The 71,020-nt window shown below is 40.8% G+C and overlaps 4 protein-coding genes, 1 long non-coding RNA gene and 1 pseudogene across 13 annotated transcripts; 2 read left to right on the top strand and 4 right to left on the bottom strand.

The window, feature by feature from the left end:
- The first annotated feature begins 31,562 nt into the window (after positions 1–31,562).
- Positions 31,563–38,612, top strand: LOC122043499 (putative pentatricopeptide repeat-containing protein At1g10330). Of its 3 annotated transcripts, XM_042604133.1 has the most exons (8): positions 31,563–31,865; positions 31,967–32,090; positions 32,533–32,576; positions 34,259–35,831; positions 35,903–35,958; positions 36,254–36,385; positions 37,141–37,323; positions 37,721–38,612. In XM_042604133.1, exon 4 carries the CDS (start codon positions 34,284–34,286, stop codon positions 35,724–35,726), a length of 1,443 nt encoding a protein of 480 aa, XP_042460067.1. In that variant the 5' UTR covers positions 31,563–31,865; positions 31,967–32,090; positions 32,533–32,576; positions 34,259–34,283; the 3' UTR covers positions 35,727–35,831; positions 35,903–35,958; positions 36,254–36,385; positions 37,141–37,323; positions 37,721–38,612. The 3 variants fall into 3 exon arrangements, with proteins under 3 accessions (XP_042460067.1, XP_042460065.1, XP_042460066.1); XM_042604131.1 differs by having other exon boundaries at positions 35,903–36,385; XM_042604132.1 differs by having other exon boundaries at positions 32,533–32,589; positions 35,903–36,385.
- A 2,083-nt stretch (positions 38,613–40,695) lies between these two features.
- Positions 40,696–42,100, bottom strand: LOC122040339. Its single transcript, XR_006128586.1, has 2 exons — positions 41,973–42,100; positions 40,696–41,479 (listed from the first exon to the last, which is right to left on the bottom strand). It is a non-coding gene; the product is annotated as an uncharacterized LOC122040339 (long non-coding RNA).
- A 5,129-nt stretch (positions 42,101–47,229) lies between these two features.
- Positions 47,230–51,282, bottom strand: LOC122043498 (glutamate receptor 3.4-like). 2 transcript variants are annotated; one of them, XM_042604129.1, is made up of 6 exons: positions 50,892–51,282; positions 49,161–50,506; positions 48,753–49,030; positions 48,650–48,681; positions 48,142–48,548; positions 47,230–48,044 (listed from the first exon to the last, which is right to left on the bottom strand). In XM_042604129.1, the coding sequence occupies exons 1-6, from the start codon at positions 51,163–51,165 to the stop codon at positions 47,595–47,597; spliced, it is 2,787 nt and encodes a 928-aa protein (XP_042460063.1). In that variant the 5' UTR covers positions 51,166–51,282; the 3' UTR covers positions 47,230–47,594. The 2 variants fall into 2 exon arrangements, with proteins under 2 accessions (XP_042460063.1, XP_042460064.1); XM_042604130.1 differs by having other exon boundaries at positions 49,161–50,560; positions 50,892–51,032.
- Positions 51,283–54,959: 3,677 nt separating this feature from the next.
- On the bottom strand, positions 54,960–61,507 carry LOC122043497 (putative disease resistance protein RGA1). 6 transcript variants are annotated; one of them, XM_042604126.1, is made up of 6 exons: positions 57,870–61,507; positions 56,433–56,619; positions 56,207–56,363; positions 56,070–56,126; positions 55,923–55,951; positions 54,960–55,825 (listed from the first exon to the last, which is right to left on the bottom strand). In XM_042604126.1, exon 1 carries the CDS (start codon positions 61,325–61,327, stop codon positions 57,875–57,877), a length of 3,453 nt encoding a protein of 1,150 aa, XP_042460060.1. In that variant the 5' UTR covers positions 61,328–61,507; the 3' UTR covers positions 54,960–55,825; positions 55,923–55,951; positions 56,070–56,126; positions 56,207–56,363; positions 56,433–56,619; positions 57,870–57,874. The 6 variants fall into 6 exon arrangements, with proteins under 6 accessions (XP_042460060.1, XP_042460059.1, XP_042460061.1 ...); XM_042604125.1 differs by having other exon boundaries at positions 56,207–56,340; XM_042604127.1 differs by having other exon boundaries at positions 56,207–56,247.
- On the bottom strand, positions 55,217–55,723 carry LOC122044330. The gene has a single exon (XM_042604834.1). The coding sequence runs from the start codon at positions 55,721–55,723 to the stop codon at positions 55,217–55,219; it is 507 nt and encodes a 168-aa protein (XP_042460768.1).
- A 1,707-nt stretch (positions 61,508–63,214) lies between the features above and the next one.
- On the top strand, positions 63,215–65,031 carry LOC122040338 (annotated as a pseudogene).
- Positions 65,032–71,020: the final 5,989 nt, after the last annotated feature.

The raw sequence follows: 71,020 nt of genomic DNA, 5'->3' as shown, positions 1-71,020 counted from the left end.
ACTTCCTTTAGAAGTGACTTAACTTTCAGGTTTGACTTAGCTAATTTGCGCAATAAATAACTAACTAAAATGTTTAACCGGGAGATACTTACAGCGGGGTCTGGTCCTTCGGAAACGGATACGGACCCATGGCTTTGCTCGGACTCCGCCTCGGACTCGCTCTCGCTTCCGGATTCGACGATTTGGTCCCGGGCCATTAACGCGAGTAGACTCGTCTGTTCGAGCTCGTCGTCGTCGTCCTCCGATGAAGATTCGTCCCATGTTGCCTTAAGGACCTTTTTCCTTCTTTGCTTTTTGACCTCCTTCAGGTTAGGGCAGTTGGATTTGATGTGCCTTTTTTGATTGCAGCCATAGCATGTAACTTCAAACTTCATCTTTGAGTTCTGTGAACCTTCCTTCGTTTTTACTGCCTTTTTTAGATCTCTTTTGTTGAAGCCCTTCGTTTTGTAGAGCTTCTTTACGAGGTTTACCAGCTCGGTTGTAATTTCAATGTCTTCATCGTCTGAGTCTGGTTCAACCTCCGACTCCGGTTCCGTTCTTCGTCATGATCTCGGTTCCCGTGTTCGACTTGTACCTGCAACCAACGCAATACCTTTCTCGGTTGGCTGTGCATTAGTCTGCTCATGAAGTTCAAATTCACAAAATAATTCATCTAATTTTATTGAAGACAGGTCCTTGGAAACTTTGTAGGCATCTACCATTGATGCCCACAATGTGTTCCTTGGAAATGAGTTTAAAACATACCTTATGACGTCCCAATTCTCTATCTTCTGTCCGATTCCGTGAAGAGAATTGAGGATGTCTTGGATTCTCGCATGTAGAGAACTTGCCGTCTCGCCTTCCTGCATCTTTAGATTATATAATTTATTAAGTAAAAGATCTCTTTTACTTACCTTGGTGTCGTTAGTGCCTTCGTGGAGTTCGACTAGCTTTTCCCAGAGCTCCTTTGCGGAAGAGAACGGGCCGACTCTGTTGAGTTCTTCTTTGGTAAGGCCGCACTGGAGGGTGCAGGTAGCTTTGGCATCGGCTTCCACCTTTTTGATTAGAGAGGCGTCCCACTTCTCGCAGGGGGTTGGTTTGCCGTCGTCATCGGAAGGTAGCTGAAGTCCCGTCTTAATGATCATCCATGTTTCGAACTGAATCTTCAGATACGTCTCCATTCTTCCCTTCCAATAACCGAAATCATCTCCGAAGAATAGTGGGGGACGAACAGTACTGAACCCCTCTTGTTGAGCCATTTGTAATATGCAACAAAAAATATATGTTCCAAGACTACGTCTTGGATTAGTAGTGCGGGAATAAAGAATAGTAATAATAACGAGCTCGAGTGGTGTTGCACCAACTTCGGGCAAAAGCCGATTCGATAAAAGAATTAGAATAAAGCTTTAAGGCTAAATTCTAATTGACTCCGAAAAGTATAAAATCGAAAGAAAAATTTGTTATGAAAGGTGGTTGCACCAATTCAAAACTACCCCGCTTTGATACCAATTGTTGGATCGAGACCACGCTAGAGGGGGGGTGAATAGCGTTCGTGGCTATTTCTTTCGATTCGTAAAACAAACGAGTAAAAGCGCAGCAGGATAAAGAGATAACAAACACAGAGAGACAGGAAGATTTACTTCGTTCGGAACCTAAGGCGACTCCTACTCGAAGGCCCGCGATCCTTGATCGCTTTCCGTGGGCAACAACTATAAGCACGATAAAACTATTACAGATTAACTACAATTTAAAACAGTAAACAGATTATACCGACAACAAAAGACTAAATCGAAGCTCCGGGTTGTTGGGGTGTCGTTGCAGCACTTTCTGGATCGAGTCGTTAGCAGCTTGTCGCAGGGAGATTACTTAGATTCTTGTCTTCTTTGAAGCTGCACCTTGACCCTTCTTTTATATGATGTTCCGGGCGCCTGGATCCCTTCCGGGCGCCTGGAGTGTGACGTGGCCAGCCAACCAGGATGCTGCACGTGTTAACTTCGCGCAGGGGATAAACTTTGGTCCCGGGCGCCCGGACCTGTTCCGGGCGCCTGGACCTCCGAGCGCCCGGATCCCTCCCGGGCGCCCGGACAGCCTTTTCCAGCAGGTTCCTCACCTACAAACAAAGGTTAGTCCGAGCAAAATCCCCTGCAAGACAATGTTAGAATAAGACAAAACATCGTAAAGAAGAATTGACAGTCTTCGGACTGTCCGAGTCTGACTTCGGAAATCCTAGGTCGACCCGACGCCTACTGTTCCCTCTACGGGGAACGCGTCCTCACCTACTCCACTCAGGAGATTTACCTGTTGCCAGTCGATCCTCCAGATCGACTGGACTTTTGCTCAGCACTCGATGCTTCCGAACTTTCTGCTGGACATCCGCTTCCCGGCTAGTCCAGACTTTCACCTGGTTCGCGACACCAGGACTTTCCACCTAGGGTTACCACCCCCTAGGACTTTTGTCTGAAGCCATCGACCTGCCAAGACTTTTCTCATAGGGTTGCCACCCCCTATGACCTAGGGTTACCACCCCCTAGGGTTTTTCCCTTTGCCTAACCGCAGCTAGGTCTTTCCTGTAATACTCATTCAACCATGTTAGATTACAACAACCCTTAACTTTGAATCCTTTGCCATTATCAAAACTCAGGTTCGATCGTCGGATGCTTCCCGCACCAACATATAGTTTATGACTAATATTAATTTTCTCACATTGGGTGGCTAAAACTTGTTGCTACATGGTTACCTTAATTTGTGTACGAATTTGTACTGCCTTCGTGTATAAAACCTAGAGGGGCGCACGCATAGCACGTATACATGAATATTATCTATAATTGATTATTTTAGTGGATACTAAAATTAATCAATTGATTATTTCAAAATATGAATTAATTGAATTATTAATTAATTCTGAAATATTGAAAGCTAATTCGGGTCTAAATCAAATATGGTTTTATTTGATTCAGAGGAAGTAGAGAATTTGGATAGACACAATATGGAGTAGAGAATTTGGATAGACACAATATGGTGATCCTTAGAAATTTGAAGAGTCATAATTCTTCATCTTCCTAATTAATGGAAGTCATAAATGAAGAATTTATGGAGATCATAACTCTTCATCTTCCTAATTAATGGAGATCATAAATGAAGAATTAATAGAGGTCATAACTCTTCATTTTCCTAATTAATGGAGGTCATAAACGAAGACTTAATGAAGACCTTAACTCTTTATCCTCCTTGGAGGCTATATACCCTTGGAAAGGTTGTAAAAAAAAGAAGAGCTCCTTTCACTTCTCTTCTTCTTCCATTTAAAGAGATCTATAGTGCTTCCAAAATTTTGTTTGTCGATTCAAGAGGCTAGTGTTGGATCAAGATGCACGTGAGAAGGGGGGGAGGTGAATCATGTGGTTTTCTAAAACTCATCTTTTTTTCGTTTTAAAACAAAAGTACATGGCGGAAAAAAGAAATAGGCAGAAATGAAAAAGACAAGAATACAAAGATTTACTTGGTTCTGAACCTTTGGTGACTCATACTTCAAGACCCAGGTTTCGTAAACCTATCGATGAGTAATCCACTAAATCCTCTTCCGGAACTGTCAGAAGAGTAATGGTATACAAAGAAAGTTAGAGAAATGTAACACGCTACACTTTTCATTTGCAGAAAGTAAGTACAATAATTCACTTTTTACCAAACACTTGTTTGTAGTCGGTCGGCTCGAGCTCAGTGTTTGGATGGCTTCTCGATGGCAGTCGGATGTATTAGAGTCGCAGTAGGATAGCAACAGCAAGTCGGAGCAATCGAAAAGCCGATCGGACGTTTAGAAGCTCGTGTCATAGTTATCTCTAATGCTTTGGGTGAGACATCCTTTTATTGCGCATGGAAGGTGATAGTTGATTTATTGGGCATATAATGTTGGTGATTTTTGGGAGCTATTATATTGATGAATACATTTGTGATGTGGTTTTAGAAAGCAAGGATTGATTTGAGCTAAACCACATTTTTATTTTAATTCATGAATTGTTGTCTCATAAATGTAATTTGGTTTTCGTAGGTAACTCATGGGGTTATTAAGCAAGGAATTAAAGATCAATTGAGGAGAAGTTGGGTTCATGCAACCAAGTAGGGAAACAAGTCATCTTAACCATTTTGACCCATTCCATGTGACTCAACCAATTGGACCAAACCAAGCTACTGTTTAGCCAGTTGAGCCAAGTCATTGTGAACCATATTGAACCAGGGGTATTTAAGCTACTGCCTGGCATGGTGAACAGTGACTTGCACTATTGTTCACCATGTCATCTTCGTTTCCAGGCGTGGTCGCAAGCTACGTTCCATTTCTTAGATCTGAGATCTAGTTTCTTTCGTCGACGGCAAGACCTGAGCAACCGGCGATCAACGTTCGAGGATCAGAGTGCGACAGAGGTGTTTTCCTTGTCCGCGATCTTGACTTCCGCGTTCCCTAGCAGGCCATAGATCAGAGGGTGTTTCCCAGATCTAAGCTTCCATCATCCAACGGAGGTGCCGACAGCGTTTTCTCGATATTCCGATTCCATTTCATCTTCAAATTCATCCGCGATTTCTGAATCGATCAGATCAATCGATCAGAACAAGCGATTTCGGATTTCACCCCTCTGTTCTTCGAGCGTCGAGAGTTTTAATTGATTGTGAGCTTGAAGGGTGGTTCCCAGGAGCTGTGAGCATTATCTGTACTAGCTAGGAGTTCAGATTTTCTTTGTCGATTGCTTAAAGGGCGTTTTCCAAGAGCATCTTTGTGTGAAGGCAAAGAGAAGGGATTAATTCACTGATCTGAGTTTGAGGAATGTTACTTTACTTAGATATGGAACTTATTTGCTAGATCAAATGTTTAGTTTTACTTTCTTCTCCTTGCTATCCTGATCTCATTTGCATTCTGCAATTTCGAGTAGTTGTAATTAGGAAGTCTGTTTGGATCTTCATTTCAGATTTTTGGCAATTTAATTGTTAAACATTTCAATTCTACAATTAAGCTCTTGATCCTGTTTTAGTTAGTTTAACTTTTACAATTTAGTTCTTCAATTTGTTAAATCAAATTCTATTCCTGAAATCTTAATTCTTAAGTCGTGTTTAGAATTACATTTCAACAATTTTGCATGTTGGTTCCTTAAAAGTCAATTAGCTTAATTTGGATAACAGTAGCTTAAGTTAGTGTTAATTGTTAAGTAGTCCATTGATATTCGTAGGTTAATTTCTGCATTTACTTTATTAATGGAAGAACTGGATTTCTCATTGTAGTTATTACAATCCACTGTTTTCAATTTGATTTAAGGAGTTGAATTTTTTCTTAGTGTAGTCATTGAGTGTAGTTAAGTTATTTTTCAAGTCTAGTTGTTCTTTTATTTACTAAGATTAATTTCCTTCAAGATAAGTAATTTAGTTTACAGCTGAGATTTAATTTCTATTTTAGGTCAGATTCGTTCAATGGATGTGATTGCATGTCATTATTCATTTAGCAAGAAAATTAAAAATCAAACCCACATTTCTAAATAGAAAACCTAAAAAAAAAATTGAATCTAAATCAAACACATAATGTTATCCTTGGAAAAATACAACTTGAGACTCATTATATATCTCTTCTCTTGAATTAATATGAGTTTTCAACAATTAATAATTTGAAGTGTCACGTGACATGCAACATGGACCACATCAGAAAACGTCTTTCATAACTTTGAAGACGCCTCTAATATGAGAAATTTGATCCCAAACCAATCGCTCCTTATCTGCGACAAAGTTTAAATTTCATCCTATAGAAGACGTTTTCTATGACACTGAAGGCGTCTTCTATGAACAGTACGAAGGCGCCTTCTGTTGAAACCCCAATGTGTTTTGATGTGATCAAACAAGTTAAGTTAGATCCTGTTTTATTTAACCCTTGTGTCTAAGTGTGCAGGAGTTTAGGAACACAAGAAGTCAAGCGGAAGATGCGGCTAGCGAGAAAGACGACACGGGGAGAGAGCCGACGGGCTCGGTGTGTCCGAGGGACGAGGTGACCATTGAAGAGTACGCCGGTGGACGAGAAAAATGTACGCGACGTTTGAGAGACAAGAAACCGGGGAAGAAGGCTGCTCGAGGAGAAGGCCGGAAGTTGGGTTCGGGTGAGCCCTATTCCGGATGGCCAAGATCACCCAAGCTAACGGAGCCGGAGAGGAAGACCCGGACCGAGGCGAGCAGCACCAGAGTAGAAGACCCGGACCAGAAAGTCAACTGGGTTGACTTAGTGGTCCTGGCGCCCGGATCCATTTCGGGCACCCTGAGTCGGCTTTTTGACCAGATTGCGTCAAGCACGATCCGTTGCGTTAGAGATAAAGTTTTATCCCCTCAGGGCGCTCGAAACCCCTTCAGGGCGCCCCGACCAAGGCTATAAATATAGCCTTGGTCTAGAAGCTTTTCATCAATCCAAGTAATTCATTCATTCAACACTTGTGCGCTTTATTTGTAGTTTAGCGTCTCTATTTTGCGCTTAATTACTGTAAGAGGTTTCTCCACCTGAAGGAGATATTTAATGCTACATCTTCCTTGGATTAACAAACTCTCCGGTTGTAACCAAGTAAATCTCTGTGTACTATTTCTTTAGTTTCTTTCTGTTTAATTATTATACAAGTGTTAGTTTGAAAAGTCGAGAAGGGATTGTTTTATTTTTCAGGGCAACTCACCCCTCCCCTCTTGCCGGCCTCCAAAGGGACTAACAAGTGGTATCAGAGCAAGGATGCTTCAGAAGGACTAACCGCCGACCGAAGCAAGCAACCAATGGTCGGACCAAGCATTGTTCCACCAAAATTTGAGGGAGACTTCGCACACTAGAAGAGTCGTATGGAGGTATTTCTGAAATCTAATTTCAAAATTCGTTTAATAATAAAGTACGGTTTTGTAGCTCCGACGAATCAAAATGGAGAGGAAAAAGAAGAGTCTTTGGATGAAGAAGGAGCAAAATGATTCCGTTGCGAATAACCGAGCGGAGTATCACTTGCTGAGCGTGATGCCGCCTCAAGAAGTCAACCGCATCGGAATCTACTCGTCGGCCAAAGAACTCTGGGAAAAATTCTTGAAGCTTCACGAAGGCACATCCGAAGCCAAGCTCGCTAGAAGAGATATACTTCGGAACAAGCTGACAAATATTCGTCTGGAAAGAGGTGAGAAAGTAGCCGATCTAGATGCAAAGGTAAAAGAATTAATTACTAGACTCGAGAACCTCGGTGAAATGGTAACCAACCGGGACACCATACGCTACGCACTCAACGTCTTTCCCAGAACTCCAGAATGGACGTCAATCATCGATGCCTACTACATTTCAAAGGACCTAGAGGTAAGTACCCTAAAAGAGTTATTTTCTACTCTTGAATTACATGAAACCAGATGTGCAGGGACAACAAAGGAATCAAGTCAGATAAAGGCGCTAAACGCAACCAAGAAGGATGAACCCGAGTCAGACTTAGAAGAAGATCAAGAAGCGTATATGGTAAGGAATTTTAAAAAATTCTTTCGGTTTAATAAATTTAAAGAAATACAGAATAAGAAGAATCTAAGAAATAGAAGAAGGGTTCGTTGCTACTAGTGTCAAAAAGAAGGACACTTAAAAGAGGACTGCCCAGAACTCAAGAAGGACAAAGTGAAGATACCCAAGAAGCACAAGAATCTAAAAGCTACTTGGGACGACATTTCATCATCTGAATCTGAAGTACAAGAATATGTCGGACTAGCACTAATGGCAAGGTATGAAGGACAAAGTACATCAGAACCCAGCATCAATGAAGGGAGAGTGATTTCAGATGAATGCAGCGAAGTAGGGGGAGAGTCGGGCTTCAAGTCTGATATGGTAAGTGAGATATATCTCTTACCTCCTGATCAACTTTATTTCGGTATTAAGGCTATGACAAAGTCTATGTATAAATTAAAAAGTGAAAATACTAAATTAAAAAATAAAAATTTAGAAATAAAAAGAACTTTAGCAAAATCATGTCTGATAGAGGATTTTGATAAAATTAAACTTGAAAATGAAAAATTAAAAGAAGAAATAAAAAATTGAAAAACTCTACCTGTTCAAATTTTTCTGCGGTTAGAAATTATAAGGGATTAAACTGGTACTATAGGTTTCATAAAAGTTAGATTAGAAAAATATCAAAAGTTTATGTACCTAGAAAATACCTGATTAACCCTATATGATGGAATCTATATTAGGTTCCAAAGTCGTGTTTAACTTCAGCTGTTAATTAAATTTAGCACTTTTCAGCGAGAAAATTAAACAGTGAATTTCTTTATAAGGCTTTGTCTAAGGAAGTGGTTGTTGCTCCAATAACCAATAAGGCCTAGTACCTCACCATGACCTGAAAGCCAAAATATTGAAATAAAATATTTAATTAACTTTCTGACAAAACATTAAGATTGAAATCTATTAATGCTTTAAAAAAGTCTTTTAAACATTTTTTTTGAAAATATTTTCAAAAATATTCATGTTCAAGAAAACTTAGAAAGTTTTTAAATTTTTGCTTCAACACTTATGAAAATTTTTATTTTCTATTGAAAATTTTTGAAATATGTCTCAAACCTTGAAAAATAATTTTTTTCTTATTCCATTGCACTAAATTCTTAACTTAGATTTTTTTTGGAAAGTTTTTTTTAATATGTTTTTTTACTCAGAATTTTTTTTTAAAAAAATTACCTTAGACTTGTTAACAACACCCCATTTTTTTATGTGATCAAAGGGGGAGAAGAATTAGGGGGACGTGTATTTAAATTTTCTTTTAAAAAATCTTACTTGCACTTATTTTTCAACATTATTTGTTGTTACATTATGTTTGTTTTACCCTACCTTAACTTGGAATGTTCATATCAAAAAGAAGGAGATTGTTGGAACCCCCAAGGTGTTTTGATGTGATCAAACAAGTTAAGTTTGATCCTGCTTTGTTTAACCCTTATGTTTAAGTGTGCAGGAGCTTAGAAACACAAAAAGTCGAATGGAAGACGCGGCTAAAGAGAATGACAGCACGAGGAGAGATTCGGCGGGCTCAGTGCATCCGAGGGACGAGGTGACCGCGAAAGAGTACACCGGCGGATGAGAAGAACGTACGCGACATTCGAGGGATGAGAAACTGGGGAGGAAGGCTGCTCGAGGAGAAAGCCAAAAGTTAGGTTCGGGTGAGCCCTATTCCGAATGGTCGAGATCACCCAAGCTAGCGGAGCCCGAGCGGAAGACCCAGACCGAGGCGAGCAGCACCGGAGCAGAAGGCCTGGACCAGAAAGTCAACTGGGTTGACTTAGTGGTCCGGGCGCCCTGAGTCGGCTTTTTGACCAAATCGTGTCAAGCGCGATCCGTTGTGTTGGGGATAAAGTTTTATCCCCCCAGGGTGCCCGGAACCCCTTCGGGGCACCCTGACCAAAGCTGTAAATATAGCCTTGGTCCAAAAACTTTTTATCAATCCAAGCAATTCGTTCATTCAACACTTATGCGCTTTATTTGTAGTTTAGCTTCTCTGTTTTGCGCTTCATTGTTATAAGAGGCTTCTCCGCCTGAAGGAGATATTTAGTGCTACATCTTTCTTGGATTAACAACCTCCCCGGTTGTAACCAAGTAAATCTCTATGTACTATTTCTTTGGTTTCTTTCTGTTTAATTATTATACAAGTGTTAGTTTGAAAAGTCGAGAAGAGATTGTTTTATTTTTCAGGGCAATTAACCCCTCTCCTCTTGCCGACCTCCAAAGGGACCAACACCTTCCATACCATGGAATGTGCCTCGGGCACTATTCACCAAAGCTTTTGTGATTCTTTTGTCCTACAAAAAAGTATTAGTTCAATAACTTGCAAGACAATGTTAGCATAACAATAATAAGAAGTAATAATTAGATCTCGTCTCTCCGAGATCAGAATTTAGTCAGAGTCTCAATTTAAGTTTCCGAAATAGACCTAAATTTGACCGACTCATACTGTCCCTTCGAATGAGGACACGCCCTCACTTAGTTACTCTCCTCTAGTGACTTACCTCTACTTACCAAGTGTAGAGTCACCTTCCAGAATCACACATCCAGACCTCGGGAATCAAACTTCCTGACCTATCAGAATCGCACATTCGATTTTCTCTAATCAAGAATCGCACATCTCGACCTTTATCAGAATCTCACATCTAGACTTCAACCTGTCGGGAATCGAACATCCCGACTTGCCAGAATCACACATCCAGTCTTCAACCAATCAGGAATCGAACATCCTAATTGGGGTTAGTCAACCCTGCACACTTGATAACAAGGGTAGACTACGACAACACCTAACTTAACCCACTTATTATTTATGAAAACCCCAGTTAGACCGTTAGTGCAAATTGCACCAATAGTTAGCACATAACGGATCGTATCAAGTTCATGATTTGGTGCGCGTGGATGTCGCTAGGGGAGCCACACGTGTGACTCTTTTTTGTTTGTGATATCATTCATACCTATCGAGGATTCGAGGTATGTTTTTATGTTATTTTGTTTTAAAACTATATGTACCACAAAGATATCCATGATTTAAAGTACAAATCTAATTTTAATACATATTGATCCTGTCCGAATGCTGAATCAACGAACGCTGGGCACGTGGCGCTCTCCTAGTCGATGACGCAGGTCTCCGTCTGGTAGCACGAACCTCCGGCGAACCTGCACAGAAGTCGGGTCGGGAAGGGGATCCCGGCGGCGACCCTCCGACGCTCAAGTCAAGCAAGCGAACAGTAAAGAAGTGGCTCTAAAAATCTTAATCCGCCTACCTCCGGCGAAGCATAAGGCTCCTTATATAGAGCGGTGCAAGAGCTCACGCACACCTACCGAGGCAAACACGCGTCCTTAGCCCATACCTAGGTGTGTGTTTGTCAGAAAGCTTACCTGACACCATACTGCTACAGTCCATGCACGTCTTCGATGGGACAGCAGAACACCTCGTAGACAGACTGGGAGTATGGCCTAGTCATAGGACTTGACAGCTGTCAAAAAATGTTCCTTGTCTTTCTCTCCCTACCCCATACCGGGGCGTCCGTCCGGCCGGCCCTCATCTTACGCCAGGTCGGACGACACTCACATTATGTCCGGCCTTCCGTCTGCATCGGTATTTTGGGGAGATCTTCGGTAAAGTGGTATGTAGGGACTGCTAGCAATATGTTACCTTATGTCTTCGGCCGAGCATGACTTCCGCTCGGCCCTTCGTTACTGTTCAATCGAGCGCTGGAGCCCCGACCCCTGTCAGGGCGCCTTTCGCTATAGGCTATTCATCGATCAGCCGACCGGCAGGTAAGCCCATCCTTCTCCGGTTGGCCGACCGGTCTGCCCTTCTCCGGTCGACCACCTAGCCTTTTGACTCGCACGTGACGTTGACCCCTCAAAATGGGGGTGCCCTATTTTAACTGTCGGATCACTTGCCTCCCCCTCAAGTCTAGTCGAAGGAGGCGAAGTCCAACTGACTGGACTGCCGATCTGACTGAGTAAGGCCCGCTACATTAATCCGCTCGGCCAGGCTTAGGGATTCTCATCCGTTCGGCGGTGTCTTGCCCGTGCCTTGTATTCCCTTGGAATCCATGCCGAATCCTCTTCCCTACTGCCCATCACGTGCACTGCGCACGGTAAGGGGCGCTCCTTAAATGCGACCTGTATCCTGCTGACACGTGGCAATCATGCTTTTGTCAGCGTATGGCGGTGACGTTACTTCCGATGGGACAACCGCCGTTTGAAATGAACGGCTGGATGATGGCCTCGTTCTCCACGACCTGAATCGGACGGTGGAGGCTGCTCGCGGGCGGCGATATAAAGCTCGTGACTCCTTTTTCGCCGCATTGTTGCTTCATCCTCCTCCAGCGCCCCTCTGCTCCTTTTCTTCTCCGGCGACCCTGCCCCTCAACTCTTCGGCAACCCCCAGGCCCCAGTCGATCATCCCTTTTGCTCGTAAGACCCTTTTCCTCGCTCCCTACGTTTTCTTCTTTCTGTTAATCGTTTCATTCAGTCGGTTTCCCTTCATTCCTTGTTCGAACCTTCCCTTTTGGTCCCGCCTTCTTGTCCTTCGACCATGACTAGCACCTCGCAGTCGACCGGCGGCGCTCCTGGTCTATGGTACACGACCATGGAGAGCCAGTTTGACGAGGAGGACGCGCTGCGTCTCGCTCGGACTTACGACATCCCTTCCGACCACCAAATAGTATTAGCCACACCGGCCGACCGGCCTCATGAACCGCCGCCCGGCACCGTTCTTTTCTTCCGAGACCAATTTTTGACCGGGCTACGCTTTCCACCCCATAAGTTTTTCTTGCAAGTCTGCAACTACTTTCGCATCCCGCTCGGCCAGCTAGTTCCGAATTCCATAAGGCTGCTGAGCTGGGTGATAATTCTCTTCAAACTGAACGGCATTCCTCTAGACCCCAAAGTTTTCCACTACTTTTACTACCCTAAGCAAGCCGAGTGGGGTACTTTTGTTTTCCAATCTAGGATAGGTTTCGTCCTTTTTGATAACATGCCGAGCTCCAACAAACATTGGAAGGAGCACTTTTTCTACGTGTGTTTCCCCGAGCTACAGGCCTTCCGTGTCAAATGGCAGACGGCGATGCCAGCGCAACCAGAGCTCGGCAAGTTTAGAGGCGATGCGGCCTATCTTCATGCAGCCGACCGGCTGGTCGGGCAACGCTATCACATCAACAAGCTGCTCCTTTCGGGAGTAATGTATCTATTCGGCTTGTCTTCCATCCCAGCCGATCTGCCTTGCAGCATGAGTAAGTTCTCTTATCTTCCCGTTTCTTTTGTTCTAACTGATTTATTCTTCGCTTCTGCAGCTGAAGTCATGTGGCGCGCCAAGGCTACCGAGCAGCTGAAGCTGAGAGCCGCTGAGATAGAGGCGGCCAAGAATAAGGAGGTCGCCGAACGGAACTTGGCCTCAGCTGATCCGGTCGGCGGAGAAGATGAGGGGACTCAGGGTGCCTCCGAAGCCTTAGACGCTTCTGCCTCTCTCGATGAGGCTGCAGGCGATGTAGAGCCTTCTACTCAAGTCGGGGTAGAGGGTCGTTCGGCCGACGACGTTCCCCTGGCCACTCGAAAGCGCAGACGGCCAAAGCCAGCATCTCAACCAACTCCATCTGATGAACCACAGCCCGAGCGGGGCGAAGAAGCTCCAGTGCTATCCGGGACGGTCTCTATAGAGAGTACCCCTACACCGCATGGCTCTCCGAGGGCTACTTCTGAAATGCCGCCCTCTAGTCCTCCCCGAACCATGTGGCGTCTCAAGCGATTGGGCGACCGTCCTTCTTCCTCCACCGGTGAGCAGTCTGGTAAGGCCGTTGCGTCGCAGGGTGATCCGAGCGGCTCGAGATTGATAAAGACTATCCTGCGTCTTCCGTCGGAGGAATACATGGCGGCTGCTGATCGGCCAGTGGTCCCCAAGCAGCAGATTACCCTTACGGGTCCTCTTGCCAAAGCCTGGGAGGATGCTCGGCTCCGAATTGCCATGATGACTCCTAGTCAGCTCGGCGACAGCAATTTACAACAGGCGACCAGGGTATGTTCTTTTGTTTTGTTAGTTATTTTGGATCGAGTTTCTAACTTGTTCATATTCGTTCGCAGAACTGGGTGGAGCAGATTGCCATCAGCAATCGACTTGCCGAGCTGGAGGACGAGCTGAAAAAACTCAAAGCCGCGGGAGAAAGCAGACAATCGACGACCGCTCTGGAGAAGGCCAAAAAGTTATTGGAAGTCGAACGGGGTAAGTCTTCCGGCTTGACGAGCGAAGTGGCCCGCCTCGAAGCCTTGGTCAAACAGCGGGACAAGGAAATAAAAACCACAACCACCCGGAAACTTAAAGCCATCGAAGACATGGATATGATGAAGGTAGAGAACCGGGGGCTAGAGCAGAGAGTGAAGGACCTGGACGCCCTGCTGAAGACCGAACGGGAGGGCCGCTCGGCCGACCAGGCTAAAGCGGAAGGGGCTCTGAAAGATCTTCAAGCTACCCTCGATGCTTCTAAAGCCACTTTTAAAGAATATCAGGACGGAGAGTCCGGTCGGTTGACGGAAGCGCGCAAAGCATTCGTCCGCTCGGATGAATTTGGTGAAAAGTTCAGCGACAAGCTGTCCTTAACTTTTGAAGAGGCGATCAAAGTGGTGGTGGACTATATGAAAACCAAGGGTCACATACCCGCCGAGCTGTCCGTCCCCTCCGAAGATCTAGCGACCATGATGGGCTCCATCCCCGACTCTCTCTTTAACTTTGATGATAATGAATGAGGGGTTTATGTAACTTCTCTAAGTATGCAATCTTTTGTATGCTTGCCGTTCGGGGCGAATATTATAAATTTTGTCGGTTCTCTGTTCTGCACAAACGAATCCTCTTCTTTTGTTATTTATTTGTTAGATCAAATCTTCAACTTTTGCCTTGGTCCTAATTTTCTTGCACCAAGTATATTTTATAAGGGAGCCGCTCGGCCCCGCGTTTTCCTTATTCTTGTCTCATCGGCAAACCCGAACAAAGGTCGGCCTTTACAACCGAGTAGGACCTTGCAGAAAGTTATTCGTTCGGAAGATTTATAGGCTCCGGCTGCTTGCCTTTTAACGTCGAATTTTAGCGTCCGCGCCTGATGACCTTCCGCTCGGCGGGTTTATAGTGTTGGAGTGTATACTGAAAGCCTAAGCTTTGTAAACATTCATTATGAATAAAGAATCACATTTGGTCTAATAATCTACATTTGTTTGTAGTTGTTCATTTAATTTATATTGTAGATAACATAGTATGTGGTGTCACATACAGAAGATGATGTTATCAGTACCTTATAAATTATAAACAGTAGCTCACGACGAGAATGGAAAGGAACAAACCATTAGAAGGTCGTAGTGTAATTAGGTATTAGTTTATCTTGACTATATAATTACACTAGTACACTCAGAGTGTATTGAGTAGGACCATTTGAGGTCGTTTCTTTTATACTGACTTTGTAAAGAAACAAAGACCTCAGTTATTATGGAAGTGTGTGCTCTTAATCCTAATATAATAACAAGCACATATGTTTGATATTTATTTCTTTAATTTATCAATGGGTGAGATTTAGTTCGATGAATCAATAAACCCGATAAGTTGGGAAATGATATCACTCATAGTGTGTGTTGTTGATTATAGAAGGAAACTGTGTCCTAGTGATGCTAGGTTGATAATGTCCTCAAGAGGAGCTCATAAAGATTGTCATGTTAAACCCTGCAGGTGGACTTAGTCCGACATGATAATAAGGTTGAGTGGTACTACTCTTGGATTTAGATATTAATTAAATGAGTTGTCAGTAACTCACTTAATTAGTGGACATTCGACATCTTAAACACAGGGAGACTAACACACTCATAATAAGAAGGAGCCCAAAAATGTAATTTGGGATTGGTGCGGTAGTTCAATGATAGTTCTCTAGTGGAATGAATTATCGTTGATAAAATTAAGTTGTGTGTTCGGGGCGAACACGGGATGCTTAATTTTATCGGGAGACCAAAACCAATTCCTCCTCTCGGTCCCTATCGTAGCCTCTTATTTATAGAGTTCTATACCCACCTATACCCACCTTCTATACCCATCAATAAGGGGCCGGCCAAGCTAGCTTGGGAACCAAGCTAGGGCCGGCCTAGGTATGATTTTGGGTGGCCGGCCCTAGCTTGAACCCAAGCTAGTGGGGGCCGGCCAAATTAAAAGAAAAAGAAATTTAATTTTAATTTTTATTATTATGTGGAAGATATAATTTAAAGAGAATTAAAATTAAAATATCTCTCTTGTAAAAGATCTACAAAAGATTAAAGAAAGATATTAAATCTCTTTCCTTATTTGTAGATTGGAGAGATGTTTTATTTTCTCTTTAAAATTATTCACATGTTAATAAAATTAAAATTATAGAAATTTCCTTTTATCAACCATGAAGAGATTTTAAAGAGAAATTTTATTTTTTAAAATTTCCGGAAACAAATTAGGAAGTTTTAATTGTTGATTAAAACTTGTCCTCTTTGTTATCCAATGGCGGCCACTTGAAATTAATTGGGGAAATTTTATTTTATTTCTCTCAATTAAATCATGTCAAGGAAATTAAGGAAAATTTATTGTAATTAAATTTCCTAATTTGCCTAGGCTAAGGAATATAAAAGAAGGGGTGAGGGTGCCTTCACAAGACATAACATCTATTATTCCTCTCCCTCTTTTGTTCCTTGGTGTGGCCGGCCAACCTCTCCATCTCTTTCTCTTGTGGTGGCCGAACCCTACCCTTCTATTGGAGCTCTTGTGGTGGCCGGATACTACTCGGAGAAGAAGAAGAAGAAGGAGAGAAAGCTAGCATCTCTTGGAGCTTGGTTAGTATTTTGATTTTCCTCCTTGGTGAAGCTTCCTCTTTGTTGGCCGAACCTAGCTAGGAGGAGAAGAAGGTGGTTGGTGGTTTCTCATCTTGGAAGATCGTTGCCCACACAACGTCCGAGGTTAGAAGAGGAATACGGTAGAAGATCAAGAGGTTTTTTCTACAAGGTATAACTAGTAATTTCTATTTCCGCATCATGCTAGTTATTTATGGAAATAATACCAAATACAAGAGGCTTACGTTCTAGTATTTCGAATATGTTTTTTCGAAGTTGTGTTCTTTTGTTTCTTTCTTTTCCTTGTGATTTGATTGTTCTCTTTGGTTAACCTAAAGTTATTTTAGGAAATTAAATATTAGCTTTCTATTAAAGGTTTTGTCTAGTCGGTGGTGGTTGCTCCCATATCCAAGAAGGCCATGTGCCTCGCCACGCCGACTGGGAACCTTTATGGAAATTAATATTTAATGGAATTAATAACTTAAGGAGACTTGGGTCGAACGTGTTAAGTTCCGCAGGAGATCCAAGTCAAAACCTAAAAGAACAAATAGATTAAGTTTTGGATCAAAAGTGTTAAGTTCCGCAGGCGATCCAAAATTTAATTTAAAAGAACACATGGTAGCTAGGAAAAGGTTCAGACCTTTGTACAAAATTTTTGTACAGTGGAACCTATAGGTTTTCCGAGTAGCAACCAACAATTGGTATCAGAGCTAGGGTTTTGCCTCTGTGTATTTGGTATTTAGTTTAATTGTGCACATGTCATACATAATTTAGGCAGGATAATAGTAGGATGTGCTAACTTTGTGGATGCAGGATCCAACTATTATGGCTTTAGATAATTATGTGTGTGATTGGACCCTTGGACATGTCAAGGGCATTTTATGTGTGTGCATGATTGTATTAAAATACAGCAGGAGCTGTATTTAGTTTTTATTAGGATTTTATTTTTGATCTAGATACATGTACATTCCTTTTATGGAATATAGGATCAAAATGTAAAATTCTATTTATGTCGCGGATCGAATCTTGCAAAGCGTGGAACCTTCTAAGGACCAGAGGCGCAGCGGAACTAGGAGCAAGATGGATGCGACAGCTAGACCCGGTGGCAGTGGCCAAATATGGCAGCAGCTTGGGATGACAACACACGGAGGACAATTAGAGATAAAAGCCATAATAGTTGAAAATTAAATTTTCTATTTATTGCTTTTATATTGTGCTGTGTGTGCATGTTAGTTTAGTAGACTAGCATAGTTAAAATTCCTCATTTATAAATAACTAAGTGGGAGAGGGATTTTTAAGTAAATCCCATGGTCTCCATTACTGGTTTGTAAGTGATGCAAACAAGCTTGCGCGTTGGCTCTGAGTGCCTTCCTCCATAACGGATGAGCTTGTTTGTGGATCACTAGAACAGACTTCCATTTTTGGATGACTATAGGAAATTAATTAAGAGCGTGTGATCTTCCCCAACGGAAGGGGCATAATCTTATTAATGGACTTAGTGTCAAGTAATGGTATACACTTAGACACATCTAATAGTATACTCCCCAACGGAGTCACTATTATTATTTGTGTGACCAAATAATACCAACTATTAATTTTATTTGTCAAAAAGTTAGGTTGACAAGATAATAAAATTAATGGGATAAAACTCTCCTTTTACAAATGTTGAATTTGTATACGTCCACACTAACGTGGCATACAAAATTCACGGTGTTTTAAGGTGTTGGTTAATTTAAAATAGTATTGTTTGAGGAATCAATATTATTCTAAATTTAGAGTTCTGACCAAAAGTTATTTGTGATTCTTAGGATGTCTTTCAACCCACTGTCCATCATACTTCAACAAAATAGACTTACTGGACCTAACTACATAGATTGGAAAAGAAACCTGGACATTGTTCTTACTACTGAAAGCTATAAATTTGTACTGACTGAGCATTGCCCTGATGCACCTACTGGTGAATCTACCCAAGAGGAGATTGAATATCATAGGAAATGGGTAAAAGCAGATGAGATGGCGCGGTGTTACATTTTGGCTTCAATGTCAAATGTATTGCAACATCGACATCAAGATTTACCAACGACTTATGACATAATCTCAAGGAACTCTTTGGTCATCAGATAGGGCTTCAAGGCAAGAAGCTATCGAGATGATGACAACCACCATGCAAGAGGGTACTCCCGTATGGATCATATAACTGAACGAAACAGAATCCTTGGAGGAGAAATTGATGGGAAACCCAGATCGATATGATCCTCCAAACGCTACCTAGAAGTTTTGAGCGGACTGAACTATAATATGAATAAAAGGATTTATTCATTAGGTGACAGAACTTCAAGCAGCAGAAGGGTTATTTCGTCACAATGCTCAAATTCACTATCTTGAAAATGGTTCTACTTCTAAACCGAAAGGAAAGAAGAAGAAGAAACAAGTTGGTTCAGCAAAGAAAGTGAATAAATCTCAGAGTACGGGATTTAAAGCTGGAATGAAGAAGCCAAAGGGCAAGTGCTTCATCTGTAAGCAGGCAGGACATTGGAAGGCAGACTGTCCTCGTAGGAACCAAAACAAAGGTATATCTCATACTCTAGTTGTTGAAACATGTTTAGCGGTGTTATCTACCAGCACCTGGTGTGTAGATACAGGAGCCACTGATCATGTCTGCAATTCCTTGCAGGGGTTCCAGGAAACCCGACGACTATCTGAAGGAGAAATTACCGTCTACATGGGCAATGCTACTAAGGTGGCAGCTGTTGCAGTGGGAGACGTCTACTTATCTTTTAGTAGAAATAGAAATTTGGTTTTAAGAAATTGTCTTTATGTACCTAGTTTTAGAAAGAATTTAATTTCAGTTTCTAAACTGTTTTTAGATGGATATTCAGTTTCTTTCAGTAACGATGTAGTTATTAAAAGAAATAAAGTGATTATCTGTTCTGGTACATTGGTTGGCAATTTGTATACTTTAAATCCAAATTCTTCCACAAAGCAAAACATGGAAATTTATAACTCATCTTCTAATTCTAATAAGAGAAAAGAACCTTCAGAAATGAATCAAGCATATCTTTGGCATCTAAGGCTTGGTCATATTAACTTAAGTAGGATTCAGAGGCTTATAGCCGATGGACTTTTGAGTTCATTAGAGTTGGAAAATTTTCCAACTTGTGAATCTTGCTTAGAAGGTAAAATGACCAAGAGGCCGTTCAAGGCCAAGGGGTATAGAGCCAAAGAAGTGTTAGAGTTGGTTCACTCTGATTTATGTGGTCCTATGTCTGTCCAGGCAAGAGGAGGTTTTGAATATTTTGTCTCTTTCATAGATGATTATTCAAGATATGGATACATTTACCTAATGCGCCGCAAGTCCGAGTGCTTTGACAAGTTCAGAGAATACAAGGCTGATGTGGAGAAACGATTAGGTAAAAGTATCAAGACACTACGATCAGATCGTGGTGGCGAATACCTCTTAGGAGAGTTTAGGAATTACTTATCAGAGGCTGGAACAGAATGGTGTAGCAGAACGAAGGAATAGGACTCTTATGGAGATGGTTAGATCGATGATGAGTTATTCAGAATTACCAAATTCGTTTTGGGGATATGCTCTGGAAACAGCAGTATACGTTCTGAACTTAGTACCTTCTAAATCAGTTTCTTCTACTCCCATAGAATTGTGGAATGGGCGAAAACCCAGTCTAAGACATATTCGGATTTGGGGTAGTCCAGCACATGTGCTGAAACCAGATGCTGATAAGAATCTCGTACAGAAGTTCGCGTGTTTGTAGGATATCCTAAAGGAACGAAAGGTGGTTTATTTTATAGTCCTAAAGACCAGAAGGTCATTGTTAGCACCAATGCCCAGTTTTTAGAAGAAGACTATATAATGGATCACAAGCCCAGTAGCAAAGTTGTTTTAGAAGAACTCCGAGAGGACACGTCTACTTCAGTACCAACAGTACAAGATGAAGTATCACAAGAGACTGCAACACGTGTCACACATGATACACAACCACAGACAGTGCCCCGTCGTAGTGGGAGAGTTGTAATACAACCTGAAAGATTCATGTTTTTGGGAGAGTCTTCGGACTTGATCCCGGGTAAACATGAACCTGATCCACGAACATATGACGAAGCACTCCAAGATATAGATGCAGCTTCTTGGCAAAAAGCAATGAATTCTGAAATAGAGTCTATGTACTCTAATAAAGTCTGGGAGCTTGTAGAACCACCTGATGGTGTAAAAGCCGTTGGATGCAAGTGGATCTACAAAAGGAAAAGAGGGACAGACGGGAAGGTAGAAACCTTCAAAGCTAGGCTTGTTGCGAAAGGGTACACTCAAAAAGAGGGAATCGATTATGAGGAGACCTTTTCACCGGTAGCCATGCTTAAGTCCATCCGGATACTCTTATCCATTGCTGCTCATATGGATTATGAGATTTGGCAAATGGATGTCAAGACAGCTTTCCTTAATGGAAGTCTTGAAGAGAACATCCATATGAAGCAACCAGAGGGATTTATTGAAAAAGGCAAAGAGCATCTAGTGTGCAAGCTTAATCGGTCCATTTATGGACTGAAGCAAGCTTCAAGGTCTTGGAATATCCGGTTTAATGAAGCAATCCAGTCGTATGGATTTATTCAAAGTCCGGATGAGTCTTGTGTATATAAGAAGTGTAACGGAAACGTGGTGGTATTTCTTGTACTATACGTAGATGATATTTTGTTAATTGGCAACAATGTCAAGGTATTATCAGACGTAAGGGTATGGTTGTCCAAACAATTTGATATGAAGGACTTAGGAGATTGTGCACACATTCTTGGGATCAAAGTTATAAGGGATCGTAAGAAAAGAATGTTGTGTCTATCCCAAGCTTCATATATAGATACAATCCTTGCTCGTTTTAGCATGCAGGATTCCAAGAAAGGTTTCTTACCTTTTAGACATGGAGTAGCTCTATCTAAAGAGATGTCTCCAAAGACATCAAAAGAGATAGAGGACATGAAAGCAGTTCCTTATGCTTCGGCTGTAGGAAGCCTAATGTATGCAATGCTATGTACGAGACCTGATATCTGTTTTGCCGTGGGCATGGTCAGCAGATATCAGAGTAACCCTGGACAAGGACATTGGACTGCGGTAAAGCATATATTAAAGTACCTGAGAAGGACTAGAGATTATATGCTAGTTTACCAAGCAGACGATTTGCTCCCTGTGGGTTACACGGATTCAGATTTCCAATCAGATAGGGATAACAGTAAGTCTACATCAGGCTATGTGTTTACTTTAGGAGGTGGAGCCATTTCATGGAGGAGTGTTAAGCAGAAATGCGTTTCGGACTCAACCATGGAAGCTGAGTATGTAGCAGCCTCTGAGGCAGCTAAAGAAGCAGTATGGCTCAGGAACTTTCTAATGGACTTAGATGTGATTCCTGGTTTGCCCAAAATCATCACAATTTATTGTGATAATAGTGGTGCAGTTGCAAACTCGAAGGAACCACGAGCCCATAAGGCAAGTAAACATATAGAGCGCAAGTACCACCTGATACGAGATATTGTGAAGCGAGGAGAAGTTGTCATCGCCAAGATTGCATCAGCGGATAACCTGGCAGATCCTTTCACTAAGGCCCTTCCGGCGAGAGCTTTCGATCGGCATGTGGAGGGAATGGGAATCAGATGTATGGTAGAAGATATGGCAGCTTAGTCATTAGTATAAGTGGGAGATTGTTGGAGTGTATACTGAAAGCCTAAGCTTTGTAAACATTCATTATGAATAAAGAATCACATTTGGTCTAATAATCTACATTTGTTTGTAGTTGTTCATTTAATTTATATTGTAGATAACATAGTATGTGGTGTCACATACAGAAGATGATGTTATCAGTACCTTATAAATTATAAACAGTAGCTCACGACCAGAATGGAAAGGAACAAACCATTAGAAGGTCGTAGTGTAATTAGGTATTAGTTTATCTTGACTATATAATTACACTAGTACACTCAGAGTGTATTGAGTAGGACCATTTGAGGTCGTTTCTTTTATACTGACTTTGTAAAGAAACAAAGACCTCAGTTATTATGGAAGTGTGTGCTCTTAATCCTAATATAATAACAAGCACATATGTTTGATATTTATTTCTTTAATTTATCAATGGGTGAGATTTAGTTCGATGAATCAATAAACCCGATAAGTTGGGAAATGATATCACTCATAGTGTGTGTTGTTGATTATAGAAGGAAACTGTGTCCTAGTGATGCTAGGTTGATAATGTCCTCAAGAGGAGCTCATAAAGATTGTCATGTTAAACCCTGCAGGTGGACTTAGTCCGACATGATAATAAGGTTGAGTGGTACTACTCTTGGATTTAGATATTAATTAAATGAGTTGTCAGTAACTCACTTAATTAGTGGACATTTGACATCTTAAACACAGGGAGACTAACACACTCATAATAAGAAGGAGCCCAAAAATGTAATTTGGGATTGGTGCGGTAGTTCAATGATAGTTCTCTAGTGGAATGAATTATCATTGATAAAATTAAGTTGTGTGTTCGGGGCGAACACGGGATGCTTAATTTTATCGGGAGACCAAAACCAATTCCTCCTCTCGGTCCCTATCGTAGCCTCTTATTTATAGAGTTCTATACCCACCTATACCCACCTTCTATACCCATCAATAAGGGGTCGGCCAAGCTAGCTTGGGAACCAAGCTAGGGCCGGCCTAGGTATGATTTTGGGTGGCCGGCCCTAGCTTGAACCCAAGCTAGTGGGGGCCGGCCAAATTAAATTAAAAAAGAAATTTAATTTTAATTTTTATTATTATGTGGAAGATATAATTTAAAGAGAATTAAAATTAAAATATCTCTCTTGTAAAAGATCTACAAAAGATTAAAGAAAGAGATTAGATCTCTTTCCTTATTTGTAGATTGGAGAGATGTTTATTTTCTCTTTAAAATTATTCACATGTTAATAAAATTAAAATTATAGAAATTTCCTTTATCAACCATGAAGAGATTTTAAAGAGAAATTTTATTTTTTAAAATTTCCGGAAACAAATTAGGAAGTTTTAATTGTTGATTAAAACTTGTCCTCTTTTGTTATCCAATGATGGCCGGCCACTTGAAATTAATTGGGGAAATTTTATTTTATTTCTCTCAATTAAATCATGTCAAGGAAATTAAGGAAAATTTATTGTAATTAAATTTCCTAATTTGCCTAGGCTAAGGAATATAAAAGAAGGGGTGAGGGTGCCTTCACAAGACATAACATCTATTATTCCTCTCCCTCTTTTGTTCCTTGGTGTGGCCGGCCAACCTCTCCATCTCTTTCTCTTGTGGTGGCCGAACCCTACCCTTCTATTGGAGCTCTTGTGGTGGCCGGATACTACTCGGAGAAGAAGAAGAAGAAGGAGAGAAAGCTAGCATCTCTTGGAGCTTGGTTAGTATTTTGATTTTCCTCCTTGGTGAAGCTTCCTCTTTGTTGGCCGAACCTAGCTAGGAGGAGAAGAAGGTGGTTGGTGGTTTCTCATCTTGGAAGATCGTTGCCCACACAACGTCCGAGGTTAGAAGAGGAATACGGTAGAAGATCAAGAGGTTTTTTCTACAAGGTATAACTAGTAATTTCTATTTCCGCATCATGCTAGTTATTTATGGAAATAATACCAAATACAAGAGGCTTACGTTCTAGTATTTCGAATATGTTTTTTTGAAGTTGTGTTCTTTTGTTTCTTTCTTTTCCTTGTGATTTGATTGTTCTCTTTGGTTAACCTAAAGTTATTTTAGGAAATTAAATATTAGCTTTCTATTAAAGGTTTTGTCTAGTCGGTGGTGGTTGCTCCCATATCCAAGAAGGCCATGTGCCTCGCCACGTCAGTACTGGGAACCTTTTATGGAAATTAATATTTAATGGAATTAATAACTTAAGGAGACTTGGGTCGAACGTGTTAAGTTCCGCAGGAGATCCAAGTCAAAACCTAAAAGAACAAATAGATTAAGTTTTGGATCAAAAGTGTTAAGTTCCGCAGGCGATCCAAAATTTAATTTAAAAGAACACATGGTAGCTAGGAAAAGGTTCAGACCTTTGTACAAAATTTTTGTACAGTGGAACCTATAGGTTTTCCGAGTAGCAACCAACATATAGATGCCGGCTCGTCTCTCGATATTTAACGTCGGAGCTCGACGGTCTTCCGCTCGGACGTTTATAGATGCCGGCTCGTCTCTCGATATTTAACGTCGGAGCTCGACGGTCTTCCGCTCGGACGTTTATAGACGCCGGCTCGTCTCTCGATATTTAACGTCGGAGCTCGACGGTCTTCCGCTCGGACGTTTATAGACGCCGGCTCGTCTCTCGATATTTAACATCGGAGCTCAACGGTCTTCCGCTCGGACGTTTATAGACGCTGGCTCGTCTCTCGATATTTAACGTCGGAGCTCGACAGTCTTCCGTGGTCTTCCGCTCGGACGTTTATAGACGCCGGCTCGTCTCTCGATATTTAACGTCGGAGCTCGACGGCCTTAAAGGCTAACTTTGACACAGCCGCCCGGCAGACACATTAACCATCCTTTAAAATCTTTTTTGCTTCCTGCATTACAAGGATGTGGGCAACTAAAATATACACAAAAATGAATTACATCAGTGCACCTTTTACCCAGCTCGATAAGGTTGGAGATGATTCGCGCTCCAAGGTCGGTCCAGCTGCCGTTCGTGTTCATCCTCCAAATAATAAGCGCCCGAGCGGAGCTTTTCGATGATTTTGAAGGGGCCCGCCCAAGGAGCTTCTAGCTTGCCGACATCGCCGACCGGCTTCACTTTCTTCCAGACGAGGTCGCCGACCTGGAATGATCTGGGGATGACACGCCGGTTGTAGTTTTGCTTCATCCGCTGTCGGTATGCCATCAGCCGAACGGACGCCTTGGCTCGCTCGTCATCAACCAAATCTAGCTCCACGTTCCTTCGCTCGGCGTTGCCATCATCATACATCTATATCGGGGCAGACTCGATGCCGACTTCAACAGGAATCACCGCTTCGCCGCCGTACACAAGATGGAAATGCGTGACGCCCGTTCCTTCCTTTGGGGTCATCCGGATGGCCCACAGAACGCCCGGCACTTCATCCACCCAACTTCCCCCCAGATGGTCGAGCCGAGCGCGCAAAATACGAAGAATTTCCCGATTGGCTACTTCAGCTTGACCATTGCTTTGGGGGTACGCCACGGAGGTGAAGTGTTGTTCAATGCCGAAGCTTTTGCACCAATCTTCGAGCAATTTTCCTGTGAACTGCCGCCCGTTGTCGGAAATGAGTCGACGAGGGATGCCGAACCGACAGATGATGTTCTGCCAAATGAACTTCTTGACCATCTTCTCGGTAATCTTGGCTATCGGCTCGGCCTCCACCCATTTGGAAAAATAATCGACTGACACTAGTAAAAATTTCTGTTGCCCGGTCGCCATAGGGTATGGACCCACAATATCCATTCCCCATTGGTCGAAGGGACAAGACACAGTGGCTGCTTTCATTTCTTTTGCCGGTCGGTGTGAGAAATTATGATACTTCTGACAAGAGAGGCACGTCGAGACGGTTCGAGCGGCGTCTGTTTGCAGGGTTGGCCAGAAGTATCCGGCCAGCAGTATCTTTTTAGCCAGGGATCGCCCGCCCGGATGTCCTCCGCATGATCCTTGGTGCACTTCTTGGAGGATGTACGCCGCGTCTTCCGAGCTCACGCATTTCAACAACGGCACGGGAAAAAGCCTTCTTGTAGAGTTGATCTCCAATAAGTGTGAACCGACCGGCCCTTCTCCTGAGAAGTTGGGCTTCATGGTGCTGGGATGGCGTAGCTCCCGAGCGAAGAAACTCCATGATGGGAGTCCTCCAATCACTTGGGAATGTGAGAGCTTCCATCCGGTCGACGTGCGCCACCAAAGATACTTGTTTGATTGGCGACTGGGTGCCGAACGACGTTATTGCACTTGCAAGTTTGGCTAATTCATCGGCCGCTTGATTTTCTGCTCGGGGTATCTTTTGGATGATGACCTCTCTGAAATTGGCTTTGAGCTTCTCAAAGGCTTCAGCATAAAGTTTGAGTCGCGCGTTGTTAATCTCAAAAGTACCAGAGAGCTGCTGAGCGGCCAACTGAGAATCTGAATGTATTGTCACCCGTCCGACTCCCACATGCCGAGCTGCCTGCAAGCCCGATATGAGGGCTTCATACTCAGCTTCATTGTTTGTAGCTCTATAATCCAGCCAGACGGATAAGTGCATATTTTCTTCTTGGGGAGAGAGCAGCAGTACTCCAATCCCGCTTCCGATCCGAGTGGACGATCCGTCCACATATATTCTCCACATAGCTTCCGGCTCTGGATTCTGCACCTCAGTCACAAAATCTGCCAAGGCTTGCGCTTTAATTGCCGAGCGGGGTTGATATTGAATATCGAATTCACTCAATTCTGTCGTCCACTTAATAAGCCGTCTGGAGGCTTCTGGATTCAGCAATACTCGTCCGAGCGGGCTATTAGTTTTGACAATAATGGTGTGCGCCAGGAAGTATGGACGAAGACGCCGAGCGACGAGGACCAGAGCAAAGGCCAACTTCTCGAGTCCGGTGTAGCGAGATTCAACATCTTTTAAAATGTGGCTCAGAAAATATACAGGCTTTTCTCCACTCGCTCTTACTAGCGCCGAGCCGATTGCTTACTCATTTGAAGATAAATAGATACACAGAGGCTCACCTACGGCTGGCTTGGCTAGTACCGGGAGGGAGTTCAAATATGTCTTCAAATCTTCGAACGCCCGATCGCATTCTTCGTCCCAGTGAAACTTGGTGGCTTTGCGCAAGATTTTGAAAAATGGGAGACTCCGATCGGCGGTCTTCGAGATAAATCTGGACAATGCTATTATCTGACCGGTCGAGCGCTGCACTTCCCTCAGATTTCTTGGAGGCGGCATATCTTGTAAGGCTTTCACCTTGCTGGGATTTGCTTCGATTCCCCGCTCGGTCACTATGTAACCCAGAAAATGCCCTCCTTTTGCTCCGAACAGACACTTCTGTGGATTTAGTTTAACGCTGTACCTCCTCAGTGTTCGGAAAGTCTCCTCCATGTCTTCGAATAGATCAGCCGCTCGGACGGACTTGATGAGAATGTCGTCCACGTATACTTCCAGATTTCGCCCGATCTGCTCCTTGAACACTCTGTTCATCAGACGCTGATATGTGGCTCCCGCGTTCTTCAGTCCGAACGGCATCACATTATAGCAATATGTGCCGTCGGCGGTGACGAAGCTAACCTTTTCTTGGTCTTCGCGGGCGAGCGGTACTTGATGATAGCCTTGGTAAGCGTCTAGCATACATATCAGCTCGCAGCCGGTTGTGGAGTCCACCAATTGATCGATTCGAGGCAGAGGATAAAAGTCTTTCGGGCAAGCTTTGTTGAGATCCCGAAAATCTATGCATACTCTCCACTTGTTACCCGGCTTGGATACTAATACTACGTTCGCCAGCCAGCTCGGGAACTGTACCTCGTGTATATGGCCGGACTCCAGCAGCTTCTCCACCTCCGCTCGGATGATGGCATTCTGCTCGGCGCTGAAATCCCTTTTTCTCTGCTTCACCGGCCGAGCGTCCGGTCGGACATGTAGCTCATGCTGCACTATGCTCGGCGAAATTCCCGGCAGTTCGTCCGTCGACCAGACGAACATATCACAGTTTCTCTGGAGGCATTTGATCACTTCCTGTTTACGGCTTTCCTCCAGATCGGCCGCAACAAACGTTGTGGCCTCCGATCGGGTCGGGTGAATCTGCACTTCCTCTTTTTCTTCATAAACTAAAGAGGGAGGCTTTTCTGTTATAGCGTTCACTTCGATCCGTGGCACCTTCCGAGCGGAATTGGCTTCTGCTCGGACCATCTTGATATAACATCGCCGAGCTGCCAGTTGATCCCCTCGTACTTCTCCCACTTTGTCCTCGACGGGGAACTTGATCTTCTGGTGGAAGGTGGAAACGGCCGCTCGGAATTCGCTGAGAGTTGGTCGCCCCAATATGACGTTGTATGCCGACGGAGAGTCCACCACGACGAAGTTTGCAGTACGCGTCCTTCTGAGCAGCTCCTCTCCCAGCGATATGGCCAGACGGATCTGTCCGACCGGCTGAACTTCATTGCCCGTAAACCCGTAAAGGAGGGTTGTCATGGGCAACAGCTCGGCTCGATCAATTTGTAGTTGATCAAATGCTTTCTTGAACATGATATTGACTGAGCTCCCTGTGTCAATAAAAACGCGGTGAATAGTGTAGTTGGCTATTACCGCTTTGATGAGAAGGGCGTCGTCGTGAGGAACTTCAACCCCTTCCAAGTCTCTGGGCCCGAAACTAACTTCGGGTCCGCTCGCCCGTTCCTGGCTACAGCCGACCGCATGGATCTGGAGCTGCCGGACGCTCGCTTTCCTTGCTTGGTTGGAATCTCCTCCGGTCGGACCACCAGCTATGATGTTGATCTCTCCTCGGGAAGTATTACTTCTATTTTCTTCTTCCCGAGCGGACGGTCGAGACCGTTCTCTAGACATTCGGTGATTCTCCCGCCTCGGAGAGCGATGCCGGTCGGGAGTCTGTTGTTTTCGCCTATCAGCTTGCGTCCGATCGGCTTCATGAGCTCTCTGTCGCCTATCGGATGAGGGAGATCGTCGACCACCATTCCGGGGAACGGTATGAGCAATCAAGGGAAGACTTCGACAATCCCTTGTGTTGTGCGTATCCGTTCGGTGGAAGGAGCAGAACATCGGGGTCCATTTCTTCTTTGGCTTGGGCCGGGCGGCAGCTACCTCTTGCACGTGGGACCTGGCATGGGGGGAGCGGATTGCTTCGGCCCTCGGTCCTCTGGGTGGATGAGCAATGTGCGGCTTCCGCTCGGTAGGAAGAGCCCGCTCGGTTGGAGTTTCTTTTTTCCGGGCTGCTTGGGCTTCCTCCACGTTGATGTATTCGTTGGCCCGGTGTAGCATGTGGTCGTAGTCTCGGGGCGGCTTTCGAATGAGCGATCGGAAGAAATCCCCATCCACTGGGCCTTGTGTGAAGGCATTCATCATGGTCTCCAAGGTGGCCGTTGGAATATCCATGGCCACTCGGTTGAACCGCTGGATATAAGCTCTGAGTGGCTCTCTTGGCTCTTGCTTGATGGTGAACAAGCTGACACTCGTCTTCTGATAACGTCGACTACTTGCAAAATGATGGAGGAAGGCCGTTCGGAAGTCCTTGAAATTTGTGATGGACCCATCCGGCAACCTCCGAAACCATCGTTGAGCCGATCCAGAGTGGGTGGTTAGAAAAACTCGACACTTCACCCCATCCGTATATTGGTGAAGGGTAGCAGTGTTGTCGAATTTACCCAGATGATCATCCGGATCGGTGGTCCCATTGTATTCGCCGATCGTCGGGGGCACGTAGTGCTTTGGCAGAGGATCCTTCAAGATGGCTTCTGAGAATTGGCGATTAATCCGCTCGGGCGATGTATCCGCTCGGGGGGCTTTCCCTTTTCTGTCGTCTCGTCTTGGCCTTTCATCCAAAGAAGATCCCCGATCTCGATTAGTTGTTGCGGCTTCAGGAGTGCGGAATAGGGCCCGATGGAATGCAACGGTGGCCTGAGGTGCTTCCGCTCGGCCCCCTGATGCTGATGTTGCTTGCTGCTCTGCTCGCTCGGCTGGTGCCTTCTGTTTATGTTCGACGAGCTTAGCGGCCCTTAACTCGACCAGAGCGTCGAGTTCTTCCGTGGAAAGCGTCACCGTGTGCTGTCGTCCAGCCTCGTCCATTGTTTCCGTTCGGATGCAGGAGCGTTTCCCACAGACGGTGCCAAATTGATCATTTCCGAATGTTGAATCAACGAACGCTGGGCACGTGGCGCTCTCCTAGTCGATAACGCAGGTCTCCGTCTGGTAGCACGAACCTCCGGCGAACCTGCACAGAAGTCGGGCCGGGAAGGGGTTCCCGGCGGCGACCCTCCGACGCTCAAGTCAGGCAAGCGAATAATAAAGAAGTGGCTCCAAAAATCTTAATCCGTCTACCTCCGGCGAAGCATAAGGCTCCTTATATAGAGCGGTGCAAGAGCTCACGCACACCTACCGAGGCAAACATGCGTCCTTAGCCCATACCTAGGTGTGTGTTTATCAGAAAGCTTACCTGACACCATACTGCTACAGTCCAGGCACGTCTTCGATGGGACAGCAGAACACCTCGTAGACAGACTGGGAGTATGGCCTAGTCATAGGACTTGACAGCTGTCAAAAGATGTTCCTTGTCTTTCTCTCCCTACCCCATACCGGGGCGTCCGTCCGGCCAGCTGGATGGGGCGTCCGTCCGGCCGGCTGGATGGGGCGTCCGTCCGGCCGGCCAGGCTGGACGGGGCGTCCGGCCTGCCAGGCTGGACGGGGCGTCCGGCCTGCCAGGCTGGATGGGGCGTCCGGCCGGCCAGGCTGGACGGGGCGTCCGTCCGGCCGACCCTCATCTTACGCCAGGCCGGACGGCACTCATATTACGTCCGGCCTTCCGTCTGCATCGGTATTTTGGGGAGATCTTCGGTAAAGTGTTATGTAGGGACTGCTAGCAATATGTTACCTTATGTCTTCTGCCGAGCATGACTTCCGCTCGGCCCTTCGTTACTGTTCAATCGAGCGCCGGAGCCCCGACCCCTGTCAGGGCGCCTTTCGCTATAGGCTATTCATCGATCGGCCGACCGGCAGGTAAGCCCATCCTTCTCCGGTTGGCCGACTGGTCCGCCCTTCTCCAGTCGACCACCTAGCCTTTTGACTCCCACGTGACATTGACACCTCAAAATGAAGGTCCCCTATTTTAACCGCCGGATCACTTATATATGATTTAAAGGACAAATCTAATTTTAATATATATATATACGCAATTTGCGAACCAAAAAATTCATCCTCCTTCCATTGGGTTTCTAATGAAACTCTAGTAAACTTTGTTTGTTTTTGTTAGAGCACAGTCATGTATAGGCATGACTGTGCTCTAACAAAAACAAACAAAGTTTACTAGAGTTTCATTAGAAACCCAATGGAAGGAGGATGAGTTCTTTGGTTCGCAAATTGCAGATCAAGGGATGATCTATTTTTTTAGACCCTTGATTTGAATGGACTCCACTTATTTAAAGATGAGATATATCCAAATCAAGGGTCCTCATGCAATGGATCATTCCTTGATCCACAATTTACGGACTAGAAGATTTCTAATGCAATGGAAGACCAAAGCTAACAATCTCCATGAGGATTAGCTAAGGAAACTCGTCCTAAATGGGAAACATGAAAAGAAATCAATTGGGATGGAATGTCAGGGTACTTCTGGTAACTCCGAGGATGAATCTTCTACATCTCAAAGACTCAAATTGATGTCGAGCAGCTCAAAATGCAGATGCAGAAACTCAAAAAGAAATGAGGCATGGGAATGCTGATAAAGGAAGAGAACTGATGCAGATGCTAGGAAGACTCACTGAACAGCTTGATGATATAAAATCCCATGTTACCAAAGCAGACACAAATTTTGAGTGTCATGGAGAAGATGATTATTGTGCAGAAACCTATCTTCAAGAGGTATGTTCAAAAACTATTGCTACCATTAATGCAACTCCCTTCGTTGCTAAATGTATCCGTTGCCACAATTCTGTGACTAACGCGAATAATCGTATATTTAGGGTTGCCTTGTGCGAAGGCAGACCGGGTGCTTGGGTATTGTTGCCGTGTGCGAAGGGTATTTCTCTCTCTCTCCGGTGGTTGTAGATCCGGCGGCTCGGGTGCGAAGGAAGGCTGGGTGCGAAGGTATTTCTCTTTCTCTCTCTCCGGTGGTTGTAGATCCGCCGGATCTATGACCTAGAGGCCAGATCTTTCACTCCGGTGTGTGCTAGAGGGCAGATCCGGCGCCCAGCCTGGTCCAGCCGGGAAGATCCGGCGGCCCAGCCAGGCAGATCCGACGGCCCAGCCGCCCGATCTGTGGCCTGCACAGCTCCAGCGTGCTCAGATCCGGCGGGCCACTGGATCTGCCATCCGCAGCTTGGTCCAGCCAGAGAGATCTGGTGGCCTGGTCTGCGTAGCCCTATGGGGTGCGGCCTCTGCACGTCCCGGTGTGCGATGGGCCGCTGCCCCTGCGCGGCCAGGCTGCGCGATAGGTCGTTGCCCCTGCGCGGCCCAGCCGCTCTATTTTGTTGCGAGTATGCTGATTTTTATTTTTTTTATTTTTTAACAGTTCGTTTTTTTTTTACAGGTTCCTCATGTAGAGGATCCAAATACTCTGGAAGAAACATTTTTGTAAGTTTTTTAGGTATTCTTCTATGTATTTATAAATGTCTTTCCTTCTTTTCAATGCAACGACTGGACTCCTTATACTGATTTGGTGCAGTAGATTTTTATAAAAGTAGGTCTGCAATCATTAATTAGTGATTAACTTATATAATTATTATAATTAACTAATTAATTAATTAGTTAAGAAAATTGTGTGTACTTACATTGGGGAAAGATAAATCAAGAAAGAGATTGCCCCTAATAATAGGGAGCATTTAAAAAAAAATCCATGATAAAAGAAATAAAGAAAAGATTGAAAACCAAGATTAAGTGGATGATTAGCATTTAATTAATTACCTAGTATTCCAAATAGAATGAGTATAATACGTCCCATTTCAGGGTCCATCTTGATGCTTGAGAGCTATTGAATTAGAAGAACAATTAAGGGGGGAAAATGATGCAAAAAGATCTTCTAAAAGGAAGAAGACAAGAAAAACTTATAAATTTGTGTTTTCTTGTGTTTCCATCAATGGTCTTTTCTATTGAGTGTAGAGGCATTTTGTTATGAGTTATTTGCTAAATTTAAGAATTTTGTTAACTCTTTAACAAACTAAAGTAAAAGAGTGATTTACTTAGGATGCGTTTGGTTTGCTAGATTAATTAATTTATTAGACTGTTAATTACAACATATTATAAGTCTCAAAGGATTATGTGTATATATATGGCAGTTGGAAAAAAGAAGTTGACTGTGAATTTAAAAAGTGAATGGATATAATGGATTAAGAAAGTAATTAGAAATATGAAAAAGAAAGTCTCTTAAATTGTTTTGTGAAAATTCTTTATGAATTTACTTTGGCTCAAAATTTTGATGGCATAATATAAAGGGTTGGCTTCCCAGAAACATGGGAATTTGTTACTGAATTAATGACCGAATCAAATTTTAATTAACAATTGAACCAAGTTATTTGATAATGATGGGTTGTTATTAGATAACGATCGAACATGGAAATTTTGTTTTATTTTTAATTTTCTACTATATTATTAGTGACTGAGTTTTAAAATTGGTCCCTAATATGATGATGTTATTCACACTAAACTGTACTAATAAATTATTATCAAGCAATCATAATGCTTTCAATGAATCAAAATATCATGATTTTCATAAACATATAACCCCAACATTTGGTTAAGCTCCCAGACAAACTATCAAGGAACAGATATCATCTACATGCTAAACAACTCATGATCTTTAAAAAGTTTTAATACGTTTGGAAATGGCAAATCCTAAATTGGTTCATCATCATCTTTAGTAAACTGTATGTGTCCCAACTATTCAGGATTGGTTACATAATTTGTATGCCTCCATTAAGCTTTATGCGCCAAGAATGCATAAATAATACCTTAAGAATGAAAATAATAACAATCTGATACTTTGTCGCATTAAAGCATCACAAACCATTAGTATTTTTATCAAAATTGTGCAACAGCCAAAACAACAAATATTTTTTCTTGCACTATGTAAGCAGTGTCTCTTGGATTCTTTAATTAATAATTATATTTTACTCTAAATTATTTTAAAATATTATTTTTGCTAGACAATTGACAATTATTTGGTTTTGGCAATTATTTGTTTTGTTTATTCATTATGATAATAATTATTTGGTTTATAAAGAAGAGTACCATTGATTGAAATCGCCTTTTCAAAACAGCGAGTAGAGGAAGAAGTGTTGACGCATGATGTCTGTTCGGCGCCACCAACGCATACCAGATCTCAAGTTACTACTTGGATACTTGCGCAACCGCTGCCAGCCTCCGTCGCTGCTATTGCAAATCCACGCCGCTCTCATCACCACAGGCTACCTCCTCCCTTCCCCATCCTCCCACCCCGACGACATTCCCATTCCCGGGCGCACCCCCACCACCTTCGTCTACAACATCCTGATACGGGCTTACCGAGGCCTCCCCCATGCATGTCTCATTCTCTTCTCCCAAATGCTCTCCCACGGCGTCCTCCCTAATCACCACACGTTTCCTTCACTTATAAAAGTCGTCGCCGCCACCTACTGCTGTACCTACTCCGTCCCAACCCTCCACTCTCAGGCCTTCCGCCGCGGTCTCACCCTCGACGGATTCATTAACTGCTCCATAGTCGACTTTTACGCACGTGCTCATGATCTCGATTCTGCACGAAAGACGTTCGATGAATTATCCTATCCGGACTTGGCCTCCTGCAACTCGATCCTCCATGCGCTATGTCTCCACGGCAACCTTGCTTCTGCTCTTAGGGTGTTCGATAGAATGGTCGATAGAGACATTATTACGTGGGCAAGCCTCATCAATGGTTACGCCAAGAATTATGAGTTTCATTCAGCAATTTCCCTCTTCAGACGATGGATTATGCAGAAGGATGTTCCTTTGACACCGAATGAAGCTATGTTGGTCGGCGCCCTCTCTGTGTTCGCCAATTTGGATGGTCTCGATGCTCAATTGAATGGCCGGGAGATTCATGGTTACATCATCCGGAATGAAGCCCCTTTGACAGCATTCCTAGGGACTGCATTGATCGACATGTACAACAAGCATGGCCTTTTGTCTTATTGCACGAGCATATTTAAAGCGACATTGGAGAAGGAAGTCTGCACTTGGAATGCAATGATCTCGGCTCTTGCTTGCAATGGTAAGGCGATTGAAGCCCTGATCTTGTTTGAAGAATTCAGAGCTGCAGACATGCATCCCAATCACATCACATTTGTTGCAGTTTTATCTGCTTGCTCTAGACAAAAGTTAGTAGAAATTGGTTTAGAGTGGTTCAAGGCGATGTATTCCAGATTTGGAGTGGTTCCATTGATGGAGCACTATGGGTGTGTAGTTGATATTTTGGCCAGGGCTGGTTTCTTGAAGGAGGCAGTTGAGTTCATCAGGAGGATGCCTTTTGAGGCTGATGCATCAGTATGGGGTGCACTTTTGGGGTCTTGCAAGGTCCATGAAGATGCACAAATTGTGGATAATGTGAGGAAAGAATTGGCTAGACTACACTTTGGGAGTTCCAGTCGTAATATGATTCTCAGGAACTTATATGCTGCAGCTGAGAGATGGAACGATGCTGCAGAGCTAAAGATTGCATGGGAGAAATCAGGGATGAGAAAGCCCACTGGGCATAGCTGGATTGTTTCTTGAAAATATGTTGGAAGAATGTAACTTTGGATACTTGGGCAAACCAAGGAGAAACAGACTTGGTGAAATGTACCTTCTGGCAGTTAGTATCGCAATAACTTTGGTTAGGTAAGTTTAGCAGTAAGTCTGATATTTCATTTTGGGCTTTGAACAATCTGACTTGACCTTTTGAAATGCAGATGGGAAATGCCTTGCACTCTTCCTCTGAGAAATTTGGTCATGCTCCTGCATCTAGGTATGCATTCCCCGAAGCAGATTTTATTAAATAAAATTGTAACAAGTTAGAACGTTTGAACCTTCACATTTTCAGTTATGCATGCACATATTTAGAAAAAGAGAAAAAAGGAAGATGGAATAGTATAATGGAAATTCAAATCTGGGAAGATGCCTTGCCCCTCCCCTCTCTGGCTCGATCTGGGTGCGGCGAGGTGTGGCAGGGCTCCTCAGCCATGGCCACGAGGCCGGGCACATCATCACACATCTGCACTTTTCTTCTCTTCTATCTGCCTTTGTTGATTTTGTTTGGCTAGGTGGTGGATTAGATAGTGGCGATTGAGTTTTTCGGCACAGTGCTGCGTTTCTTTGGGTTTGGAGTGGGGTTCGCCTTCGGCTTGGTTATAGGTTACTTCCTGTTCATCTTCTCCCAGCCCACCGATGTCAAGGTGCGATGATTTTGGTTCCTCTCTGGACAGTTTCTTTTGCTTCTTCTATATCTTGGTTTTCTTTGCAAGAGTTGCGGTTGTTGTGGAATTATGCTCGCTCTTTATGAAAAAGAAATAATAGTGGCAATAAGAAAAATGATTCCTTTCTGGATTCTTTAAGATCAATACAAGTTTGAACGAACCTGTAATTTGACTTCTTTATAGAATTCCAAGCTGTGACTTTTTGTTTTCTTCTTCCTGATGAGTGATGATCAAATCTTTTGTATAAACATTTTGAAAATGTGTAGACCAAGGAATGTTATGATGATACAATAAACTTGTACCACTATGGATGCCCTATGGATGCCCACAATTTGTTTCTGTAGAGATGTAGCCTTATTGTGATGTGATCAATTTTATGTTAAGGAAAAGATTATTGGTTGATTTATGATAATTATAGTCTACCAGTCATCCTCTATAACATCTTTTTCAGGATGTTTGCTAATTAATTGCAATTCATAAACAGAATCATCGTTTTATCTGTTTTTTTTTTAATTCTAAACTAGACATTACTTTTTTGTGTAGTGGAAGCTTCCCAAATTTTATACTAGTTTTTCTAATCTTAATCACACCAATTTTGTCTTCTTTCACCTCTGTTTGATATGCGAATATAAATTAATGTATATTGAAAAAATATTTGTTTTTCTTGTTTGGCCTACTTAACATGCGCATCCTACTTAATCGCGATCTTAGGCTGAGTCATGTAACATGTGCAGCTCGACTTAACCCATCTGCAGCAGTCCCTCTTATTTGACCTTCTTCAGTTTAAGTTCATTAGTGAACTTGACCTAGAGACCAAAGCTCTCCTAGAGGCAGCTCTGATGGAAGGTAACAGAGAAAGGGAACTAAAGATCCTGAAAGCAACAAAACAATCCTTGACGTATAATGATATTTCCGAGGTAAGATATGTTACCCATGATATTGTTTTGATCTCAATTAATCATCCAGCAATATCACTCCCATTATAAGATTCCCTCTACATTGTACTACTAGGATTGCGAGCAATGTGCTAGACCAACACACCATGATACCACGCTTCATTGTAGTGTGATTCTAGCTTTGTGTCTGTAATAGTTCTCGTGTCCATGATCTTTGAACCTCAGTTTCAAAGTGATGCAAAAGATGACTGCTGAAACACCTCCAACACATGTAGATTATGCATTTGAGATTTTTGTTTAAACCTTTAGTGGTTGAACTTTATTCTTATTCTTTAATTGGCTTGATAAGTTGGGGGACAAAACTGGATTGAACATTTGATGCAATATATTTCAGTCTCATGATAAGAAGTTTTTTCAGGACCATGATGCTGAGCTATATTTGATCTGCTTCTACCGAGATTGCAACATGGAGGTCCAGGACTGCAAGCATCAGATGTGTGCCCATTGCATACTTGCCTTGTGCTGCTATGGCAAGTCCAACCTCACAACCTTGTGTTTGCCATCACCTGTCTGTCCCTTTTGCCCAGCAACATTTCAAAGCTGGTGAAGACCATGACAACACCTCAAAGACCTCAAAGTACAGGAGGCCAAAGAGGAGGACCCAAAATTGCATCGAGGGAAGTAGTAGCTTCAGATATCTCTCTTCAGCTATGGGATCACTTGGAAAAATAGGAATAACTGATACCAGTGACATTGTGGATAAGCTTTAGGTCTATTGTAGTTCAAAATGGTGCAAACAAGTTGTTCTAAAATCTGAATCAAAAGTAGAAGAAAGTCCAACAGTTTTTGTTCGGTAAATGCTACATGCTATGTTGAGCTACAAGTGATGCCAACTATTCTGAAGAACACTATTGATGCATTCTTATCGTATAGTAAAATCCAGTACAAGCCATGAGTGTGCTTCAAGAGGAAAGAACTGGTACAATTGGTGATTCAGTGTCCGAGTGCACATTGATTGAGGAATCTTCTGGGCGTTGGCGATCATCATGTTTTTTCTTCCATGCAACTGAGCATGGTAGATGGGCCTATTGTCTCCCTACTGTGTTTTCACTTAAGCTTATTGACACTTGTCACATGTTCTTTCACCTCTGTTTTTTCTTCTAGTGTAATAAAAAGATTGGATACATTGTATTTGATTGTGAAAATTAATTAGATTTTGTTGTTATTGGGAAAATATTTTTGTTGTGTTTGAATGTATTGTATTTTTAATACATTTTTATAATATTTTTGGAGATAATTTGTATGTGAAATTTGTTTGTGTTTTTGATGTTTGTTTGATGTATTGTTTGTTTTACATAGTTTGTTTGTGTTGACATGTATTGGAATTTGTTTGATGAATCGGAATTTGGCTGATTGAAAATTTCAGTAGTTTGTGATAAATTTTGCAATGAAAATAAACTCGTTGCAAAATTTGGCAATTTGTGATGAAATTATTTTTGTGGTTGATCTGTAATGTTCATCCTCCTGGTAAACTTTTTCATTATTATGTGCGTCTCTTTTGTATTAAGTTTCTTGGATTGTCAATATATTCTTTGGTTTCCAAATTTATAGTGTTGAAGATATTGATGTTTTTCATTACTATCTGTCTCTTTTGTATTAAGTTTCTTGAATTGTTAATATATTTTCTGGTTTTCAAATTTGTCGTGTTGAAGATATTGATGTTGCTGGCTTCAAGGAACCATTGTTCATTTCCATAGAACAAGAAGCATTGTTGTGTACCCCCCACAGGAAAAAGATAAGTGTGACTGGTTTGGGTATGAGCTGTTTAACTCTATTGAAATTTTGTTTTTCTTTTCTATATTCCCATAAGTTATTTGTGTTTCATTCACCTATTTTGTTGTTTAGTTGTCCTTGGTTGATAATAAGAACTGTTTTCTTAGGAAAGGAATGATGTGGTGTTGTCTTCCATAGCTACACTTGGTTTTTGCTACATTTTTACTACTGTGTATTTAGTTACCTAACATTTGAAACTTTAAAGCTTGGGTTTTTATAAAGTCTCAGACCCGCTTCATTTCCAATATAAATTTTTGTTTGTTCAGCTGCAGTTGTGAAGTTGAAAACTTTGACAAGTTCTCTTCTAGTAGATGAACACTTCCCCTAGATTCTTGCCAACAAGAATCTGGTACGAATTTTATTATTTTATGGATTTGTTTTTGGGTTGTTTTAGGCAAAGCTTATTTTATGGATTTGTTTTTGGGTTGTTTTAGGCAATATGATAAAGTAAAATCAATGGAGCAAATTCGTCTACTCCCATAATAGGTATCTAAGAAACATTGATATTTTTTTATAGAGTGTATTTAGAGATTTGTGAATACTTTTTTGGATGAAGTTGGTCAAATATGTCTTTTACAAATATACTTTTAGATGATATTCGATAGATATTTATTGTATTTATCCCTGATGTAGATACAAGTTCTTTAGCTGTGAGGTTTGTTGTAGCATCATCCTCTGTCGGTAGTCATATGTATATAGGTGGCCAAGTGATCGAATCTGCCATACTTAAGTGGCAGTCCAATGCATCCACTGAGATATCGTCTGTCATTTGACAGACCCTCAGCTGATCTATCAAACTGTCAGCATGTAGTTGTCTATCATCCATCTATCCATGCTCTCCCATAGTGCTGATCTCTAAACTGTCCTCTGTAAAAATAGATACTACACATATATAAGTCATCCCAAAATGTATACCCTCACATCTCCCAAAAAACTAAAATATATACACCCCTCTAAAAAACAAAATGTATAAATGTAAATCCTCACATTTTCATAACAAAATGTATACCTTCTTATCTTTCAGTCTCATATGTATAACCTCGCCTTTCACATCTCTCAAACCAAAATATCTATCCTCTCATCTGACGACTAAAAAAAGTATACCCTCCCCAATCATAACTCCAAAACTCTTACCACTCAAAACTAGACATATCTGGTGTAATAGCCAGCCCTCAACGCAAAAACCTAAGTGTTGGCTCAAAAGGAATGTCATGCATCACTAGGATGGTGTGCCATGCATCAAAAGGTTTTTGTTTTTTGCATTGATGGATGACCTAGTCGTTTATGCCATAGATCATGTCGTGAAGATGCATTATTCACTTTAGGAATGGATGGATTTGATGGTGTAGAAGAAGATGTAATGAATGCCATTATGTTGTCTCCCCAAATCAATCATCTTCTTCGTTGACAAGTCCTTAAAAAATAAAAATAAGGAAAAAAGGTGAACGAGAAATTTAAAGATTTGGTCATCTTACTAACCGATAATAAGTTGAGATAAATGGATGACACGCAAAGGACATCTGTGATAGTAAGATCTAAACTAAATTTTGCATATCCAACTGAAGTAATTTGTGCTTTATTTCCATTAGGTAATCCAACGGATGAATATGAGGATATTTTTGTGTCTAGTAATAACTTGGATGATGAAACCATATGATCTGTGGTAGCACTATCAATAATCCAATTCCCAGGAGTTTTTGAATTAATATAGCATGAGGATGAAAAGGGATAATTGAACTTGCAACATTTACCTTTGGTTGAGTTTCACCCTTTTTAAGAGAGCCAAGAGTTTTGGATATTGTTCATGTGTGAAGCTTGGAGTTGACTGAGAATTCTTTGCAAAAGATTCTTTCTTTCCTTTATTCTTCTTATGTCCAGGGGGAAGCCATACCCTCCTAGTTCTGAAGATCGCTCCATCTCAGATCTAGGTAATGACGAATGCCAGCGACGGATGAAGAAGATGGGCGGAGCTTGATGACGGCGTAGCCTTTAATTCTATCCAGATTCAAATAAAATCTTTGACTCATCTCCAATCTCCTCTTAGCTCCAACCAATTAAACATGGATTTGCTTGTGCATATATATATCAGCTTTGCAAAGGAATTAGCTGAACTGATCATCTTATCCAAGCCTGCTAACAACTTTACAACTTCTTTTTCTTTTGTATCAACCTGAATAACTATAAACTGTGAATTGCATAGAGACCTCCATTAGAGCATTTGATGGGTTTCTCTGGTGCTTCTGTTAAGGATTATATTATAGTATCTGAACCCATACAAATTTGATCTTTTTTGGGAGAGAAAGAGTCCCAACAACGCTGGCTTCCATTATAGGTTGGGTTGCTCCTGTTATCAAATTCCATTGGAATTCCATCTCAATTTCACTTCGTCTGATCACTTTATAATTAAGAATAAGACATTATTGCTACTCCAATTATCTAAATTTATGTATCCTTCAAAACTAAGTTCCAGATAATAAAATCTTAATACTACAACAGTAGTGGATTCATATCTGTAGCCACACTCAATCTGTAATTATAATATTTAAATACATTAAAGTCATCTAGATTGAAAATTGCACAATTAAAAAATACATAACAAAATGAAATTATACTGACATAGGCTATAGCAACAATATCGATCTTAATATTTACTATAGCTTCGGAATTCATACGTAGAAAAAAACTAAACGAAGCTATCACTTTCGAAAATTGCTAAGTAGATGCATGTTCTAAATGATTTTTAATTTATACGCAAACTAAATTTTTTATGTTGCAATTTATATTTTTCAGGGAAATTATATTTGCAACAACGGAGATTATAAGGTTTTTCCGTGTACCTCCCATACAGTATCAAAGCGTGCTGGCGTTGATTGCCATCCAAGCTCCAATCTTGGACTATGTATCCAAGAAGAAGCAATTAGGTCAGTGTTGTTAAATGTCAACTCCAACCCAAATAAAGGATAAAACTTATCCAATAAAAGATAAGAGTTATAGATAAGATTTGCTATTTAATTATTTGTTTTTCTAATAGATAAAGATGACGACTTGGTAAAAGATAAAATTAAATGTGTGGTCAAGAGTGTTTTTCTCATTTCATGGATAAGAATTAGAATTTCAATGGCCAGAATTTAATTTAATTGAACGATCCAGATTGTATGAAGAGTACTATAAATACTCTACCTTGTATTTAGTTTCATTGATCAAATCAAGTATCAATTTGTGAGTCAAAGTTTTTTATTTTTCTTCTTTGTCTTAGAATTGTGAGTGATCCACAAAAAGGTGTTGTAGTGTTGTTATTGTTAGTGTAAGGCAAGTAATTTATTTACTTGTTTGTTGGTCCAATTTTCAACAATTGGTATCAGAGCCAAGTTAATCAGGGATTATTCTTGGTGGAGCTATCTTAGATTGTGAGGAGTTTTATGCTTTACAAGTTTTTTAATCAAACTTGTTTGGTATAATCAAAGCTTTTCGCCGTGATGGGGGGGCCTTCAAGTAGTAGGAGGTATCAAGAAGCTCAACAACAAAAACTACAACACGTGGGCAACATGCATGGAGTCTTACCTACAAGGTCAAGATCTTTGGGAGGTTGTTGGTGGTAGTGAAGCTACGCAGCCGGCAGAAGACGCCAATGGCATTTTGCGAAAATGGAAGATTAAGGCAGGTAAAGCAATGTTTGCCTTAAAGATCACAATTGAAGAAGAAATGTTGGAGCACATCCGAGATGCCAAAACACCAAAGGAAGTGTGGGATATCTTTGCTACACTTTTTTCAAAGAAGAATAATACAAGATTGCAACTTCTGGAGAACGAGCTATTGTCAATAGCGCAATGTGACAAGACGATTGCCCAATACTTCCACAAGGTGAAGTTGATATGTCGCGAAATTTCAGAGCTAGATCCATCAGCTCCTATTGGGGAAGCAAGGATAAAAAGAATAATTATTCATGGTTTGAGACCAGAATATCGAGGATTTATTACTGCTATACAAGGATGGCCAACACAGTCATCGCTTCTTGAATTTGAAAATTTACTTGCAGGTCAAGAAGCTATGGCTAAGCAAATGGGAGGACTCTCACTAAAAGATGAAGAAGAAGCGCTCTACCCCAACAAAAATAAAGGCAACTTCAAACGGCACACTAGTGGATTTAAAAAGGATGGCGATAAAGGTAAAAAGCTATCATGGGAATGGAGGCTCTCGTCCAGGGGGAGTCTCGAAAAATTATGGTGATCGTAAAAAATTTTCTGGCGAGTGCTACAATTGTGGGAAGGTGGGCCACATGGCAAAAGATTGTTGGTCCAAGAAAAGGTTCGTTCAAAGCAACACTGCTACTTTCAATTCTAAAGAGAATAGCGAAGATGGTTGGGATGCTGAAGCTTTGATGGCTACGGAGGAAAAAGACTTGGCTCTCACAACAACGCCAGAACAGATTGACTACAAAAATGATTGGATCGTGGATTCAGGCTACTCAAATCATATGACGGGTGATAAAGAAAAATTGCAAAACTTATTTCAATACAAAGGAGCTCGTATAGTGGTTACAGCCGACAACTCAAGGTTACCAATAGCACATGTTGGTAAGACGGTAATTACGCCTCGATATAATTCTAACCAAGTGCCTCTTCAAGATGTCTATCATGTCCCAGGAATGAAGAAGAATTTACTGTCTGTGGCCCAATTAACATCTTCAGGTCATTATGTTCTATTTGGTCCTGAAAATGTAAAGGTATATCGAAACCTCAAAATTTCAGAAACACCAACAATGGAGGGTCAACGATTAGAGTCGCTCTACGTGATGTCAGCAGAGTCTGCATATATATACAAGACAAGAAAAAGTGAGACAACAGTTATATGACACATGCGGCTAGGTCATGTTAGCTATTCCAAATTAAACATGATGATGCAGAAGTCGATGCTCAAGGGACTTCCTCAACTAGACATACGAATAGACACAATATGTGCAGGATGTCAGTATGGTAAAGCACACCAATTATTATATCAGGAGTCAAACTTCAAAGCAAAGGAACCATTGGAGTTAGTTCACTCTGATGTATTCGGGCCTGTTAAGCAGTCATCAATTGGTGGTATGCGGTATATGGTGACATTCATTGATGATTTCTCAAGGTATGTGTGAATTTTATTTATGAAAGAAAAATCTGATACCTTCTCAATGTTCAAAGAGTTTAAGCAGTTAGTCGAAGGAGAATTGAGAAAAAAGATATGTTGCTTGCGCACAGACAATGGAGGAGAATATAGCTCAAGAGAGTTCTCTCAATACTTGAGAGAAAGTCGAGTATATCATCAATACACTTGTGCCAACACACCACAGCAGAATGGTGTAGCAGAAAGAAAGAACCGACATCTTGCAGAAATTTGTCGAAGTATGTTGCATGAGAAGAATGTACCTGGACGTTTTGGGGCTGAAGCAATGAGGATTGCAGCTTTTATCATCAATAAACTTCCTCAACCAAGGTTAGAATTTATTTCACCCTTTGAGAAGTTATGGAACAAAAAACCTACAGTTGGCTACTTTCGAGTATTTGGATGTGTATGTTATGTATTTGTTCCTGATCACTTACGAAGCAAGTTTGACAAGAAAGCTATTAGATGCATCTTTGTGGGATACGATAGCCAGAGAAAGGGGTGGAAATGCTGCGATCCAACAAGCGAAAGATGTTACACTTCACGAAATGTAGTGTTCGATGAAGCATCTTCTTGGTGGACCACAGAGAAGGAGGTCTTGCCAGAATCTAAAGACCTTGAAGATAAAGTACAACAAAAGATGAGGGAGCATATAGTTCAACTTCAATCAGGTTCAGATGAATCAGGAGGTCCAAATGATAATGATGCAGAGCAAAGAGTGACTCAGATTCCTTGGCAAACCGGCATATATCAACATCCAAATGAAGAAGAAAGGCCTAATGAAGTGGAAGAATTAACTCCACAATCTCAACTCCGAAGGTCAACAAGAACACGAAGGCCAAATCCAAAATATGCAAATGCAGCCATAGTTGAAGAAGCAGTAGAGCCTAAGACGTTTGAAAAAGCATCACAAAGTTCTGAGTGGATGACAGCGATGAAACAAGAGATTGATGCACTGCAACAAAATCAGACTTGGGATCTCATACCAAAACCAAGAGATGTGAAACTCATTTCGTGCAAATGGGTTTACAAAATAAAGCGTCGTCCAGATGGGTCAATTGAAAGGTATAAGGCACGATTGGTAGCTCGTGGCTTCTCTCAACAGTACGGACTAGACTATGATGAAACGTTTAGTCCGATGGCGAAACTTACAACTGTACGAGTTCTACTTGCACTTGCAACCAACAAAGATTGGAATCTGTGGCAAATGGATGTGAAAAATGCTTTTCTTCATGGAGAATTGGATCGAGAAATTCATATGATCCAACCAATAGGTTTTCAGAACCAACATCATCCTGAATATGTATGTAAACTGCGGAAAGCGCTCTATGGATTGAAACAAACACCTAGGGCATGGTATGGTAAGATTGCTGAATTTCTAACTCAGAGTGATTATTTAGTAACATCTGCAGATTCTAGCCTATTTGTCAAATCAAATGAAGGAAAACTAGCTATCGTGCTTGTATATGTTGATGACTTAGTCATCACCGGTGATGATGGATCAGAAATTCTTCAGACAAAAGAGAATTTATCAGTCCGATTTCAAATGAAAGAACTTGGACAACTCAAGCATTTTCTTGGTTTAGAGATTAACCGCACACAAAAAGGAATATTCCTTTGTCAACAAAAGTACTCCAAAAGACTTGTTGAAAAGGTTCGGAATGCTCGACTGCAAACCAATCTCAACACCTATGAAATCAAATTTCAGAATGTGTGCACATGAAGGAAAAAGCCTAGAAGATACAACTATGTATCAAAAATTGGTAGGCAGTCTCATCTACTTAACCTTAACTCGACCTGATATTTCTTATGCAGTTAGTGTAATAAGTCGGTACATGCAAAATCCAATGAAGCCTCATTTGGAAGCAGTTCGACGAATACTAAGATATGTGAAGAGCACAATTGATTATGGTCTTGTGTATAAAAGAATTGGAGACTGTAAGTTAGTTGGTTACTGTGATGCTGACTATGCAGGAGATCATGACACCAGAAGGTCAATAATTGGTTACTTATTTAAGCTTGGTTCTGGAGCAATTTCTTGGTGCAGCAAGAGACAACCAACTGTATCATTATCAAGCACTGAAGTTGAGTATCGAGCAGCAGCAATGACAGCTCAAGAAAGCACATGGTTGATTCAACTATTAAATAACCTACATCAACCAGTTGATTATGCAGTTCCAATATATTGTGACAATCAATCGGCAATTCGTTTGGCGGAAAATCCGATATTTCATGCAAGAACTAAACATATTGAAGTGCACTATCATTTTATCAGAGAAAAAGTTCTCCAAGAAGAAATTGAGATGAGACAAATCAGTACAGATGATCAAGTTGCAAATTTGTTCACAAAAGGCTTGAGCGCCAGCAAATTCAAAAGGTTTCGTGATCAACTCGGCATAGTACAAACGATTGGTGTTGAGGGGGAGTGTTAAATGTCAACTCCAACCCAAATAAAGGATAAAACTTATCCAATAAAAGATAAGAGTTATAGATAAGATTTGCTATTTAATTATTTGTTTTTCTAATAGATAAAGATGACGACTTGATAAAAGATAAAATTAAATGTGTGGTCAAGAGTGTTTTTCTCATTTCATGGATAAGAATTAGAATTTCAATGGCTATGATTTAATTTAATTGAACGGTCCAGATTGTATGAAGAGTACTATAAATACTCTACCGTGTATTTAGTTTCATTGATCAAATCAAGTATCAATTTGTGAGTCAAATTTTTTTGTTTTTCTTCTTTGTCTTAGAATTGTGAGTGATCCACAAAAAGGTGTTGTAGTGTTGTTATTGTTAGTGTAAGATAAGTAATTTATTTACTTGTTTGTTGGTCCAATTTTCAACAAGGTAAATACTATTTTTTAATATTTTTTAGAAGCACCGGCTAGCTACTACATAGACAAGAAGGAACTTTGAGAAATTCAACAACTTAACCGTATTTGAGAAATTCAGTGGCACTCCCAATAGTTTCAAAGACATTTTGTTACAAAATCAAGAATGTTTCTTCAATCTCAGAATTCTGTATATCAAAATTCTGTAACATTTTCTTAAGGAAGAAATATTATGTAATCAAGAAAGCTTCCCCAACAATCACATTCATTTGGTTCTCCAAACGACTAAACACTTGTCTTCTATATTTTTCACTACCATGGCACAAAAATCACTTGGGGGCCTAACCCTTCTATATTATATATCTTTACTATTCAAGCCTTTGTCTAAGGATATTCGTCGGCACCCCTCTTACGGTGTGCACTTGTTTGGGTGACCATCCGCGGAGCACAAACTTGATCACCCAAAAATTTCTGGTAGCATTCTCCCTATGCTGGTGACGTGGATTGTCCATTGAAAATGTGATCACTCTGTCGCTGCATATGGCTCAATTTTTGCTTGATAGAATTCTTTACTTCTTCTTCCTTCTTATCTACAAAGGAAATCAAATCCTTGATGCTAGTTAATCGTGTTGGACGCTTCAAGCTGCGTTCGGGTTCGAGCTTTGCATCTTCGTCTTGGCTACTATACCTGCTATATTGGCAACATATTCTCATGAAGAACACAATGAGAGCCACCAAACATGCAATGCCACAAATGAGAAAAAGGCCCCAGAAGCTCCGGAGGCTGAGCCGGTTGGCATCGATCTCACTTTCTTGTGAGCTACACCCTGTGTGTTGTAACCATTTGTCATGGATCCTCTGGAGATCACCATTTTCTGAGAGTGCCAAGATCGCTGTGGATAAATCAATTGCAAGTGGTGAATCTCTTGGAAAGGCCTGTTGAGCAGAAATGATGATTGTCATTAACACAATAGACTTCATGCTGTTAGGGAATCATGATAGATGTGTAGAAATGGAACATCTCAACACTTACAAAACCCCATCCATTTTTTGTGAACTCCTGGCCTACTGGCCTATATTTGCAATTGGTGGACATGAAGAGCTCAACGTAGGCAAACTCATCAACTATCGCAGCAACACCTCCATTTTTCGGGCCAAGCTCAAGCGCCCTTTCATAGGCTTCTGGGTTATTCAAGGACACTAGCCGGGATTCAGCAATATTAAGCTCTTCCATCATATAATTTTTCGCAAATGACCCTACCTGGTATCCGATAGGATCTGAACTAGAGATCAAACTATCAAGTCCATGGATACCCGAAGAGAGTTGCTGAACTGTGAGGATGGATGTTAAGCTTGCAGTGTAGCTAGAATTTATTATCAACACCACGAAAAGCCAAATGATCAGCACAAACCTCCCCAGGGTGCTCACAGTGTTCTCTCCTGGAAGTACACAGGCGATATTAGAAATGCATGTTCAAAATGTCACAAGAGTGTATCTGCAAATTTTCATTAAGTGAATCAGACATAATATTTTTACTTACTGTGAGAAAAGAACATTGTGGAGAAACTAAACCTGCAAAACATAGTTTTACTTGAGCATCATATTAAACAAGTCATACTAATAATATTATGGCATTCACTGACCAAAATATTGTCACAAGTTGTTGTCTTGGTGATCCACGGAATTCGGTATTTGAACGATGCTCGAGAATCCATACTACGGCTCCCACAAAAAGAAAGAAAGCCCCTGTCACACACCACATCTGTACTGAAAAAGGTTTTAGGAAAGCCCAAGGACTTGAAGATCTCTCTTTGACTGGTGCAACAATGACGAGGCCAGATTCTATATATGGCTGTGTAAAGTCTACAATTCTTGTCCTATTCGTCACGATTGATATATCCCCAACAGCTGCATCAAAGTACTAAAGAGCATATTGATAAGTTACATGATTAGAGAAAGTGCAACAAAAGCTGCAAATTAAATGAAATCATCTTCAAACTAAACTTGTAATTCACAGAAAGAAAACATAAACAATATGTAAAGATACTTACATTTTCATAAACCTTTTCCACTAGATCATTGTAGCCAGGATTTTTAATGCCATCTCCAAACAGAATAAATGAATATGGAACAGGATAGGGCAACAAGTTGATCGCAGCTTTAAACACATCAATGCAGTATCCTTGTACACCATCAGGGCTACTGTCTTTTGATATGAATTCCTTATAACTTGTACGATAAGGAACTCCAATCCGTATCGGCTTTCCGTTGTTTGGGAACACCCAACCTCGAGGCTTTGTTGTTGTTTCACCCGGCCAAATGGCATTGTAGAGCAGTTGGTTACTGGTGGGCGCATTCAGCGATTTGCCATAGAGAACTTCAGGAACAACAACTGAAAAACCAGAGTAATTAGACCAGAACCCAAGTGTTCGTAGGCCTGTCCCACCAATATTGAGTATTTCATAAGCCGGATGGATTAGATTGCCCTCAGAATCAAATTGAACTTGACCAGTGACACCTGTGAAGTTGGTTAGCAGCAATTTCTTGAGAAGTTGTTCACCACCATCAAAGTACTTGAGTGAAGTTAAATGTAGCGAGCTTCCATTTGCATCATGTAATCTCGGATCATCAGAGAAAGAAAATGTCTCTCCTTCTCGGAGGAACTGGTCAATAGCATGAGCAAGTAACCAAACAGAATCATAAGCATACAACGCATAAGTATTCAAGCTTGAACTTGCATTCCCACTCCTAACCATCTGACTCCATCTGGTCACAAATGCTCTCTTCAGATCAGAATCTGCTGTATGCTGACGAAAAACAATGACCCCTTGTATAAGGTTCATGGTGTCAAAATTTTGCGGATAAGTTGAATCTAAAACCGAAGCAAGCCAATCTGAAGCAATCCACACATAACCACTACCCATCATTCCTAAAGATTTGGCTAGCGAAAAGACTGTGAGACCGGAATCTGGGTTTACATGTACAACATAAACCCTGGATTCCATGAGATTTACTTGCACCAAAACGTCCTTGATCATGGTTGCATCAGCATGTGGAGGAAAGGCTGCTTTGTAGGAGATCTTAGAGCGTTTAGTTGCTAGAGCATCATCTAATGCGGTTATTCCACCTCTACCATAATCATCATCCACAAAAATGGCAATGGCTTCTCTCCAACCATAGTTGCTAATTAGATCAGCTATTCCATTCATCTGGAAATAGTCGCTCTGTGTTGTACGAATCAAGTAAGGATACTGCAGAGAAGAAAGAGTTGGGTCTGTGGCGGCAAACGTGAGCAAAGGTACATGGAGTTCATTGACAGCGTGAGATATAACATGAGCAATCCCAGAGGATTGTGGTCCTATTATAGAAACCACCTTCTTCTCCATTAGCTGCAATGCTGAAATAGCAGGAGCTTTGCTTGTCAAAAACATTCGTTATGATCATCCTGCAGCTGAAATATTTCTTAACTAAAATATATATATTTTCCAATTTTGAATTTTTAAAAGCAAAAAAAAAAAATATCTGCAAATTTTTTTTTGGCATGGTTGTATATTAAAATTTATTTTGATACCACAGATGCGTAATCTTTCTCAAAAGAAAAAAAAATGAAAATTTATTCGTTATTATCATTAAAAAAACAAAACTGTTTCACAAACTGAGACAACCAAAAAACAGTCAAACTCCACAGAAATAATGCTCTCTAAAATCCCTAGAACCCTAGATCATCAATTGAAACAAACAAAAGATAGTTGTTTCATAAAAAGAAAAGCAGTTTCACTCACCCTCAATAGTTCCCAGAAACCCACTGCAATTTGTGTCTTGCGCCAGCAACTTGAGCTTCGTCCATGCGAGAACGCTCGAGTTCCTGTTTACATCGTCCACAGCGAGCTCAATCGCCAACCTCGCTGCCCTCCCGATGTAAGAATTAAAGGTGAAGAGGGCGCCTATGCTGATCTCGCTCGGCCTGGTGGTGGAATTTGTACTGTTGTCGCCTGCAGCCATGGCGCTCGTCACAGCAACGCAAAACCACAAAGCAAGGAGAGAGCTCGAATCCATATTCAACAAAAAAAAGAGAATAAAAACGAGTTTATTTTTCGAGCGGTTGTAGCTCTAAAATATGGTAGAAGCTAATAAACAAACGTTCATGAGAAAAGGAGATGACTGAGAATGATGGAGACTCAAGTAGCCTAGCCATGAAACATGTCGCCTGAGTCATTTGAGCAGGTGACGAATTGGGAAATTTTGTCTTATCATCCAAATTTTTAGTTTCTTTTCGAAATTCCCCTAAACTTTCCGATTCATCTTTTTACCCCGAAGATTTCCATTTCTACTATTGAAATACAAAATAATGAAGGGGGTGACTAGACTGTTCCATGATCTAGTTTCTTGTGTCAATGGCGATGAGAAAGGTCGAAACTCCAAATACAAGTTGGCATAAAATCTAGTCAACACGAGTAACTTAGATACGTATTAGAGTCAGTATCTTCTATTCGTCGTTGATACCGTTGACGTCGGTCCCACTTATCATGGTGGGTGAACTTATGGTTTGCTTTGTCTACTATTTACTAAAATAATTTAATTCTTTTGAATTAATAAACGAAAGAATATTTTCAATATTATAGGGTCATTTTGAATAATGAGCCAATTGAAAAATCAGGAGGCGTTTGGTTCTTTCCTAGGAATAGGAATCGGAATGGGAATCATTGTATTGTGGAATGGGAATGGGTATGAGCATGGATATCACTCTTAAAAGTAATGTTTGGTTAGTTGTATATCTTCTATCGGAATAAATCAAAGTTTCCTTTTTTACCCTTAAAGAAAAATAAGAGAAAAAATTAGATGTGTGAAAAAGATAAATGTGAGAGAAAAATATGATGAAAGAGAATGATGAGAGAGAAAGTATTATGAGAGAGAAAGTGTGATAAGAAAGAATGAAGAGAGAGAAACTGTGATGAGAGAAAATGAAAAAAGAGAGTGTGATTGGAGAGAGCATGATGAGAGAAAGTATGATGTGAGAGAAAGTATGATAGGAGAGGATGAAGAGAGAGAAAATATAGTGAGAAAAAATGAGAGAGAGTGAGGAGAGAGAAAGTATGGTGAGAGAAAAAGAGAACAGTGAATATGATGGGAGAGATTGAGGAGAGAGAAAGTATGATGAGAGAGAAAGTGTGTTGAGGAAAAAAGGAGTAAGTGTGATAAGAGAGATTGAGGAGAGATAAAGTATGATGAGAGAGAAAGTGTGTTGAGGAAAAAAGGAGTAAGTGTGATAAGAGAGATTGAGGAGAGATAAAGTATGATGAGAGAGAAAGTGTGTTGAGGAAAAAAGGAGTAAGTGTGATAAGAGAGATTGAGGAGAGATAAAGTATGATGAGAGAGAAAGTGTGATGAGAGAGAAAGTGTGATGAGAGAAAAAGGAGTAAGTGTGGCAAAAGGCGAAAAAGGAGTAAGTGTGATAAGAGAGATTGAGGAGAGAGAAAGTATGATGAGAGAGAAAGTGTGATGAGAAAAAAGAGAAAAGAGAGTGTGATGGGAGAGATTGAGGAGAGAGAAAGTGTGATGAGGAACAAAAGAAGGAAGAGAGTGCGATGGAAGAGATTGAGGAGAGAGAAAGTGTAATGAGAAAAAAAGAGAAAAAAGAATGTGATAGGAGAGATTAAGGAGAGAGAAAGTGTATGATAAAATGATGAGAGAGAAACTATGATGAGAGAGAAAATATAATGAGAGAGAATAAGGAGAGATAAGTGATATGAAAGAAAAAATAAATAAATATATTTTGTATTTGATATTAATGGAAAAAATTTTAGTTTTAAGTCAAGGGTATTTTTGGAATAAGGGAATATTTTGATTGATGAAAATAGGGTAATGACTCATTGAAGGGGAGGTACATGGGAATGAGTCATTACCCAATTTCAAGGATTCATTCCCTTATTTGTATTCCTATTCCTATAATCCAAACATTAACAATGGGAATCAATGATTCTCATTCCCATTCCCCACTCCTATTACCCTAAATCAAACGTCCCCTCAATATTTTGGAGCACAATGTAGATAGTACTGAGTGATGACGCTGAGCTGGTTTGGCTGCAGCACAGCCAATGAGAATGTAGTCGTCGGTGGAAAAAGGATTAAATAAAGAGCAAATGGATGAATATAAAAAGAATAATTTTACAAATTGGTGGAAAGATTTGGAATCTACTTTCTCTGATTTGATAGATTCACAAGCATTAATCAAAGCAGAGTATTCTTTTCTCCTTTTTTTTTTTAAAAAAAAAGTGAATTATTTAATATGATTTCTTCAGAAAATATTTTTAGAAAGTAAATTATTTATATGATTTTTTCAGAAAATATTTTAGAATACCAACATGAAAATTTGAAAAATATACTGAAATAATGTAGGAATCACCCATGTGGCTCTAATTAAATGCACTTAAAGAAGTCGAATAAATATACAAAAAAATATATAATTCATTTATGACTTGATTTGTGCAACTGTAAGAGTATTTTCAATACAAGTTTTGAGAGGTTTGTAAAATTAAAAAATTTTAATAAAAAAATATGAATCATTATAGTTTTTTTAAAAAATGGAGTTTGTAATTAATGATAAATTAGTATTGTATTGTGATTTATAATGGAAAGAGTTATATAATTTGTACTCATGGTGTCAAATAAAAAAAATAGATTTTGAAAATCATGGAGTTAATTTTATATTTTGTTATTTTTGTTCCAACTGCATTTCCTCCCAATGAAAACTTTGAAATAGATCTGCCAACTACTACCACCATTAACCGTACGAACATCAATTTAATACTCCATCAAACAACGTGGGCTCCGACACACTGTTGAAAGAGACAAAGAGTAGTGGCCGGTTGGTTTTTCAAGTGGCAAGATCTCATATCACGTTTTCCTCCACACGTTTGAAAGAGTAGTGATCATATCTATCTATCTATCTATCTATCTATCTATCGGTTAGTTATAGTGGAAGTGTTCATATATATTACGTGGCCAAATATGTTCCACGTTGTCAACACCACTGTAACTAAGTGTCAACGTTAATATACATTGTCAACCAAACTTGTTCTTTCACGACGGCCGACCTTTTTTAAAAAAAAAAAATAAATCCGAATCACGATGATTGATTTCAAATTGAGACTATCCTCTTAATTCCCCATCAATTCCACTATACAATCCAGAATTTGGACCTCAGCTTGCAGATGGATTTCTCCAATGTGTTAAATGAGCCTGTCTTCACTTAGCTTGTTCGAGGAAGAAACAGAAACGAAGCTTACGCCTTGGCTAAGCCTTCATCTGTAGCTGATCCATTAACAAAATGGCGATCCTTTTGCGCAGTTATATGGGCTGTCAAACGCATGCAAGTATGGATTTTCTCGTCTTGTGAATTTTGTATCTGCTTTCTCTTTAGCCTAATTTGCAAAGTTAATTTACTCTCTCTTATAACTAAGATATAAGTGCATTTATGTTTCGATGTGTAGTTCCTGCTGTTTACTTAGACATCTGAAGATGGTGATTATGTGCAGAGTGGCTATGATACTTTAAGTATTTGAAGAAAAAAAAATCAATTACTTTGATGATGATCATCTAGACTGAATACTGCTTGCATTTTTAATTAGGATAATTAATTTGTAAATTTAGCATGAATTCTTACTATTCTAATGAATCTAATACAAATTTGAAGTGTTAATAAATACATGTACATACTTTCAATTTTATGACAAATTTAGCACATTAAATCTAAGGTCCATACTGGGGAGGGTATCATTTGGTTGTCGTTTGAGAAGTCAAACAATGCTTCACTCTTAATCTAGGCATTTCTAGTCATTCTTAGATTCAGGTGCCAAAGCTGTTGTCTCAGATGCACTAGTAAATCTAAGCTACTGAACAAAATTAGCAACACAGAACACCATTTTGCATCACAGCAAATTCAGATTGGAGATCAACCGAAAATAAGGTAGTTGACCATGGAAAAAATCACTTGGATCTGGATTCTGATGTGAAACATAAAATCTAATTTGAAGCCAGGCTCAAGTAGGTGGATGATTGTTCTAGTGATGTCACAAGGATTGCTGCAATAGGATATTGATTCCGAGAGCTAGGATATTGATTCAGAGAGCTTGGAGAAGCCAAGTTTCTTCAACCGGGTGCTCATTGGATTGCTGCACTTTAGGTCTACAACCTCCACGATGTAAGAGTGTGCTTTCTTTTCTGCCTTAAAATTGTTCAGAGTTTGGTCCATCGGACTACCATCAGATACTAGCATTGGAATCTTGTGTCCATTTTTTCGTGGCGCATGCCGAAGCTTGTGACCTTTGATGTTGCTTGCACAATTAGCGTGCCCTGTATTTCTACCGCCGCCATTGTAGTTGCTGCTGCTTCCTTGTTCATTAATTTGGTTTCTTTTCTGCAATGCTTTCCTCGGATTAGCAACACAGGGTATGGACACAGGCGCTGTTTGTTGTTTTCGCTGTGTGGGAGGGCATGTTTGGTCTGGGCGTTTGATGGATTCTAACTCTCGAGTCATCAAGGAACTGATTGTGCCAGTTGTGCCGACCTTGACAGTGCCTCCATTGTGATTGAGGGCATTTGTTCTCTGTGCCATGATGTAGAGATTGGGAAGTCGCTATATTCTTCAAATGTTACTTTAATGAATGTGCAAGGCTTCGTGCCAAATGCTAGTCCCAGTTAGTTGTCGATGATATTTCTGATATGATCCCATAAAAAATTATGAGTTGAAAACTTCATGATCACAAATAGATTGCGGTAGCATTCAGATTTCAACAAAGGAAAAGGAAGAATACCTCTCATTCATCAAGATCTCCCCAATGCTCTGGATTCACACCCAGTAACGGTCAAATCCAACGATAAGAAGGCAAAACATGGAAATTAATGATAAAAATTAGGGAACGTGAAGATCTTTATAAACATATCGAACTCAATTTGCTTACCAATGAGAGATTGCTACGCTCTTCCTCTCTACGCCTCCACCTGCCCTAGCTCTCCAGCTATAAAAGCAGCAGAAGAAATCTAGAACGAGTAAAATGACGATAAGTAAAGATCTGCTTATCAATGACAGATTGCTTACTCTTCTTCCTTTCTACGTCACCACCAGCGCTAGCTCTCGAGCTACCAAGAGCAGCCGAAGAAATCCAAATCAAGGAAAATAATAATAATAAAATTTGGGAAATTAGAGCTCGTCATAAAGAGATTGAGCACAATCTGCTTTTCAATAGAAGATCCAGCTATAAGAGCAACCAAAGAAATCAAAAAAGGAAAGTGACGATAAAACTAAGGAAAGTAGAGATCTTTACAAAGAGATTGAGCACAATCTGCTTAGCAATAGCAGATTGCTTGCTCTTCTTCGTCTCTACGCCACCACCAGGTCTAGCTATCCCAGAACATGGGAAGAAATCCACCAGGAACGAGAAGATAGAGAGATGATGATGAAAAAAAATCTCTTCTTTTTTGAGGCGTACCGGCGGAATCCATGGATTAAACCTGTGAAAGGTCAGCATCAGCTGATGTTTTATTATGAAAGAATTAAAATGCTACCATGTCTCACCGTCGACTCTCTTGAGTAGGGATTTAGTTAAATACTTCTAATCGTGGAAATTATTTTAATTATAGGGTATTTTATGTTGGAAAATATTTTTTTTTTAAAAAAATTAAAATTTTCTTATTCCTGATTAATAGAAATATATTTATACTTGATGCATTGAGCTTCCACCCTTTCTTTCTGTACAATCTACATAAAACAAGCCAGATGGGATAATTTTTAATTAATTTTACTCTTGTTTGAATTGTTTGAATTTGAATGTATTATTGCTGAACCGAAGGAACAACTGCCACGCAGTTTTTTTTCATTTACTTTTTATTTCAGTTGGTCAACGAGAATGGTCGCCGCCTGCTCGATAATAACGTACGGAACCGACCAGATCCAGCTATTCTTGGACCGGATCTAATGCGGATCAAAATTGGGTCGGAAATAGAAGATCTTTATGTTTTGCCCAACCAAACTAATGATGACTGCACCGCATAGTATCTTTGACCAGAGGAGATTTTCTGGACCATTTTTTTGTGACCAGGGGATGTGTCATTCGAATTTGTAGTTAAATTATGATCATGATCCGATCGTAATTGGTTGTGATCCCTTCCAGAGTTCATGGTCCCCACCGGATTATAATTTTTATTCGGAGCGGGCGGCTGGAGGCCGCCAGAAGACCTCCGGTGGTGGATAAGTGGTCAGGTTACTGGGTGCCGAGCGAGGGTGTTCTCCGGGTGGCCTCCGGACGCCCGCTCCGAACAAAAACTATAACCTGATGGGGACGGTGAACCCTAGAAGGGATCGCAACCATTTACGGCCATGATCCAACCGTAAATACAAATAGTACATCCCCTAAATCACAAAAAATAGTACAGGAGATCTGTGCTCCTAGATACGGTCCCCGTCACCTACGACCTACTCACCCCTATTAAATCTCAATAAGAAAATTGATTGCAAAGTTTCCATTTCACATTACTCCTTTTCCAGAATACTTACCTCAAAATTTCAGAATATCTCACAAAAAATTTCTACAGGATTTGGAAACTCTTTGGGCTATTATATCTTCATCATGTCTTCCAATCTCCTTGTAACAAGCATATGTTTCTTTCATAGAAAACAGTAGATTGAAGATCACATGCCCGTCGCGAAGCATGTGGGTAGAAAGTGTTGTATGGATAGCCAATGAAAGGAGGAGAAAGCATACCGAAACTAAGCAGCTTCTTCAGCTCCTGATATCACTTCACCTTCGATGACTATGTGGGGAATCATCGCAATCTTTGGCCAGTCGGGTCCGTCATCCTTTTGGCACCGATCTTTCAATTTTCTACATCCATAGATCTTCAATTCTTTGAGCGAGATCGGCAAGCCATTCTCTGGCAGTGAGTCAATACTGGGGCAATGGGTGATGATTAACCTCCTGATGGAGAAAACAGTTTCCAGATTAGCAGGAAGCCTTTGCAGATCTGGACAACTCACAAACTGCAGCTCTTGTAGGGAAGTTAATTGCTGAAACCATTCCTCCAGCTCTGGCTTGAAGTGTTTAAGATGCTCGCAGTTCGCTAAAATTAACGACTTCACAGCTTGTGCCCTTCCCACTATGACCCAGACATGGTTGATAATACTCTCGTCAGTAATAATATAAGAAAGAGATCTCAAACCCTCTTCCACATATGGTTCCTCTAAAGGCTGTGAGGATTCATTTAGCTTGGGGCATTTTGTTACTTTTAAAAGTTTCAGGTTACCGAGGGATTGAAATCCACCGAGTAAAATCAACTCTGGGCAATTTTGCAGCTCCAAATTTTTGAGGGCCGTAAGGTTGGACAGGCAAACAGATACTCTGTGAGGGTAATTTTCCAATGATAAGTCGACTAGGGAGGTTAAATGGAGCAGATACTGAGGCAGTGTGGTGCCAATATCACCGCAATTCCAAATTTTAAGAACACTCATTGATCTCAAAGGGAGAAGGGGTATTTGTCTTAGCTTGACACAATTTATGATGTTGATTTCAAAAAGGCGAGGAAAAACTGACTTTTTATCTGTGCCAGACCACTCTTCCCATTCATTTAACTGGTCAAATATCAGTTTCTCCAATGAAGGAAAGACTGTATCACCATCACCAAAGAATTCCCTTCCAATTCGTTGTATTGAAGGCATCATCTTGAATACCAAGTTCTTGAGAAATGGAAGTTTCCCAAGAGGAGGAAGAGTGTCCCACCTAGCGCATTTATTTAGATAGACAAATTCAAGATTGGTGATCTGATTGTTCTCCAACCAACTTGGGGACTTCATACCACCGTAATGATGAATTTCAAGTGATTTGAGATTGTGATGTGGTTGAAGGCCATCAAGTATCTCCTTTTCCTTGTCTCCTTGGCTTCTAATATCAGGCTTTCGGTTCAATATCAGTTCATGAAGGTTCTCCTTGTCATCTAAGTTTGCCCCCACTGCCTCTTCCTTTGATTCAACATTCTGAATATCTTGGATAGTTAGTCGTCTTCGGAGATATCTTAGGTCCTTCAACTCTTCTATTTGACGCCCTCTCTTATTTGAAACATGGAATTCTTCCAACTCCTGCAGCTCGGTCAACTTCCCAATCCCATGTATTAGAGATACTGTGTTAGCATCAGCATATAAATGTCGCAATTTGATTAGCCTGTTCATTCCTTGTGGTAGAATACTGAAGGTGCCACGCCTCTTCAAATTCAGCACTTGCAGATGATAAAGTTTTGGAAAACCTTTAGGCAACTGCTTGATCTTAGTCCAAGAAACATCCAAGTATCGCAGATGAGGCAGATCACAGATAGCATCTGGTAGTTTGTTTATCCCACTGCGATCTTGTGATAAATCTATCACTCGGAGACTCTTCATATCTTCCAATAGTCCTTCCAGAAATTTGAAAAACTCTTTAGAACCATCCCTTGGTAAGAGTAGAAATTCACTATCATACTCAGGATAGAATATAAGTGTTCGCAATTTCTGCAACTTTCTCAATTCTGGTAGCGCATTCATTTTAACAACCCTCAGTGTCAAGTGGCAAACAGTTGCTGGAATTTTGACATGTTCATCATGGAGCACTAAACATTCATCAATGGAAACACACACTGCTAATTCCCTGATCAGATCGTGCATGACATACCTATCATTCACTGTACGCATAAAGAAGTATCTGCTGGTTAATTCATCAAAAATCTGGCTCCCAATATCCTCCAATGTCATTCTCCCTCGCAGAGTTTTTTCCTGGATAAAACCTTGAGCTATCCACATCTGGACTAACCGTTCTTTGTTGAACATGTGGCCCTTTGGGAATATGGAAGTGTAGGCAAAGCATTGTTTATAATTTGAGCTCAGATGTTGATAACTCAGCCCCAGTGATGGAAGTATGTTATCCACAACAAAATCATGCTCCCACCATTCACTTTCTTGGATGGCTTTCCAATATTGCTCTTCTAATCTGCAACGCAACATACTACCGACTGTCTTCGCTGCTAAAGGTAAGCCATGCATTTTCTTAGCTATCTGTTGACCAAGTAACTCCAACTTCCTTCTTAAATCCAGATCGATCTCCTTATCACCTAATGAACAATGCTCAAAGAGTCTCCAATAATCATCTTCCTCGAGAAGTTCTAGTTTGATTGGCTTCACAGTCCCCATGATCTCTGCGACTAATGGACTTTGTGTTGTGATCAGAATGGTACTTCCTTTGCTCCCAAATGTTAAGGCACTCCGGAGTTTTGTCCAACTGCTTTCTATCTCATCCCACACATCATCAAGCACAAACAAAAACCTTTTATTTGCAGTGGCGTCCCTGAGCTTGCATAGCTGTGCATCCAAACTAGCGTCGCGGAAAGGGTGGGAATCAGAAGTCACGTTGGTTTCCAGCTCCATGGCGATCCTTTTGACATCAAAATTGTCCGAGACATACACCCACTTCCTGAGCTCAAAATGCTGAGCGACCCTTTGGTCACTGTAAACAAGCTGCGCTAGAGTAGTCTTCCCTACGCCTCCAATGCCTAAAATTGGTAGCACATCAAGATTCGCGAGGTGGCGGCTGCTCCCCGCTCTCTTTGTGTCGTCATAATCAGGCCCATCTCCTGCGCTCAGAAGGATCTCCAAGATCAAGTCCCGCTCTTTGTCTCTCCCAAACACCACCTCCTGCGTGCTGAATGAGCTGGTCTCCCTGTTCTGCTGCCTTGCGTGGTTGTACTCTTCCAGTTCAGCCTTTCTCTGGTTGATCTCTAAAGAAATCTTATCGAGATCCCCCAAGATATTCTTCAACCTCCTCAGTTCATCATCCGAAACAAACAGATTCTTGAGAAATCTAAGAGATGAGGAGGCGAAAGCACTCACCTTGCTCCTGTCCTGCACCCGAGCTTCCAGTTGCCTGTAATCCAACTCGTCCAGTAAGTCATCCGCTTCGAAAGCGGCGTCTTTGAGTTGCCTCATCCAACTGGCAAGCGCAGGGTCCCTGATTGGCCGCCCCTCAGCGGCGTGGATCGCAGCGTGGATCCGGGGAAGTCTGCCCTCCATCTCTTTCAGCTTCTCATCGACGACCGAGAAGACATCACGGTGAGGGTCAGCGAGACGGGAGGAGGCGAAATCGACCAGCTTGTCCATCACGTAAGTCGCAAACCATTCAACCACCGACATGCCCACGCCGGCCATATCCCTGAGGCTGATGGCGGTGGATTTCTTGCTCTGAATCGGAGAAGGGAATTTCTTGCTCGCAATTTCTGAAATTAAGTTTAAATATCATATTTTAAATAAAATTATTATGGAAAATTTTCACTTACTTCTCTAATTTATATACTTTCCAAAATTTCCTTCTAAAGCTTTAAAATTATCACATAGTTTCAGATGTTCAGTAAGATGCTAGGTGAAAATGTATTCTGATGAATTTTAAAAGAATTAAAGAGAAATATAAAACTAATCCAAGGTGAATCAAACAAAACTCAAAACGAATTTAATAATAAAAAAAGACGATCACAAAAATGCATCCCAAGTCGGTCTCTATATACCATTGAATCTGCAATAGTAGTCGACAACTGTAATTACTAGGTTGCTTCCTGATCGATTAAAGACTTTAAGTCAACCCATATATTACAACTATTTTGGATATGATATGGTTGGTAATGGGGGGCCCCCATAAGAAAAGAGGAGAAGGGTCAAGGTCATATGGTGGTCAAAAGTTAAGAGGATGTAACAGTCAATAGTCAAGGTGACTTGGCGGTCAAATAGTCAAGCTGACGAGGCAGTCAGAGTTGAGCATAGGGGATAGCCAGAGTCCTGACAGGCTTGTTGATCAAAGGGGCAAAGCAGTAGGAGAACGAAGGGAGACGACAGGCGAGGTACAAATCATGGGTCAGGATCGGCAGAACTGATCAGAAATGGCCTGATTTACAGACCTGCAATTCAAAGGACTGGAAGTACCAGTCACAGGTCGGAATCGGCAGAACTGATCAGAAACAGCTCGATCTACAGGCCTGCGGGGGAGGGCCAGGAGATGCAAAGCGCATGAGAGCTGTTTAGGGATGACCCGATCTACAGACCTGCAATTCAAAGGACTGGAAGTACCAGTCACGGGTCGGAATCGGCAGAACTGATCAGAAACAGCTCGATCTACAGGCCTGCGGTAGAGGGCCAGGAAATACAAAGCGCAGGATACAGGTCGGGATCGGCATAACTGTGTAGAGACAGCTCGGTCTACAGGTCTGCGATTCGGAGGCCCGGAAATACAAACCACGGATCATACACCGGGATCGGCAAAGCCAGTCAGAGTCAGCCCGTCTGGCAGGTGACACTTAGAGGCTAGAGCCGATCGGAAGAGGCGAGGCCGGTGCAGGTCACGATGGATCGGATGAGCTAAGTAGTGCGGGTGCGGAGAATCTCAACGGTCCGTCGAGGATAATCATTACATACCAACAATGCGTGCGAAGGCGGAGGTTCCTAAAACGAAAAGATGCCCTCATAACCAATAGCAGCCTGCCAGCTGTCCCTCACTACAAGACAAAACCCATGTGCGAAGGCAGAGGTTCCTAAACAGAAAGATGATTCCATGACAAATAGCAGCACGACAGGTGTCCGGGACTACACGACAAAGCCCAGCGTCTAACGTTTTCTGACAGGATTGCAGGTTCTAGGAGGAGACGACGCATAAAAGGGGAGAGATCCCTCGTACGCAGGTACGCGCACACACTCCCTCGTCACTTTTTCCACAACTGTTTCATTAGCAGTCTTTTCTTCTTCTTCTCTCTGCTTTTTCTAGGAAAAAAAAGGACCTGACTTGAACGTCGGAGGGCCTGATCCGGGGACTTTTTCCCTGGGTTTTGGTCTCTAACGTGAGGGGGGATTGACTGAGTGTGCGCAGGGTCCTGCAGCAGCGTCAGCCACCCGTGAGAGCCGGATCACCTACGATTTTCCGTCAATAACTAGGCCACCGCGACCAGCCTCCTTCCGACTCAACCTTCGGACAGGATCAGGATATTTTGACAATTCGATGTGGACTTGTATTTTTAATCGCAATTTCGACGAAGCGGTCGATGAGAAGGATAATTAGGGTGGTTTAGGGCAATTACAGCTAGCTAGCAATTTGAAGCTGCTGCAAGCAGAAGCATGCCAACGGAGAAGAAGAAGCCTTGCTCCGAGAGAGACGACGGAGCATTCGCCGTTCTCCCGCCGGAATGCATCGCCCACGTGCTCTCCTTCACAACGCCACGGGATGTCTGCCGGGCGTCCTTGGTGGACAAGACCTTCCTCGCCGCCGCTGAAACCGACGCGCTGTGGGAGCGCTTCCTGCCGTCCGATCGCGTGGAGATCCTGTCGCGAGCCGTTGATCCTGTCGAGTACGCCTCCAACAAGGAGCTCTACTTCCGCCTCTGCAACCCGATCCTCGTCGACCAAGCCAAAATGGTAGGCAGCTAGCTAAATTATATTATCTGGCCGGCTACAAATTCATTTGCACTTGGATAGATTAAATAAAAGGTTGAATAAATCTATTAATTTTATTCTTTTATATATATATATAAAATTTTTTGTTATAGAGGTGTCCGGTCAAAATTAAAAAAATCACACATCTATCTCTCCACTATAATATGCATGTATCGTCTCTCTCATATGCATATATCTAACACATGCATTATCTCTTACATAATTATAGTAATTATAATTTCATAATTATTATAATTATAATTATTTTTTATATTATAACAACTACGATTTTATAGTAGCAACTAATACATTATAACAGTTACTATATAGCAGTTGTTACTATATTATAATAGCTATTGTGTATTAGATATATCATGTTTAAAAATTAGAGATTACTGCATGTAATTATAATTATAGAAGAGAAAAAAAAATTTTATTTTAATTTAAGAGGAAAGATAAAAAAAATATTATATACAAATGAGAGAATGAGTAAAAAAAATTAAATTTTGACCGTGACACCCCGTACTATGAGAGTTGTCTAAGAACGATGCTTAAATTTATTGTACATGATAATATATATATATTCCACCCATCGATTAGATGAACAACATCCAACATGACCAATTTCGATTATATATTATTTTTAATTGTGCGGTTGTGATATATGATGATGCAACTTTGAGCAGAGCTTCCAATTGGAAAAAGCAACGGGGAAGAAGTGGTACATGATATCTGCGGAGAAGATGCAGGTGACGTGGGGGAACACCCCGCAGTATTGGAGATGGGTTTCTCTAAAAGAATCGAGGTAATTAACCGACAGTGGAATTTAATTTAAATGAAATGTTTAGTTTATATAATAATATATTATTTTTTTCAAACCCATGCATAAGTTTTGTTTATATATGAATTTTGATTTATATATTGGCCTGGTTTCAGATTTGCTCAAGTGGTAGAACTTTTGGCTGTTTGTTGGCTACATATTTGTGGTTGGATCGACAGTCGACTCTTGTCTAATGACACCACATATGTTGTTTACCTCGTCTTTAAATTAACTCCCGATGCATTTGGCTTTGATTCAGCTTCCCAACTTGCCTCTGTGAAACTAGGGGCCTATGCATCAGAAATGCATGTCTCTTTAATGCTAGACGATGACGACGATGAAGAAGACGACAACCAAGGCATGGAAGAGACAGAGAACACAAAAAAATAAGGTTGAGAGAGGATGGATGGCTACAAGTCGAGTTGGGCGAATTATATAACAATGAAGGGGATGAAGGGGAAATGGAGGCTACATTGTGGGAGATACAAGAACTACATTGGAAACAAGGTCTTATCATCCAGGGCCTTGAGATCCGACCAAAGAAGGGACAATAAAATATGCAGTTATATATAATTCATTATCAGTGTAGTTTAATTTATATAATTATAAGTGCACTTTTATATTATTATATATTGCGTGCAGTGGTTTAGTTTTAAACTTGTTCAGTAACAAACTTCTAGACCCAGTTTGTCCTAAAACATTCAGAGATTTCATGATAATTAAGGTTTGTTTGCTTAATTAGCTGCATTTAATCAAACATTTAGCTACCTAAATATAATAATTTTATTGGTCTAGTGTCATATCATTTTTGTTATAAGAGAGTTCCTTAATTACTCGCTTATTATTTATTTATTTTTTTTAAAAATACTGTATTTGTTCAATTTTAGCCATTATTAAACTATATAAAATTATTTGTATAATTGACTAAGATAGAAAATTACAATTAATTGACGTGGCAATAAATTGACACCAAAAAATTAAGTGTTTATCCATCTCATTTTGAGAAATGCCCTTCATAATTTCACCCAACAGTATGATTCTAAAATCAGCAAAATCAATAAAAAAAAATTAACAAATATAAATTTTCGTTTAATTTTATAGGTAAACTAATTTTTAAATTTATAAGGTATTTTTTTTTGAATTTTTGAATGATCAAGCTATTTTGTTTTTAGTGAGACATCACCTGATTGCATAATTTATTTGTCTTTAAAAAAATAAGAAACCATGGAATACTAATTCAGTTTACTTGCTACTAATCTTTTTTAATAAAGAATAAAAATTTGAGCTTTTTAATTTCTAACCATCAAACTTAATCGAAGGAAATCTGATTAGTTGAAATTTGCTCTGTTTCTTATCTTTATTTTTTGCTAATTTCAGTCCCTCAATTTTGAAAACAAACTATTTGAGGAAATAAAGGATATTTTAATCTAGAAAATAGAAGGGGCTCTGTTTGTCTATTTCGAAACTGAGGTGCTTGATTGAGACATTCCTCAACATTAGTTTAAGCAATTTTGGAACAAAAAGGGCTTGATTTAAAACATTTTCCAAAATTAAGGATCGTAATTGAATGGTTGATTAAGAATATTAAGCTGATAAATTATGGATGTATGAAAACTTGCATCCTAAAACTCATTGATTATCCACCGTATAATATACAGAGGTCATCTTGTGACTACCAAAACATATATCAATGTGATAGTAAAGTTGAGCACCTATATCAATTTTTTTATCACTATCTCGAAAATTTAGGATAAATAATTTATTTTATTGAATTTAGATAATCATTTTTCACTACACACTACATCAACTATGCTAAAATTTTCATTATTTTTTAATTTTTGTTATTATTTTCTTATCTTTCTTCTATTTTTTTATTATTATATTTATAGTATGAGTAGAAGGAGAGAGATTGAAAAGAATAAGCAGAAAAAGAGAAATTGAAAAGAAATTCAGATAATAGATAGGGTAACTGATGTAAAGACTTTTTTAACTATCATATCTAAAATTTAGAATAAAACCTTTAGATAGAATAATTGATAATTAATTACATTACAACTAGACATTAAAAAAAAATTGCTAAGACTTTTGAAGGCATAATTATCCCAAAATTATAGTAATTTATCAAAAGACATTTTTAAGTTTCTGAATTAACAAAAAAAAATACATACTACTTTAATATTTATTAGCATATTTAATTTTATACTCTTTCCATTTTACCTTCCCTGCCAAATCTAACTTTTTTATCTTTTCTTTTTTTCTTTCCTCTCTCTTATCCATGCAACCTCTCTTCTTTTTGCTTTCCTCTCTCTCTTTCCTCCTTCTTTTTGCATTTGTCTTCCCTCTCCACTCTCTCTTTTTTACATGCATGCATAAATATCATACCTATATTAGACCTGATATGATTCTATATCAGGCACAATGTGGACCTGATATGATTCATATTAGGTTTAACATTGGTCCACATTAGGGTTTAGAATTGATTCTTTTTTATTATATTTTAACACGCCCGAAGAAGTCGAAATTAGCAATAGATGGCACCGTTGGATTGCTTACAGTCTTAGAAATCCATAGGGTCTAAAATGAGTTCAATCGGATATGTCTAGGTCAATAAGTGGATTTTGGTCACAATTCACTCATGGACCTAGACATGTTCGATTGGACCTATTTTAGGTCCTGAGAATTTTTAAAACTGCAAGGAGTTCAACGGTATCATTCATTGCCTATTTTAGCTTCTTCGGAGGTGTTAAAATATAATAAGGAAGAATCAGTTTTAAACCTCAACATGACCCTGATATGGATATATATTAGGCCCACACTAGGATTTAGAGCCAATTCTTTCAATTACATTTTGGTGGATTCAAAATCCACTGATGGACCTAGATATGTCCGATTGAATCCATTTCAGGTCCTATGTGTTGGAGCAATCTAGGTGCCCTAAGTTTTGATGTTTGGGCAAAGGTTTAAGTTAGGTTTATTGTTGTACTTGATATGCATTGTGAGTGTGCAGGATACAGGTACAACAAGGAAAGTCCAAGTGTGATCTTGGCAAAGGAGGAAAGTCCAAGGATGAGTCTTGGCGGTGTAAGTCCAAGTATGTAGTCTTGGCAACGTAAGTCCAAGTGTGACTTGGCAATGGATGAAGTCCCGGAGGTGAGGAGCCTCTTGGCAAAGGAAGACCCGACAATAATGACAAGGCCGATGGAAGTTCCAGAAGGCAAGACGTGAAGGATGGGGAGGCATCCGAGGGACGCAAGGCTGATGAAGGAGGCTAGAAGGCTAGGTCTAGATTGGTCGGGCGAAAACGAGTGTTGAGTGAATGTACTCGAGGTAAAATCCTAGAATTAGGGTTTACTGTAGCAGTACTGTAGCGTTACTATAGCAGTACTGTAGCAGTCGACTGGTGCACTGTAGATAGCCGTTGAGAGAGTCGTTGGGCTGACACCAGTCGACTGATGCAAAGACCAGTCGACTGGTAACGAGCAAATCAGCTTATTGATTTGTTCCAAGCTCTATAAGAAGGAGCTTGGGATGGCCGGCCAAGGTGACGAAATTAGACTTGGTTAAAGCCTAATTAGTAGTCACCAAAGTGCTCAAGGATCTCTTGTGTCCAAGTGTTCTTGGTTGAAGTTGTGGTGAGGTTTCTCCACCCACAAGGAGCGGTTTGAGCTAGCCGGAGTTTCCGGGGACTAATCCACCGACGGATTGAGGGATCGTCCACCTTACGGACAGCCGTGGAGTAGGAGCATCATCTCCGAACCACGTTACATCGACGTGCATTGGTTTGCTTGTTCTTTTCTTTATCTTTAGCTTTCGTATTCGTAATTTGTATTGTATTATTCCGCTTGCGCACTAACGAATACGTAGGAAGCCATCGATTTGGGTGAGACGCTATTCACCCCCCCTCTAGCGGGCACATCGGTCCCAACAAGTGGTATCAGAGCGAGGGCGCTCTTCTACGGACTAACCGCCAAGAGAGCAAGAAGCTAGAGGAAGAAGAAGATGGAGTCCGAATGACCACTCGGATGGGATATCCGAATTCCACCTCCGTATGACAAAGAAGACTTCAATTATTGGAGGAAGCGGTTGGAGACATGGTTCCAAATGGATTGGAACCAATGGGTTGTCTTGAGTGACCCATTTGAAGCTCCTACGGACAAGAAGGGTAAACGCCTCCGACCTCGTCATTGGACCGAAGAGCAACGAGAGCAATCGGAGGCGGACAAGGAGGTAACGAGAATTTTGCATAATTTACTACCTTCTAATATTTTGTTGAGTGTAGGTGGAACCACAAATGCAAGTGATCTTTGGAAAAAGATCATTGCCTATCATGAAGACCCTATAAAAATCCAAGGAGTGGAAGAGCCCAAGGAAAATGGCTCATTGGTCCAAGAAGAGAAGGAGCAATCCGATGTTGATAAGAGGTCAACATTCGAGGAGGAAAAGGAAGAGGAGGAAGAGAAAGAGAAGGAAGAGGTGGAAGAGGAGAGATCTTCCACATCCTCAAGAGATGAAGAAGTGGAAGAGTCCACATCAGAGGAAGAAGAGAAATCCGAGGAAGAGGAGATCTTGGAAGCTCAACCCTCTACTTCAACTACCAAGAAGAGCATAAAGGACCACATCAAATGTTTTGAGTGTGGTAAGATGGGGCACTACAAGAGTAGGTGTCCTTCGCTCAAGAAGGTAAAGAAGGTAAACCCTAAACTCACTAAAGTTAATTTAGAAACTAATGTGAGTTGTAGGAAGAAGAAGAAGGAGAAGAAGCACATTAGGTGCTTTACATGTGGTGAGTGGGGTCACTACCACACAAAGTGCCCAAGGAGAGGAGAGCTCAAGAAATTGGCGCACTTGAAGAAGTGGGAGAAGAAGGAAGCTTCCAAGGTAAAAACCAAGGTATCATTTAATGAATCCATTCCGTTGACACATGATAAAAATCATGCTAGAAATAACTCTTATCATCTTAATGCTATTTATCATGAGAATAGGAGGCATGATAACCTTAAGGATAAATATATTCCTCCTTATGCTAGATTTACCACACCTAAGGTTAGGAAGATAAATAACAACTTAGGCAATAACATCAAGGATTTTAGATATAAGCCTAAAAATATAAATGCTCAAAGATTAAATGAAAACCCAAAATCTAGGGATTTATGGAGTGAAAATCAAGTCTTGAGGACAAGACTTGATAATTTAGGAAGGACCTTAGCAAGAATGGAAAACATGCTTAGGGGTCAAAATGAGCATAACCTAGGAAAAGTTAGACAAGAGTCATCCAATGGCGATAGGGGTTTGGGATACAAACCTAAAGCCAAGGAGGATGTAACTTTTTTTCATAGGGTTCCATATAACTATGGGGTCAACCCTAGGTGTAGAGGTCAAGTCAAAGATACTAGGGAAGGAATCCCTAAGAGTACTTTTGACAAGACAAATGTGACTAAGACTTCTAAGAAGTCTAACAAAGTCACAAAGAAGGTCGCAAGGGAGGCCATCCCTAGAAATGACCTAGTAGAGGTGACCAAGGCTTCTAAAAAGCCTAGAAAGGTCCTTAGGAAGGTATCTAGGGAAGTCATCCCTAGTGAGTACCTAGAACATCCAAGGAGCACCAATAGGTTGTGGGTTCCTAGGAGCATATTCTCTACACCCTAGATAGGTTTAGAGAGTGTCAACTCCAATTGGAAGGGTATTTAACCCAAACTTGTTAAAGTTGACACTTGAGAGCATTTTCAAGATTATTGTTAACCTATGAAAATGAAAAGGATTGTAGGGTTACTCTTTGAAAGAGTAATATATGTGTCAAAATTTGAGGAGTTAAATATAATTTAAATTGACACACTAGAGAGAAGCAAAAGTAATGCCAAATTTGGAATTCGACATTTTCTTATGGAATTAAGGGAAATGCAAATCTTAATCCAAATTGTCACTCTTGGAAAGAGTAACATGTGCCAAATCTTAAGGAATTATGTTTGAATTAAATTGGCATAATGTGGAAAAATATAAGAAATACCAAATTGGGGTTTTGGTATCTTCTTAGGGTAATTAAAGGAAAATCTAGGTCCTAATGTAAGATGTTTACTCTTTAGAAGAGTAAAATGTGTCAAACTTTGAGGTTTTGAACTTAATTTAAATTGACACATTTAGAAAAGGATAAGAAATGTCAAGTTGGAGTTTTGACATTTTCTTAGAAGGTTAAAGGCGAATCTAAGTTTTAATTTGATTTCATTTACTCTTGGAAAGAGTAAAATGTGCCATACTTTGAGGAATTTGTTTAACTTAAAATGGCACAAATTTAGAAAGAAATTAAAGAAATGTCAAGTAGGGGTTTGGCATTTTCTTGATAAAATTAGGCAATCTAGGGTTAAATTTTGAGTTAGCTAGGGTTAAGAATACTTAGATAGGTAATCTAGGTAAATTTTATTTATGCTAACTTGCCATGATTGTTTGCCCATCATATGTCATGACATCATATTTAACATTCACATTTTATTATGAAAAATACAAAAATACCATGTCATGTCATACATACATCATGTAGCTATAACATGCTTTGCTTTTGAAAATTACTTATTTTGATGTATGTCATTAATCATCATGCAGTATGTCAATTTCTTTAT

This window comes from Zingiber officinale, chromosome 2A, assembly GCF_018446385.1.
Source record: "Zingiber officinale cultivar Zhangliang chromosome 2A, Zo_v1.1, whole genome shotgun sequence".
Taxonomy (NCBI): domain Eukaryota; kingdom Viridiplantae; phylum Streptophyta; class Magnoliopsida; order Zingiberales; family Zingiberaceae; genus Zingiber; species Zingiber officinale.
Note: the sequence above shows the minus strand (reverse complement) of the source record. Positions and strands in the feature narration are given on the sequence as shown.

Coding starts and splice junctions, on each gene's coding strand:
- LOC122043499 (XM_042604133.1), top strand. CDS start 34,284: ATGATGTCTGTTCGGCGCCACCAACGCATACCAGATCTCAAGTTACTA.
- LOC122043498 (XM_042604129.1), bottom strand. CDS start 51,165: ATGGATTCGAGCTCTCTCCTTGCTTTGTGGTTTTGCGTTGCTGTGACG. Junction 48,682..48,752: donor CAACTTGTGACAATATTTTG/GTCAGTGAATGC, acceptor TATGTTTTGCAG/GTTTAGTTTCTCCACAATGT. Junction 48,045..48,141: donor CAAAAAATGGATGGGGTTTT/GTAAGTGTTGAG, acceptor TCTGCTCAACAG/GCCTTTCCAAGAGATTCACC.
- LOC122044330 (XM_042604834.1), bottom strand. CDS start 55,723: ATGGCACAGAGAACAAATGCCCTCAATCACAATGGAGGCACTGTCAAG.
- LOC122043497 (XM_042604122.1), bottom strand. CDS start 61,327: ATGGCCGGCGTGGGCATGTCGGTGGTTGAATGGTTTGCGACTTACGTG.